Source organism: Hemitrygon akajei, chromosome 13, assembly GCF_048418815.1.
Source record: "Hemitrygon akajei chromosome 13, sHemAka1.3, whole genome shotgun sequence".
Classification (NCBI taxonomy): Eukaryota; Metazoa; Chordata; class Chondrichthyes; order Myliobatiformes; family Dasyatidae; genus Hemitrygon; species Hemitrygon akajei.
In genome coordinates this window covers 104,521,290-104,593,378 of record NC_133136.1, presented here as the reverse complement: position 1 = coordinate 104,593,378, position 72,089 = coordinate 104,521,290, and positions in this window count along the sequence as shown.

Genomic DNA, 72,089 nt, shown 5'->3' with positions numbered 1-72,089 from the left:
TATTAATACACTTTTATGTCAAAGATTTCTTTCAAGTTCATCAAATGCTCATTTGAAAACAACAGAAACAGCATTTAAACATCTGATTGGAAGGTGAGGGGGGTGACATCCAAAAAGCACCTTCATCAAATTAAGATAATGGCCACTGTTTCAGTCTGACTGTTGGACTGGGGAAAGGTAATTGGCACAAGAATTGTGAGCAGGAATCCTGAAAGCCAACTGAGGGGGTCAATGCCTTCAATCTCAAATCACTTGTGCCAATTAATTTTGCTATTTGCCGTTCACATTCCCAAGGAGTGCGGCTTTCCAGATCCCAGTCCAAATGACACATTTATAGCTGTCTTTAGGGACCCAGTGCAGAACTGAAACTGAGGGTGCTCAGACTGATACACTAGATAGATGTCACACCTAGACTGAATGATGGGTCTGCTGGTGGATCGATTGACAGTAAACAGTGTACTTTTCATAGTCATACTGCTTACACTGCTTCTCCTACCGTGAAAGCCTGGAAGCGTTGAATACTTTGGAAATCTTTGTATTGCCTCATATGGCTTTCAGACAAGGTGTTTGTGTTTATCCTGGCATTATTAATCTTCACCATACCCAGTGTTAATGCTGAGAGCTAACCAGGTAGCTCCGTCCTGCCGGAATGTTACTATACTGCCACATCAGATAGGGCTGTCCATCAGAGGGGTATAACGTACCCAGGGATTGTGTTCAAAATGCCTGAGATGGTGCTGTAGTTTATTTAATAATTCAGTAATATTTGAGCAATATTGTAAATCTATTATTTGATCAAGCATTTTGTTTGTTTACATAATTCATTATGAGTCATATGCAAGAAGTAAGAATGGCATACATCATTATGCCACTATGGCATACAGAGTCATAGAGTCCTAGAAAAGTACAGCATAGAAACAGGCCCTTCAGCCCATTTCGTCCATGCCAAACCATTTAAACTGCTCAATCCCAATGACCTACACCTGACCATTGCCCTCCATACAACTGTACCTATCCAAACTTCTATTAAATATTGAAATCGAGCTCACATGCACCACTTGTGCTGACAGCTCATTCCACATGACCCTCTGAGTGAAGAAGTTCTTCACATTCCGTTTAAATGTTTCACCTTTCACCCTCAACCCATGACCTCTAGTTGTAGCCCCACCCAACTTCAATGGCAAAATCTTCCTTGCATTTTCTCTATCTCTACTCCTGTCCTGAGGTGGGCGGGGTATGGCTCATTCTGATTGTCAAATGTCACTTCCGTCGTGAATGGTTAGTTTACAAACTGCAGCTGCTTTTCACATCAGTTAGCCGCCTAGAGTCCAGTTTCAGATATTCCAGGTTTAAAATGGCATGTGGAAGTGGCCTGCTTTTTCTTCCTTTGTTTAAGACAAGTGGTGCATGTGACCATTGGGAAGGTATGCTCTGCACACAAGTTTAACAAAGTCAGAATGTGTTGAACGTTCAGCATGGTAGTTTCTGTAACTTGGGGAACCTGAATGTTTGGTCGAATTCTTACTGTTTGTATACAAATGATTATTTGCAATGTCTCCTGTCTTACTTGCCAGGCGCACAAACCTGATTCAATGTTGCATTTTGGTGCTGCAAGCGACAGAGTCTGGCTATCTGAACAGAACTGCATTTCTTTAAATGTTTATTCAAAAGAGAAGACCAAACCCCCCCCCCCCCCCCATATAAGAGATGCAGAGAGACACAGGAGGGACAAATAATAGCGCAGGCTTTGAAAGTCTCACTAACCTACTGATGGGTTAGGGGATGCCAATAGATTAGTCAGACCAGTTAGATATCACCAGGTTGAAATGGGACACCACATTGATTCTATACGTAACATCATTCGGTTTTCCCAGGAGAAAAGATAGCCGGAGGGGTGCTTTCTGGCTGTTTGCAGTAATTGGAAGGCATCAGTATTAAATAATAGCATGTCTTAAGAATGAATTGGAAAATCTAAGTCAGCACTATATTATCCAGAGAGAATCATTGTTGATGGCCTTGGCTCGAGGGGAGGAATATAGAGATAGCTAATCAGTTCACAAAGCCACGACACATAGAGGGTGTGGCTCATGTCTGGAGATGGGGATGTCTGACTGGATACTGAAAATGAGGGAGAGAGGGTAGTGTGGACCACACAGTTTAACCATTGAAATAATTGCCCTCTCCGCTGTACAATCAAAACGGTATGGGCCAGGCCAGTGATCACGCGTTCCCACACCCGCCATGGGAGTCACCGGCCCATAGCTTCTTCCTCTCAGGAGGAGGGAGAGGAATGTGTGAGGGATGCTTCAATGGGCACCTTTGAGACAACAGAGTACAGAGAATTCTCGGGTGAGGAATTAGCAAGTTTAGGGGATAGGTACAGACAAAAGGCTGGAAAGTATTTGGCCACATGGTTGTTGAGGATATGGGATGGGATGAGAGCTGGAGTGAGCCTATTTAATAGAGAGATGGGTTTTTGGGGTGTCTATCATCCTAATACATGATCAATAACACCCTGAGAATGCTGCTTGCTTCTCCTGAGCACAGTGCATCATTGTGGGTTCGAGTAAGAGCAACAGTTAAATTTAGGTATCCCACTCTTACGGAATAGAATTTAAAACCCCAGGCGGAGTGGAGCAGAACAGAGGCGAGCACTAAAGTTCATCGTCTGTGGGCTCTTATCACAGAATTTTACTGCAATAGCGGCATCCCGCCAGAGAGTGCTGAACTAACTTCGGGAATGGTAGGACATGTGGTTGTCAAATAAAAGGGGTAGTGTTGTCTTTAATAGTGCCACTGTTAGTCATTCTATAAGTGACAGCGATTGAATTATTACTAGGGTTAGGGTATGTATAAGAGAGTGTGCACAGCCAGGTATGGGAGTTGGATAAGCAGACTAGGAGTGGGGGATCCTGCCTGTCCCCTAAGGAAATGTTTTTAGCATTGCTTAAAACTGGGGTCCTGGGAGTGCAGGTGAATGGCATTCCCAACCCCACCCTCTATGCAATGTGGAGGAAGTATTGTCTGGGGAAGCAAGAAAGGGAAGTTGTTGAGGGGGAAGGGTCATTCTTCAAGTCCTCTCCTGATAAGGGTTACTTTTTACTTCTACACCCCCAGGACTCCAGCTTTAAGCCTCACATTCCATTCAGGATATCCTACATCCCGTGTTGGATGGATTACAAATGGCTGTGCCTGACCTTTGCCAGCAGTGAGAAATGCGCGGGTTGCACATTTGTACCTCATTGTCATAGGGAAGGATTCATTTGACCTGCATGCTTCTTCCCTGTAAATAGAGTGTGAATGATTTAAAGTGGGAAATATGAGGTATGGCCATATACGTCAGTTTGCTGTTGTGTGTGTGAGAACTTTGCCTTTAAAGAGACTCTGTAAATGTGTTGGGCTCCGCCCCATTGTTCTCTGATAAGAGTACTATTTCTCTGTGAGAAATTTACTGTCTATTTTAAGTTTTCGAATTTCCACACAAAGCTTTAAAACGTACACCCTGGGTTTTGTGTTTTGTGTTCTAATCTATTACTTTGTTTCTTGTTCTTTTTAGTCAGTTACTTTGTTTCTTGTTTCCCCATGCAAATAGTTTTAGGTATAACTCACATTTCATACTGACCATATGAAATTTGTGTTGATGAGGCAGAAATTTGGGCAACTTTATTCTGGATATAAGATGCCCACATTTCAGAGAGAATTAAATATTTGGGAAGCAATTCTAGTAGTTGTATTGTTTTTTGTTTTCTAAATACCCAGTGAATAATTAGGAGTGAGTACATTTGTATCTCCCTGCATTACAGAATGACAAAGTATTGGATGCTGATTTTGGTGGGAGATCCAGTGATACATTAATGGGTATGGTGTTTGAATTTACACATTGAATCAATGGGTCTGATTATTGAATTTGAATGAGAACTCCTTATTACATTGCGGTTGGGGTGCCACTAATATCGATCTCTTTGACAACAAACAAAAAGGCTTTTGGAGGAATTTATCTTGCTTCTCAGGGTTTGTCATTCTGTTTTGGGGCAGCTGGGAGGGAGTAATCTATTCCAGACAACTTCATCCCAAAGAATGGTAACAGCCTTAAAGGACTTGAGCTTTAATAGCCTCTGTGGAGTAAGTGCTTCAAGGGCTAGTAGTTCCCAATGTATCATTTGTCCAGTTGGAAGGTCCTGACCCTTCAAGTGATTTCCCCACCTGAAAGAGTGATGGTGTAGGTGGTATGTTGAGTACAGGTACAAGGTGCAAAGTAGATGGCATTTAAGCAGGAACAGTATCCTGGGATGGCTGTGTCTGTACCAAGTGGTGTTGTGAATGTGGGCACTTGTTGGATGCTGACTGCATACAGAACGGCCACAGCATGAAGGAAATCAATCGGACCCTTGAAAGGGCTGGCAGAAAAATCAGGAAAGCTAACAATGTGGAGGAACCCATTGCTACCGCCTGTCTTCCCTATATTTCCATGACTTTGAGAAGGATCATCAGGATCCTGAAGAAATACCAGATTAATATCATTCACATACCCGTAAGGAAGCTCAAGTCACAGCTTATGTGGGTCAAAGTTGACCAGTGACTCAGGTCAGCTGGATTCCCTGTGAATGTAGAGCAGCGTATATCAGCCAGACAGGATACACAGTGGAAACCCACACCAAGAAGCACAGGAGGTGTATCTGTTTTGGTTACCCAGAGAAACCAGTGTTAGTAAAACACTGCTTTCACAATGGCCAGAGGATTGACTTCAATGGCACAAAACTACTGTGCTATGTCAATCGCTTTTGGGAACTCCTGGTAAAGGAAGACATTGACAAAAACTAGAGGAAATGAATTTTAACAAAGACGAAGGTCTCAGTCTAAGCAAGAACTGGAATTTGATTGTAAACAAGGTGGGAGAGCAGAAACTTGATTGGATAAGGACTAACCAATCAGGGAAGAGAGACTATGGGTGTATAAATACCACTGGCCTAGACTTACCCAGGCATCATCCCAGAAGAAAATGGCAGAGCTTGTCATTGGAACATCAGTAATAATTGATACCTGTACCCAGCTAGAAGCACAAGAAGAGTTCATTTGTCATATATGCTGGAAAAGCACTAGATCCTTTTTTACTTGTCAACCCTTAACTTTATAACTCAGGTCATACAGTCCCAGCAACATCCTTGTATATTTTCTTTGTACTCTTTAAACCTTATTTAAATCTTTCCTGTAGGTAGGTGACCAAAACTGCACACAGTACTTCAAATTAGGTGGCACCACAACTTCAAAATAACATCCCATCTCCTGCACTCAATACATTGATTTATATGCCAAAAGCTTTCTTTATGACCCTATCTACCTGCGATACCACTTTTAATGAATTATGGACCTGTATTCCCAGATCCCTTTGTTCTACAACACTCCTCAGTGTTCAACCATTCACTGTGTAAGTTAACCACATTATCATCCAGATCATTGACAGACGACAAACAACAGTGGACCCAGCACCGATCCCTGCAGCAGTCCACCAGTCACAGGCCTCCAGTCAGAGAGGCAACCATCAGAAGTTATCCTCCAGTCCTCTGGTACCACACCTATCACTAACAATGATTTAAATATCTCTGCTAAGGCCCCGGCGATTTCTGTATTTGCCTTCCACAGGTTTTGAGGGAACACCTGGTCAAGTCCCAGGGATTCATCCATTGTAATTTGGCTCGACAGAAAACACCTCCTCTGTAATCTGTATAAGGTCAATGACCTTGCTGCTGTTTTGCTTCTCTTGTTTAGACTCTGTGATCATCTTTCATATAAATACAGAAGAAAAAAATCCATTTAAGATCTCCCCATCTCTTTGGCTCCATGCATAGATTACCACTCTGATCTTCCAGAGGATCAATTTTGTGCCATGCAATCCTTCTGCTCTTAATATATCTGTGGAATTCCTTAGAAATCCCCCATCACATTGTCTGCTGAGGGATCCTCATGCTGTATTTGACCCTTCCTGATTTCTTTCTTAAGTGTACTCTTCCATTTTCTATACTCATTTGGTCATACCTGCCTATACCCTCTATGCACCCCCTTTTTTCCAGGGCTTCAATATCTCTTGAAAGCCAAGGTTCACTACAGCTGTTACCTTTACCTTTTATTCTGACAGGCACGTACAACTTCTGTGCTCTCAAAATTTCACTTTGAAGGCCTCCCACTTACCAAGTACAGCTTTGCCAGAAAACAGTCTGTCCCAAATCTCTCTTGCCAGATCCTTTCTGAAATTCTGAAATTTCTGTAATTGGCCTTCCTCCAATTTAGAATTTCAACCTGTGGACCAAACCTATCTTTTCCATATTTACTTTGAAGCTAATGGGATTATGATCACGAGATGCAATGTGATCCCCTGCACAAGCTTCTGTCACCTGCTCTGTCTCATTCCCTAATAGGAGATATAGTATCGGATGCTCTCTCATTAGGGTCTCTATGTACTGATTAAGGAAGCTTTCCTGAACACATTTAACAAACTCTATCCCATCTGGTCATTTTACAGTATGTGAGTCCCAGTTAAAATCCCCTACTATAACAACCTTGTGTTTCTTGTAAGTCTGCGATCTGTTGGGTGGTCTATAATAAAGCTCCATTAATGTGATCATACCATTCTTATTTCACAGTTCCACTCATAAAGCCTCACTAGGCCATCTCTGCAGTCTGTCTTAACAACATCTGGCTCCACAACCTCTCCACTCTTTGTTCTGGCACTCTGGTTCCCATCCCCCTGCAACTCTAGTGTAACCCCCCCCCCCACCCCCACCCCCACCCCATGCAACACTAGCAAACCTTCCAACTAAGATATTAGTTCCCCCTCCAATCCAGGTGCAAACTATCTCTTCTCTACAGGTCCCACCTTCCGTGAAAGAGAGCCCAATGATCCAAAAATCTTATGCCCTCCCTCCTACACCAACTCCTTGGCTGCATGTTAGGCTGTATGATATTCCTAATTCTGGTCTCACTAGCATGTGACACAGGTAGCAATGCAGAGATCACAAACCTGGAGGTCTTGTCCTTTAACTTAGCACTTATCCCCCTGAACTCATTTTGCAGAACCACTTCACTCTTCTTCCATATGTCATTGGTACCTGCATGGACCACGACCTCCATATGTCACTGGTACCTGCATGGACCACGACCTCCATATGTCATTGGTACCTGCATGGACCACGACCTCCACGTCATTGGTACCTGCATGGACCACGACCTCCATATGTCATTGGTACCTGCATGGACAACGACCTCCATATGTCACTGGTACCTGCATGGACCACGACCTCCATATGTCATTGGTACCTGCATGGACCACGACTTCCAGCTGTCATTGGTACCTGCATGGACCACGACCTCCAGCTGTCATTGGTACCTGCATGGACCACGACCTCCATATGTCACTGGTACCTGCATGGACCACGACCTCCATATGTCACTGGTACCTGCATGGACCACGACCTCCATATGTCACTGGTACCTGCATGGACCACGACCTCCATATGTCACTGGTACCTGCATGGACCACGACCTCCATTTGTCATTGGTACCTGCATGGACCACGACCTCCATATGTCATTGGTACCTGCATGGACCACGACCTCCAGCTGTCACTGGTACCTGCATGGACAACGACCTCCAGCTGTCACTGGTACTTGCATGGACCACGACCTCCATATGCCACTGGTACCTGCATGGACCACGACCTCCATATGTCATTGGTACCTGCATGGACCACGACCTCCATATGTCATTGGTACCTGCATGGACCACGACCTCCATATGTCATTGGTACCTGCATGGACCACGACCTCCATATGTCATTGGTACCTGCATGGACCACGACCTCCATATGTCATTGGTACCTGCATGGACCACGACCTCCATATGTCATTGGTACCTGCATGGACCACGACCTCCAGCTGTCACTGGTACCTGCATGGACCACGACCTCCAGCTGTCACTGGTACCTGCATGGACCACGACCTCCATATGTCATTCGTACCTGCATGGACCACGACCTCCATATGTCATTGGTACCTGCATGGACCACGACCTCCATATGTCATTGGTACCTGCATGGACCACGACCTCCATATGTCATTGGTACCTGCATGGACCACGACCTCCATATGTCATTAGTACCTGCATGGACCACGACCTCCATATGTCATTGGTACCTGCATGGACCACGACCTCCATATGTCATTGGTATCTGCATGGACCACGACCTCCATATGTCATTGGTACCTGCATGGACCACGACCTCCATTTGTCATTGGTACCTGCATGGACCACGACCTCCATATGTCATTGGTACCTGCATGGACCACGACCTCCACGTCATTGGTACCTGCATGGACCACGACCTCCATATGTCATTGGTACCTGCATGGACAACGACCTCCATATGTCACTGGTACCTGCATGGACCACGACCTCCATATGTCATTGGTACCTGCATGGACCACGACCTCCAGCTGTCATTGGTACCTGCATGGACCACGACCTCCATATGTCACTGGTACCTGCATGGACCACGACCTCCATATGTCACTGGTACCTGCATGGACCACGACCTCCATATGTCACTGGTACCTGCATGGACCACGACCTCCATATGTCACTGGTACCTGCATGGACCACGACCTCCATTTGTCATTGGTACCTGCATGGACCACGAGCTCCATATGTCATTGGTACCTGCATGGACCACGACCTCCAGCTGTCACTGGTACCTGCATGGACAACGACCTCCAGCTGTCACTGGTACTTGCATGGACCACGACCTCCATATGTCACTGGTACCTGCATGGACCACGACCTCCATATGTCATTGGTACCTGCATGGACCACGACCTCCATATGTCATTGGTACCTGCATGGACCACGACCTCCATATGTCATTGGTACCTGCATGGACCACGACCTCCATATGTCATTGGTACCTGCATGGACCACGACCTCCATATGTCATTGGTACCTGCATGGACCACGACCTCCATATGTCATTGGTACCTGCATGGACCACGACCTCCAGCTGTCACTGGTACCTGCATGGACCACGACCTCCAGCTGTCACTGGTACCTGCATGGACCACGACCTCCATATGTCATTCGTACCTGCATGGACCACGACCTCCATATGTCATTGGTACCTGCATGGACCACGACCTCCATATGTCATTGGTACCTGCATGGACCACGACCTCCATATGTCATTGGTACCTGCATGGACCACGACCTCCATATGTCATTGGTACCTGCATGGACCACGACCTCCATATGTCATTGGTACCTGCATGGACCACGACCTCCATATGTCATTGGTATCTGCATGGACCACGACCTCCATATGTCATTGGTACCTGCATGGACCACGACCTCCATATGTCATTGGTATCTGCATGGACCACGACCTCCATTTGTCATTGGTACCTGCATGGACCACGACCTCCATATGTCATTGGTACCTGCATGGACCACGACCTCCATATGTCATTGGTACCTGCATGGACCACGACCTCCATATGTCATTGGTACCTGCATGGACCACGACCTCCATGTCATTGGTACCTGCATGGACCACGACCTCCATATGTCATTGGTACCTGCATGGACCACGACCTCCATATGTCATTGGTACCTGCATGGACCACGACCTCCATGTCATTGGTACCTGCATGGACCACGACCTCCATATGTCATTGGTACCTGCATGGACCACGACCTCCAGCTGTCACTGGTACCTGCATGGACCACGACCTCCACATGTCACTGGTACCTGCATGGACCACGACCTCCATATGTCATTGGTACCTGCATGGACCACGACCTCCATATGTCATTGGTACCTGCATGGACCACGACCTCCATATGTCACTGGTACCTGCATGGACCACGACCTCCATATGTCATTGGTACCTGCATGGACCACGACCTCCATATGCCATTGGTACCTGCATGGACCACGACCTCCAGCTGTCACTGGTACCTGCATGGACCACGACCTCCATATGTCATTGGTACCTGCATGGACCACGACCTCCAGCTGTCACTGGTACCTGCATGGACCACGACCTCCAGCTGTCACTGGTACCTGCATGGACCACGACCTCCATATGTCACTGGTACCTGCATGGACCACGACCTCCATATGTCACTGGTACCTGCATGGACCACGACCTCCAGCTGTCACTGGTACCTGCATGGACCACGACCTCCAGCTGTCACTGGTACCTGCATGGACCACGACCTCCAGCTGTCACTGGTACCTGCATGGACCACGACTTCCATATGTCACTGGTACCTGCATGGACCACGACCTCCATATGTCATTGGTACCTGCATGGACCACGACCTCCATATGTCACTGGTACCTGCATGGACCACGACCTCCATATGTCATTGGTACCTGCATGGACCACGACCTCCACGTCATTGGTACCTGCATGGACCACGACCTCCATATGTCATTGGTACCTGCATGGACAACGACCTCCATATGTCACTGGTACCTGCATGGACCACGACCTCCATATGTCATTGGTACCTGCATGGACCACGACCTCCAGCTGTCATTGGTACCTGCATGGACCACGACCTCCAGCTGTCATTGGTACCTGCATGGACCACGACCTCCATATGTCACTGGTACCTGCATGGACCACGACCTCCATATGTCACTGGTACCTGCATGGACCACGACCTCCATATGTCACTGGTACCTGCATGGACCACGACCTCCATATGTCACTGGTACCTGCATGGACCACGACCTCCATTTGTCATTGGTACCTGCATGGACCACGACCTCCATATGTCATTGGTACCTGCATGGACCACGACCTCCAGCTGTCACTGGTACCTGCATGGACAACGACCTCCAGCTGTCACTGGTACTTGCATGGACCACGACCTCCATATGTCACTGGTACCTGCATGGACCACGACCTCCATATGTCATTGGTACCTGCATGGACCACGACCTCCATATGTCATTGGTACCTGCATGGACCACGACCTCCATATGTCATTGGTACCTGCATGGATCACGACCTCCATATGTCATTGGTACCTGCATGGACCACGACCTCCATATGTCATTGGTACCTGCATGGACCACGACCTCCATATGTCATTGGTACCTGCATGGACCACGACCTCCAGCTGTCACTGGTACCTGCATGGACCACGACCTCCAGCTGTCACTGGTACCTGCATGGACCACGACCTCCATATGTCATTCGTACCTGCATGGACCACGACCTCCATATGTCATTGGTACCTGCATGGACCACGACCTCCATATGTCATTGGTACCTGCATGGACCACGACCTCCATATGTCATTGGTACCTGCATGGACCACGACCTCCATATGTCATTAGTACCTGCATGGACCACGACCTCCATATGTCATTGGTACCTGCATGGACCACGACCTCCATATGTCATTGGTATCTGCATGGACCACGACCTCCATATGTCATTGGTACCTGCATGGACCACGACCTCCATTTGTCATTGGTACCTGCATGGACCACGACCTCCATATGTCATTGGTACCTGCATGGACCACGACCTCCATTTGTCATTGGTACCTGCATGGACCACGACCTCCATATGTCATTGGTACCTGCATGGACCACGACCTCCACGTCATTGGTACCTGCATGGACAACGACCTCCATATGTCACTGGTACCTGCATGGACCACGACCTCCATATGTCATTGGTACCTGCATGGACCACGACCTCCAGCTGTCATTGGTACCTGCATGGACCACGACCTCCATATGTCACTGGTACCTGCATGGACCACGACCTCCATATGTCACTGGTACCTGCATGGACCACGACCTCCATATGTCACTGGTACCTGCATGGACCACGACCTCCATATGTCACTGGTACCTGCATGGACCACGACCTCCATTTGTCATTGGTACCTGCATGGACCACGACCTCCATATGTCATTGGTACCTGCATGGACCACGACCTCCAGCTGTCACTGGTACCTGCATGGACAACGACCTCCAGCTGTCACTGGTACTTGCATGGACCACGACCTCCATATGTCACTGGTACCTGCATGGACCACGACCTCCATATGTCATTGGTACCTGCATGGACCACGACCTCCATATGTCATTGGTACCTGCATGGACCACGACCTCCATATGTCATTGGTACCTGCATGGACCACGACCTCCATATGTCATTGGTACCTGCATGGACCACGACCTCCATATGTCATTGGTACCTGCATGGACCACGACCTCCATATGTCATTGGTACCTGCATGGACCACGACCTCCAGCTGTCACTGGTACCTGCATGGACCACGACCTCCAGCTGTCACTGGTACCTGCATGGACCACGACCTCCATATGTCATTCGTACCTGCATGGACCACGACCTCCATATGTCATTGGTACCTGCATGGACCACGACCTCCATATGTCATTGGTACCTGCATGGACCACGACCTCCATATGTCATTGGTACCTGCATGGACCACGACCTCCATATGTCATTGGTACCTGCATGGACCACGACCTCCATATGTCATTGGTACCTGCATGGACCACGACCTCCATATGTCATTGGTACCTGCATGGACCACGACCTCCATATGTCATTGGTATCTGCATGGACCACGACCTCCATATGTCATTGGTACCTGCATGGACCACGACCTCCATATGTCATTGGTATCTGCATGGACCACGACCTCCATTTGTCATTGGTACCTGCATGGACCACGACCTCCATATGTCATTGGTACCTGCATGGACCACGACCTCCATATGTCATTGGTACCTGCATGGACCACGACCTCCATATGTCATTGGTACCTGCATGGACCACGACCTCCATGTCATTGGTACCTGCATGGACCACGACCTCCATATGTCATTGGTACCTGCATGGACCACGACCTCCATATGTCATTGGTACCTGCATGGACCACGACCTCCATGTCATTGGTACCTGCATGGACCACGACCTCCATATGTCATTGGTACCTGCATGGACCACGACCTCCAGCTGTCACTGGTACCTGCATGGACCACGACCTCCACATGTCACTGGTACCTGCATGGACCACGACCTCCATATGTCATTGGTACCTGCATGGACCACGACCTCCATATGTCATTGGTACCTGCATGGACCACGACCTCCATATGTCACTGGTACCTGCATGGACCACGACCTCCATATGTCATTGGTACCTGCATGGACCACGACCTCCATATGCCATTGGTACCTGCATGGACCACGACCTCCAGCTGTCACTGGTACCTGCATGGACCACGACCTCCATATGTCATTGGTACCTGCATGGACCACGACCTCCAGCTGTCACTGGTACCTGCATGGACCACGACCTCCAGCTGTCACTGGTACCTGCATGGACCACGACCTCCATATGTCACTGGTACCTGCATGGACCACGACCTCCATATGTCACTGGTACCTGCATGGACCACGACCTCCAGCTGTCACTGGTACCTGCATGGACCACGACCTCCAGCTGTCACTGGTACCTGCATGGACCACGACCTCCAGCTGTCACTGGTACCTGCATGGACCACGACTTCCATATGTCACTGGTACCTGCATGGACCACGACCTCCATATGTCATTGGTACCTGCATGGACCACGACCTCCATATGTCATTGGTACCTGCATGGACCACGACCTCCATATGTCATTGGTACCTGCATGGACCACGACCTCCATATGTCATTGGTATCTGCATGGACCACGACATCCAGCTGTCACTGGTACCTGCATGGACCACGACCTCCATATGTCATTGGTACCTGCATGGACCACGACCTCCATATGTCACTGGTACCTGCATGGACCACGACCTCCATATGTCACTGGTACCTGCATGGACCACGACATCCAGCTGTCACTGGTACCTGCATGGACCACGACCTCCATATGTCATTGGTACCTGCATGGACCACGACCTCCATATGTCACTGGTACCTGCATGGACCACGACCTCCATATGTCACTGGTACTTGCATGGACCACGACCTCCATATGTCACTGGTACCTGCATGGACCACGACCTCCATATGTCATTGGTACCTGCATGGACCACGACCTCCATATGTCACTGGTACCTGCATGGACCACGACCTCCATATGTCACTGGTACCTGCATGGACCACGACCTCCATATGTCACTGGTACCTGCATGGACCACGACATCCAGCTGTCACTGGTACCTGCATGGACCACAACCTCCATATGTCATTGGTACCTGCATGGACCACGACCTCCATATGTCACTGGTACCTGCATGGACCACGACCTCCATATGTCACTGGTACCTGCATGGACCACGACCTCCATATGTCACTGGTACCTGCATGGACCACGACCTCCATATGTCATTGGTACCTGCATGGACCACGACCTCCATATGTCATTGGTACCTGCATGGACCGTGACCTCCATATGTCATTGGTACCTGCATGGACCACGACCTCCATATGTCATTGGTACCTGCATGGACCACGACCTCCATGTCATTGGTACCTGCATGGACCACGACCACATCCAAGATGTCCCAGACCTCAGCACCCAGGGGGCAACATATCATCCCAGAAACTCATTCTCATCCACAGAACCTCCCTTCTGTTCCCTAAGTAACAAATCCTCTATCGCTAAAGCTTGCCTCTTCATCTCACTTCCCTTCTGAGTCACAGAGCCAGACTCGGTGCCAGAGACTACTGTGACTCTTCTCCGCCCCCTCCCCACCCCACAACAAATGTAAAGGAGTACACCTGCTGCTGAGGACAAGAGCGTGGGGGTAGTCTGCACTGGCTATTTAACCCCTCTCCCCGTCCAATCACGCAGTCTCCTGTGTCCTGCACCTTGGGTGTAACAATCACTCTATATCTCCTATCTATCAACACTTCAGCCTCCCAAGGGATCTGAAGCTCATCCAGTTCCAGCTCCAGCTCCTTAACGCAGAGTGTTGGAAGCTGCACCTGGATGCACTTCTTGCAGGTGAAGTTGCCAGGGACACTGGAGGTCTCCCTGCCTTCCATATCCCGCAAGAGGACAATTTGACTATCCTGCCTGGCATCCCTACTGCTCTAAATGTACAAGCATAAAGAAGGAAACTATAAATAATCTGGAAGAAAATCTACCTACAGCTTTTTGACTTCTCTCACACAAGCCTCTTCTTGCCGCAGTCTCAAAGAGTTCAAGCCTCAAATAACTACTCTAACACTATCCACTCTAACAATGCCACTCCACTTGCCCTTGCCTTATTTTTATTTTCTCTTGCCAATCAATCCTGATCACTGATTGGCTGCTGTTCAAACACCAAACTGCCATGAATGGATTCGGTGAACCCGAGTGAGTCAAGTCTTCTCATGCTTCCAATCACTGATTGGCCTCTGTTCAAAACAACACCCTACTGAAAACAAAGGAAAACCAAATAAACAATTATCTTGGATCCTGTGTTTTTCTTTTCAATTAGCTTCTGGACTATTAAAACTTAGCAGTGGTGACAAGGAGATTTTACAATGGACCCAAAATGTTGAAGTGCAACGTGTTTCTCTTTGGATGGGAGAGGGAATTTTGAGTTTAAAAAAACAAGCATAAATTGGATGAAAGTAGCAAGCAATAAGTACAGCCAAGAGTTCATAAACAGTGAGTACTGGGTGATAATTAATAAATAAATAAAAAGCAGAGACGGCTGGCTACATTAGAAAGATAGATGTGTTTGATTGCACAACAGATCACTGGATGATGCATACTGAATAAAATAGGCAGTATTTTGAAGCAAATTGAATAGCCAATGAAAGCAAGTGCCAGTGTTGCTAGGTACAAAACATTGAAAATATACAGTTTGCTTAGAATTTGAACTGCTCCTACTAAGCCAGCCAAAATGAATTTGTTGATATTGTGAACTTAATGCAGGAACATTTAGAACCAAAGCCATTGTTGATGACAGAATGCTTTAGGTTTCATAAGCAGAATCAAAAGGAAGGGGAGTCCATTACAGCTTACATGGCTGAATTGAGAAAATTGTCTGAGGATTGTCAGTTCAGTGATCAGCTTAATGATGCACTGTGAGATTGTTTAGTTTGTGGAATATTTCAAGAAAGCATTCAAAACTGGCTCCAAATTGAAGCTCAACTCACATTTAAAAGATCAGTTAAAATCACTGTAGCAATGGAAACAGCCTCCAGAGGTGCAACTAGTTACAGTCAGGAATGAAAGTGAGCATGAACAAAATTGCAATGTCTGAACAGAAACCTGTCTGTCAAAAAAAGATTGTCACTGTTATGGCAGGGGAACATATGCGTCAGAGCAATGTGGGTTTAAAGGCAAAAATGTAAGGAGGAAGGACACATACAAAGAACATGTCAGGTAGACAAAAATAAAGACTCTGCTCAGGGAAGAGAAACCGATAAAAAGTCAAGTTGCAGTTTAAAAAGGGGCACTAATCTGCATGCTGTTGATGAAAACTATGATAATGATGACAGTAACCTTGAGAGTTACAATGTAAAAACTAACAAGAGACAAGCAATATGGTTTACACCAGAAGTGAACAGCAAATTAATTTAAATGGAATTGGATACTAGCTTGGCTGTTACAATCGTTCCACGAAATGAGTTTGAATGACATTTCAAGCTCATTTTTGTGGCATTGCTGAACTGAAAGCCTGCAAATATTCAACTAAGAACTTATACTGGAGAAAAGATAGCTCCTATGGATAGCTCCTTTCATAACAATGAAATACAACAATGAACAAGCTTGCATATAGGAAAAACAGGAGGGCCAGCATTATGGAGCCATGATTGACTGAAGCAACTACTGCTTAATTGGAGATCCATCCACTATTTGCAGGCTACATCCCTGCAATAGGATCAACTGAAAGTGAATTATGAGAAGTACTGGATACTGCCTTCCTTCCAGCTATGTTGTTCCTGGGTCATCCTTTGCATTCATGCTTGAACTTCTTCAAACCCAGCCACAGAAGGAGTTTGCAGGACAAACAGCTGAGACAAATTTAGAGCTCCTCAAAAAGGAAGGTTCAATGTTTCATTCTGAGACAAGCAGTCCTGGTGAGGCAGTACAGAGCCGATCAATGTGGGTATTCAGAAAGATTAAAGACAGAAATGGCCACTCTTGTACACAGTGGAGGCTGTGCCTGGTATCATCTGAGAATGGCACATCGATCATTTGAGGAGATCTGAATTAATTGTTAGAGAAGAAAGATGTTCAGAACTGTCAGAACCACTTCCTGCATTTCCAGAATCAATTCCTAGAACCACCACAGAGGCCCCAGAACCTGAGATTGATTCACAGCCTCAAGTCTCACCTCCCAAGCAGAGTGACCCCAACCCGCACCCCCACCCCCCAAAATCAGGAAAGGCATTATCTTACAAGAGTAAGAAATCCTCCACAGTGATTAAATCTTCAGGCTTGAATGGGACAATTTGAAATTTAATATGTTATGGATGTCTATGTAGCAGTTGTATTATATAGTATAACACACACACACACATTACATATCTGAGTTGAGATACATTCTATACTGAGTTGGAAACTAATCTATAGTTACTATAGCTAAGCAGGGAGGATTGTAGTGTATTTAATATATCAGTAGTATTTGAGCTCTATTGTGAATATATTGCTGATTAAGCATTTCTTTAGTTATATAATTCATTATGGGTTATATATAAGAAGTTCATGATGCCACCACATCATACGTGAGTGCCTCACAATAAAAAGGAAAAAAATTAAGACGACAACTATCCCAGTTCCTCGGTTTTGCTTTTGATTAATTTCTGGTGTTACACAACATAACAGGTGCTATATGATTTTATTCTGCTGGTATGTGAGTCCGTTGGTTGTGGGAATATTTCAATGATGAGGTAAGTGAAGATGACTGAAGTTATCACCTTTGGTTCAAGAGCCTAATGATTGAGGGTTAGTGACTATTCCTCAGCCCTGTGATGTGAGTCCTGAGGCTCTTGTGCCTTCATTTAAAACAGCGTTATGGAATGTTTCAAATCCATCTACATCAGGATATCATTGGCTTCCTCTGTGATGCAAATGGTGAGCATGCAGCTCTCCTTATAGTTCTCATGGTTACAGTCAATGAGATGAAGCTGACTGTGCAATCCTTTGTCATCTATGAGAGCCAAAAGGCATCAACCTAGATTGAAAAGTGTCGAATGCTGGACTGCTGCAATATGGAAATTTCATCAGATTACTATCAGAATTAGAATCAAATGAATTGTCACTGATGTAATTTGAAAAAATTGTTGTTTTGCAGCAGCAGTACAGTGCAGGCATAGCAAAGTTAGAGTAATGTTTAGTAAAGAAGTGTTCATGAGTTCATGGACCATTCAGAAGTCTGATGGCGGAGGGAAAGAAGCTGTTCCTAAAATGTTGAGTGTGGGTCTTCAAGCTCCTGTGCCTCCTCCAATTGTAGTGATGAGAAGAGGGCATGTCCTGGATAGTGAGTTGCTTAATAATGCATGCCTTCTTCTTGAGATACCATCTTTGGCAAACGTCCTCGAAGGCAGGAGGGCTTGTGCCTCTAATGGAGTTGGTTGAGTCTACAACCCTCTGATGCCTCTTCTGATCCTGTGCGTTAGTGCCTCCATACCAGACAGTGATTCGGCCAGTCAGAATACTCTCCACTATACATTTGTAGAAAATTTCTAGAGTCTTTGGTGACAAATTCCTAATTACCATAGATTCCGGATTATAAGCCGCTACTTTTTTCCCACGCTTTGAACACTGCGGCCTTTACTACGGTGCAGCTAATGCATGTTTCTTTTTCATGCCGCCAAAAACATTTTGCCTCGTAACAGTAGACCAATAAAATTGATGAGTAGTTCACAGAGGTCCAATGAAATTGTACGATAAATCAAGCGCACTTTCACAATTAAATTATTGTAAATCAGTCATTTGTACTCACCCTCATCAACATGGAAAACACTCGAAGAAAAGCATTGTGCTGCCTTTATGGCAGTTATTTAGTTTATAATATTTTCGCTTAGTAATTCATTTGTTAGTATTTTCTAGTTAAAGTTAGAAGTGTTTTAAGTATATTTGTTTTCTGTACTACATCCCGGAATGCTATGACGTCACATCCGGTTTCGCCGCGTCTTGTGGGAAAATACCGGTTTGGGATAAACGGAAAGGAGTGGGCGAGCGCATTAGACCCGAGCAAGAACGCTGCAAGCATATGATGCAGCTTTTAAGTTAAAGGCGATCAAAAACTTTTCCTGGTAGGCTGCAGTATATATTTTTTTTTACCAGTCGTTAGGAGATATTGGAATGTTGTTCGTGCACTGTTCAGTAAAAAAGTATACGCAACGTAATTTGTGTGTTACCGATACGTATGTATATTTAAAAGTAGCCATGTTACAGGCACGGTTCAAAAAAAAGCATTTGCAATATGTATTTGTTTATGTTACCATACGGATTTAATTAAAAGTTAAAAAATCCTCACGTGTAATATCTTTCTGTGTAAATATCTCATATTACAACGTGGGACACCTGCGGCTTAAAATCCGGTGCGGCTTGTACAAGTACAAAATTGATTTTCTTTCTAAAATTAGAGCCTGCGGCTTTTAATCAGGTGCGCTCTGTAGTCCGGAATTTACGGTAAGTATTGCCACAGACATGCCTTTATCATGATTGTGGGCCCAGGACAGATCCTCTGAGGTGTTGATACATATGAACTTGAAACTGCTCACCTCCTCAATGAGGGCTGGTGAGTTTTCTAACAACTTCCCCTTCCTGAATCCATAATCAATTTCTTGGTCTTGCTGATGATGTTGTTGCAGCACCACTCAACCAGTTGATCTCTTTTGCTCCTGTACACTTCTTCATTGCCGTCTGAGACACTGCCAACAACGGTGGTGTCATAAGCAAATTTATAGTTTGCATTTGAGCTGTGCCTAGCCATACAGTCATGAGGGTAGAAAGTAAGCATTGGGCTAAGCGCTGATTCTTAAGGTATGTGTGTATTGACAGTGAGGAGGAAATATTATCACCAATCTGTGGTGAACTAGATATACCTGTCTGACTGCTCCTGTGGCTCCTCCCAAGACCCTGCTGACTACCCCTGTGGCTCCTCCCACAGACCCCTGTATAAAGGCGACTGTGGCCTGCTGCTCTCCCTCATTTCCCCAGGATGTAGTGTTGTTCTTCAGTCAATAAAAGCCGATATCTCACTTCCTAAGTCTCGGCGTGAGTTATTGATGGTGCATCAATTTTATTGACTGAAAGTTACAACATGGAAACCGCTTTACGCCCAGAACGCCTAGACTTGGACCCCCGAGACCCTGGAGCAGCTCTTGCCTTTGACCACTGGCTGGTGTGCTTCCAATCGTACTTAGAGGAGGTTCGTGCCACCGACTCGGCTGTTCGGCTCAAACTTCTCTTCTCGAGGGTCACCCCAAAAGTTTATTCGTTCATCAGGGACATATCCACCTACGAGGAGGCGCTTGCCGCCCTCCGAAGACAGTACCTGCGGCCAGTAAATCCAGTTTATGCACGGCACCGCTTGGCCACACGAAAACAGCGGCCTACGGAGTCGACTGCTGAATTTCTTCGCGAGTTACTGATACTCGCGCGGGACTGTGACTGCAAAGCGCTCACAGCGGAACAGCATAAGGAACTCTTGGTCCGAGACGCTTTTGTGACTGGGGTTCGGTCAGTGTGTATCCGCCAGCGGCTGCTGGAAAAAGCTGATCTTACCTTACGCTCCGCGATAGAGTCGGCCGATTCGATAGAGGCTGCGCAACTGTACGCCGAAGAAGTCCAGCCGCGCGATTCCCCGGTTCCGAGCGAATTCGCCAACGCCGCAGCCAGTCGCGGTATCTCAAACCCCACGAATTCGCCAGGTATGAAACTCTGTTACTTTTGTGGGCTTCGGAAACATGCCCGGGAAAGCTGTCCGGCGCGCGAAGCGACTTGTTCCAGCTGTGGGAAGAAGGGCCATTTCGCCAAGGTCTGTAAATCTAAACCGCGCCCGGGGTCGAGCAGCGCCGCGTCTGAGACCTGGGGGCCGCCATTTTGCATGACCGGATGTGGACAACCATCTTTGCCGGCGTCACCTGGCCCCGCCCCTACCTACCCGTGTGCGACCTGGGAGTCGCCATCTTGCATGCCCGGATGTGAGCGGCCATCTTTGCCGGCGTCACCAGGCCCCGCCCCCGACACGCCCCGTTCAACGCTGGCTTCCGTGACCCTCGACCAAAGCGCCCCGCACCAGCTCGCAAGGTCGATGATGGACATCCTGGTGGAGGGGCGCAGGACTAGCTGCCTGTTTGACACGGGCAGCACTGAGAGTTTTATTGACCCGGCCACAGTGAAACGCTGCGGACTCGTGACACGGCCGGTCCGTCAGAAGATCACCTTGGCTTCAGGGTCGCATTCCACAGACATCCGGGTGGGTTGTGTAGCGACATTGGTGGTGCAGGGCACAGAGTATCGGAACTTTGCGTTCCTGGTCATGCCTCGGCTGTGCGCACCTGTGCTATTGGGGCTGGACTTCCAGAGCCATCTCGAAAGTGTGACTATGGCATATGACGGGCCCCACCCACCACTCACTGTCAGGAATCCTCAGTTTGGTGGGACTTCGCCATATACTCCGTTACCACACGCACATACACCCCGAACCCCACATCCCGCCCAGCACCATGTCGATAGCTGTGCTGCTGACACTATTTGCAACCTCTCCACCCTCAAGATCCCTCCCCCATCGCTGTTCACCAACCTGACCCCCGACTGTAAACCTGTGGCAACTAAAAGTAGGAGGTACAGTGCGGGGGACAGGGCCTTTATTCATTCAGAGGTGCAGCGGCTGCTCAAGGAGGGGATCATTGAGCCAAGCACAAGCCCATGGCGGTCCCAGGTGGTCGTTGTTCGGACTGGGCAGAAAAATAGGATGGTTGTGGACTACAGCCAGACCATCAATAGATTCACGCAGCTTGACGCGTACCCCCTACCCCGCATCGCGGATATGGTCAACCAGATAGCTCAGTACAAGGTGTACTCGACAATTGATCTGAAATCCGCTTATCACCAGCTCCCCATCCGCCCAGAGGACCGCCCCTACACCACCTTCGAGGCGGGTGGCAGGCTCTATCACTTTCTGCGCGTCCCGTTTGGTGTCACAAATGGGGTCTCGGTCTTCCAGAGGGAGATGGACCGGATGGTGGACCAGTACAAACTGACGGCCACATTTCCCTATCTAGATAACATCACCATCTGTGGTCGCGACTGGTCGGACCATGACGCCAACCTCCAACGTTTTTTCCAGGTGGCCGATGCTTTGAACCTGACTTATAACAAGGACAAGTGTGTGTTCAGAACCACACGACTCGCTATCCTTGGGTATGTCGTGGAGAACGGGGTCATTGGCCCTGACCCCGACCGTATGCGCCCCCTGTTAGAACTCCCTCTTCCCACTACTCTCAAGGCCCTCCGGCGGTGCCTGGGTTTTTTTTCCTATTACGCCCAATGGGTTCCCCATTACGCAGACAAGGCCCGCCCCCTGGTCAAGTCTACCACCTTTCCCCTCTCTGCCGAGGCCCGCGCGGCCTTCAGCTGCATTAAAGGGGACATTGCCAAAGCAACGATGCATGCGGTAGACGAGACCATTCCCTTCCAAGTAGAGAGTGACGCCTCTGACGTCGCGCTGGCTGCTACCCTCAATCAGGAAGGCAGGCCAGTGGCGTTTTTTTCTCGTACCCTTCAAGGCTCTGAACTTCGGCACTCCACGGTGGAGAAAGAAGCCCAAGCCATAGTGGAAGCTATTCGGCACTGGAGGCACTATCTCGCCGGCAGAAGGTTCACCTTGCTGACCGACCAGCGCTCGGTTGCGTTCATGTTCAGCAGCCAACAGCGGGGCAAAATCAAAAATGATAAAATTTTGCGATGGAGAATAGAACTCTCCACCTATACTTACGATATCCTGTACCGGCCTGGCAGGCTCAATGAACCGTCTGATGCCCTATCCCGGGGACCGTGTGCTAGTGCCCAGCTCGACCAGCTGTATGCCCTTCATGCCCAACTTTGCCACCCGGGGGTCACCCGGTTTTATCACTTCATTAAAGCCCGGAACCTGCCGTACTCCCTGGAGGACATCAGGACGATGACCAGGGACTGCCAGATCTGCGCTGAGTGCAAACCGCACTTCTACCGTCCTGACACTGCACAGCTTGTCAAGGCCACCCGCCCTTTTGAGCGACTGAGTATTGACTTTAAGGGCCCCCTTCCCTCCACCGACCGCAATGTCTACTTTCTCAGTATTATTGACGAGTACTCGCGATTCCCCTTTGCCGTTCCCTGCCCCGACACTACTACCACGTCGGTCATAAAAGTCCTGCGCCAGCTCTTCACACTGTTCGGATATCCCTGCTATGTCCACAGTGATAGAGGGTCCTCCTTTATGAGTGACGAGTTGCGCCGGTTCCTGCTTGCTAGGGGCATAGCTACTAGTCGCACCACGAGTTATAATCCCCGGGGGAATGGCCAGGTGGAGAGGGAGAATGCCACGGTGTGGAAGGCCATACTTTTAGCCCTTAAGTCACAAGGGTTGCCGGTCTCCCGATGGCAGGAGGTCCTCCCTGAGGCACTCCACTCTATCCGCTCCCTGTTGTGTACGTCCACTAATGCCACCCCTCACGAACGCTTATTCTCTTTTCCCAGGAAGTCTGTCACTGGGACCACCCTGCCAGTTTGGCTGACGTCCCCGGGGCCAGTGCTGCTGCGTAAACATGCGAGGAGTAATAAGTACTCACCACTGGTCGAGAAGGTTCACCTCCTGCATGCTAATCCCCAGTATGCCTACGTGGTCTTGCCTGATGGGCGGGAGGACACGGTCTCTGTCCGCGACCTGGCGCCCGCCGGAGCAGCAGACCACTACCCCGAGCACTCCACGGTAACTTTGCACCCTGTACCCGAAGTGACTCCGCTCGCACCGTGCCCCACACAGACTCCGTATGCGTCTGTTCCAGGGACCTCGCTCACACGCGAGGGATCCCTGACACCTCCTGTTGGGACAGAATTAACCCACTCTCCGCCTTCGGAGCACACACCACCTCCGGCACCTGTGCCGTCATCACCTCCGGCTCCTGTGCAATTGCAGCCGGAGCTCCGTAGATCGCAGCGAACGATTCGACCACCTGATCGACTTAACCTGTAAATATACTTGGGAATTTTTTTTTAAACAAAGGAGGGGTGAATGTGGTGAACTAGATATACCTGTCTGACTGCTCCTGTGGCTCCTCCCAAGACCCTGCTGACTACCCCTGTGGCTCCTCCCACAGACCCCTGTATAAAGGCGACTGTGGCCTGCTGCTCTCCCTCATTTCCCCAGGATGTAGTGTTGTTCTTCAGTCAATAAAAGCCGATATCTCACTTCCTAAGTCTCGGCGTGAGTTATTGATGGTGCATCACAATCCATACTATTGTGCTCTCCTGATCCAGTTGCAAAGGGAGATACAGAGGCCCAGGTTTTAAAGCTTGTTGATTAGTTGTGAGGGGATGATGGTGTTGAATACCAAGCTGTAATCAATAAACAAAAGCCTGATTGCTGTTTGGAGGCATTGTCGATGCACCCAGAGTTTTGAGCTGCTTGTGCGGACGTGTGTAGCAGCATTGGGCCAGTAATGAATTTAAATGAGAGCCGGTGGTGGTACGGCCAGGGGGAAGTATCTGAGGGTGAGACCCTCTTAGTGGACACTCCGAAATGCCACGAGGGAGAGGAGTTGATCGTTGAAAATACCTCGGTTGGAAAGAGGTTGCGGCGACTGGCCCCTACAGCTGTGGGAGACGTAGGCAGCATGTGTGTGGATTATAGTGCGCTGAAGAGGTACGCTTTCATTGACCAGAATACGGCCCTGAGGGCTGAAGAGGCGATGGCCTGTCTGAGTGGTGCAAAGTGGTTTAAGGTGCTGGATCTGAGGAATGGATGTCGCCAGATCCCAATGAGTGAGGCCGACAAGGAGAAGACGGCCGTTATAGGTCCCCTAGGATTCTTCTGGTCCGAATAGATGCCACAGGGCATATCCAGAGCCCTTGCAACCTTCCTGCGGGGCATGTGGAAGACCATGGGGGATGTGGAGATGTTTGGAGTTTTGGCGTATGTGGATGATCTCCTGGTATTTGGATTTGCCTCGGGAGAATATGAAGCGAGGCTGTTGCAGGAGCGGCTAAGAACTAAAGAGTTAAAGCATTCTCTGGACACGTGCCAGGGCTGGCGAAGGTCGCAGCTCATGAGTGATTGTCTCTACGGGATCAAGTTTGAAGTGACGATGGAGAGACTGGAAGAAGTGATTGGGAACCTGAAGAGGACCATCGACAGTCTAAATGAAGTGGAAAACCTGAAAGTTGACCTGGAAGAAGTCATGAGGAAGAAAAAGCTGGAGATAAGTGCAGTGAATACTGAACTAGAGGATGACCCATCTTTAACAGCTGCTTTTCAGGTCGGGGTGGAAGAAGCTGGTGGAGTAACTGTGTCTCAGATTGAGATGGCCGAGAAGCCTGAGTCAGAACTGTTGAGACTGTGGCGGGGGTTGGAGGAGCCAGAGAAGAAGCTGATCTCTCGATTGCAGGAGGCTGAAGAGACTACAGGAGCAGTGCAGGCCACATGCTTCCGTTTGGAGAAGATCAAACAGCAGCTACCGATCGCAGAAATGAGGAAGAATACGGATTCGAAGGATGATGTGCTGGATGGGTGGTACATGCTGCCTTTTGCTAATTTCCCCTTGATTGAGGAAGAGACCTTTGGCCTTTCTCCCACTGAGTCAGGTGTAGTGGGGAGGGTTAGCTGTGGGCAGCAGGGGGCTCAGAGTTGCAGTGGGGGCATGAGTGAGAGGTTGAGAGATGAGTTAGCAAGTGGACCCGAGGCATTCCCAGTTGTGTCTGAGCCCGGAGGGTGTAAGTGAAGGGGTACGGAGGTCTTGGAAGGTTGGGGAACACCCAAATAAGTTGACCTATGTAGCGCCTGAGGAACAGGGCGTGAGTGTGTTACAGTGTGGGGAGCAATGTCACTGTTTGTGCCTGGGTTAGGGTGTGTGTTGGTAGGAAGGGTGGCGAGTTCTTTAGTAGTCATGAGGACATGACTAAATTTGGTGGGGGGAGAGTGTAAGGCGGTTTCTTCTTTTGTGGGTTTTTTTGTATAAGTGGGTTCTTCTGTTACTGCGTATGTTAATCAAAATGGCTTCTTTGTTTTGTTAGAAGTAGGAATACTTCTTTGTTATGATAAGTGCTTTTCTCGCAGTTTTGTTTGGGTTAAAATTACTGATAACAAGAATTATATTCATTTGTTAACCAATTGGGATTAATGTTATTCTCCCTATTCTGAGTCTGTAAACTATTGTTGTCGGGCTTTTGGGGAGTCGGCGCGAGGGGGTGAGAGGGAGAGGATGCCATGCTCTAAGCTGGGTAATGGAACGGACCCCGAGTGGGGGTCCGAGGCCAGGAGCTTCGGCGAGGAGAGGAGACGACGATAGATGTGCTTGGTTGATCACTTTGGGTGGTCCTCAGCTGCGAGTCGAGGAGTTCGGAGGGGATTGAATGGTGGCCAGAAGACTTCGTTAATTGAGCTCCAACGGTTGTGCATGAAGTGGTTTGGACTTTGATAAGTTTTGGCGCCTTTTCTTTATTTTCTTTTCCTTCATATATACTGTATCATTATTAATCACTTAGTTCTAGTAATCTCTATAAAGTGTAATCATTTAATCACATATAGTGTACTGTCTGTTATTTGGTGGGTTGGGGACATCACACAGCATCCACACAAGCTGATTATCCCGTTTGTCCGGGCCGAAGGCTGCTTCCCCCAGACGGAAGTGAGCTGAGTGAGCCTGAGTCTAGCCGGGGGGCTACACTTGCAAAACACTTCATAACAGTAGAAGTCTTTGAGGCAGCTCAGCCTGCTCTTTTTGGGCATTGGTATGATTGATGCCCTTTTCAAACAGGTTTTCAGTGCAGGTACACCATTGGGGCTCAAAATCTCATGAGGGTTCACCCTCTTGAAAAATGCAATTTCTGTGTTCTGGGTTTGTTTGTGGTCCGGCACCAGTCAGTCCCAAAGGGTTCCAGACTATGGTGTTTCAAATTGGTGACCACGCTGTTGCCGGATTGTCATAAACGCCTGCCTTACTATTGCTCTTCATGGAAGAAATCTCCCATCTAATCATCCATGATGCCAGACCCATCAAGGTAGTTGACTCTTAAATGGTTTAACCATCAGCTGCAACATAAAAGCAACATTGAAACAGAAACTAAAGTCAGACAGGCCACTCTGCATCAACCTATGTATTGAACTCAGATGTGGCAAAGGTGCTCCCAGTTCAATAGATCTTGCAAAGCTCTTTACACAAACACCAGAGACTTGTGGCCAAATTTGGAGAGCACCAGCCTACAACCTTGACAAGCTACAGTCAGATATAGTCATACTCAGGGTACAGTGAATGTCCAACACCTTTTAGTAGGAAATACCGACCGGAGGGGGATGCTGCACAGTGGTATACAGGTGTAAGGGAGAAACCCTCAAACATTTACTGCAGGCTCCTTACAGATGCCAAGTGTTCCACTTACTCCAACAGCACCCTCTAACCCTGAGACCTCTGCCTCCAAGACAAGTGGATGGGTATGCCAACTTTCCCTTCCAGCCTAATTCCTGACTTGGCACCTACACTGTCTGTGTAAAACCTTGCCTTTAAACTTCCCTCCTCCCACTTTAAAGCCATGATCATGAGTGTTTGACTATGCCACCTTGGGAAAAATACTCTGACCATGTCTATGCATATCAAAATTGTACGTCACTCATCAACTTCCGATGCTCAAGGAAAACACATTCCAAGTTTATCCAGCCTTTCCTTATAGCTAATTTCCTCTAGCCCAGGCAACATCCCGGTGAAGCCCTTTGGCACTCTCTCCAAAGCCTCCACACCATTGCTGAATAAGTGGCCTGACCAAAATTTTGTACAGCTACAACATGACTTGTCAACTTTTATACTCCGTCATGTCACGGGTCGAGGCAAAGAGGCTGTATGCATTCTTTAATACCCTGTCCTCCTGTGGTTCCACTTTCAAGTCTGCCACACTAAGATCCCTTTGAAAATAAATGCCCCAAGGACCCTGCCATTTACTTCAGGCTTTCCTCTTGCATTTGACTTCCCACAGTGCAGCATCTTATGTCTGCCTGGATTAAACTCCATTTGCCATATTCCTGACATTTCCAAACTGTATCCTTTGACAACCTTCCTCTCAGTCCCATAATTCTGCAAACTTTTGTATCTTCTGCAAATGTACTAACCATACTACCTACTTTTACATCCAAATCAGAATCAGATTTAATATCACAGGCATATGTCATGAAACTTGTTGTTTGGCTGCAGCAACACATTGCAATACATAATAATAAAAACTATAAATTACAATAAGAATATGTAATTACATTAATAAGTAGAGAAAAAGAGAGGGAAAAATACTGGTATTATAGGTTCATTGTCCATTCAGAAATCTGATGGTGGAGGGGAAGAAGCTGTTCCTGAAATGCTGAGTGTGTGTCTTTAGGCTCCTGTACCTCCTCCTTGATGGGAGCAATGAGAAGAGGGAATGTCCTGAGTGATGAGGTCCTTAATGATGAATGCCATCTTTTTGAGGCATCATCTTTTGAAGGTGACCTCGATGCTAGGGAGGCTAGTGCCCATGATGGAGCTGGCTGAGTTTACAATTCTCGGCATCTAGTTCCACTCTTGACAACAGTCAACAGAGGTCCTAGAGCTGACCCCTGTGGTCTGTGCAACTCACTGGACTCATCTTTCAGTCAGGATGACATTTCTCCACCATTACCTTCTGTCTTCTATAGCAAAGACAAATTTGAATCCAATAGACCAGTTCACTATCAACCCTATGTACCTTTATTTTCTGCTGCCCTACTCCATTGACCATCTTTATCAGCTCCTCAAAGTACTTGATCAAGTTCATAAGACATGACCTCCCCCTGCACAAAGCCACCTATTCCTAATAGTCAAACATGAGGAAATCTGCAGATGCTGGAAATTCAAACAACAACACACACAAAATGCTGGTGGAACACAGCAGGCCAGGCAGCATCTATAGGGAGAAGCGCTGTCGACATTTCAGGCTGAGACCCTTCGTCAGGACTATTCCTAATAGTCTCCATTTTTCCAAGTGAGAGCAAATCCTATCCATGACAATCTTCTCCAATAATTTCCTTACCTGTAATTAAAGTTTACCAGCCTGTAATTTGCTAGATTATCCCTATTGCCTTTCTTTAAAGAAACAACATTTACTCTATTTTCCAGTCCTCTGGGACATCACCTGTGACTAAAGAGGACACAAGCACTTATGTCAAGGCCCCAGCAATTTCCCATCTTCCGTCTCTCAATAATGTGGGATAAACTCCATAAGGCCCTGGGGACTTACCTACTTTAATGTTCTTTGAGAGGACCAAAGCCTCCTCTTTATTCCCTAGAATATCAGCATAGCTTCCCTGATCTCACTATCTTCTGCATTCTTACCCTTAACGAATATTGATACTCATTTAGAAACTTACTCACTTCCACCCGGTCCAGACATAAATTTCCTCATTTGTCCTTGAGTGGTCCTATACTCTCCCTAGCTACCCTCTTATGTGTATTACATATGTATTACACATGTAATTACATATAACTACATTATTAATGTGAAAAAGACTAAGGAGCAGGTGGTGGACCTGAGGAGGACTAAGGCACCAGTGACCCCTGTTTCCATCCAAGGAGTAAGTGTGGACATGGTGGAGGATTACAAATACCTGGGGATACGAATCGACAATAAACTGGACTGGTCAAAGAACACTGATGCTGTCTACAAAAAGGGTCAGAGCCGTCTCTACTTCCTGAGGAGACGGAGGTTCTTTAACATCTGCCGGACGATGCTAAGGATGTTCTACAACTCTGTGGTGGCCAGTGCTGTCATGTTTGCTGTTGTGTGCTGGGGCAGCAGGCTGAGGGTAGCAGACACCAACAGAATCAACAAACTCATTCGTAAGGCCAGTGATGTTGTGGGGGTGGAACTGGACTCTCTGACGGTGGTGTCTGAAAAGAGGATGCTGACCAAGTTGCATGCCATCTTGGACAATGTCTCCCATCCACTCCATAATGTACTGGTTAAGCACAGGAGTACATTCAGCCAGAGACTCATTCCACCGAGATGTAACACTGAGCGTCATAGGAAGTCATTCCTGCCTGTGGCCATCAAACTTTACAACTCCTCCCTCAGAGTGTCAGACACCCTGAGCCAATAGGCTGGTCCTGGACTTATTTCCACTTGGCATAACTTACTTATTATTATTTAATTATTTATGGTTTTATATTGCTATATTTCTACACTATCCTTGGTTGGTGCAACTGTAACGAAACCCAATTTCCCTCAGGATCAACAAAGTATGTCTGTCTGTCTGTATGTACTGAAGTACAGTGACAATGATAAACCTTTACATCATTTATGTTCCTCAAGGACACTGTCCAGTTTCAACTTAAGCTCTACATACACTTCCTGGTTCTTTGTGACTACGTTTACATCTGTAGTCATGCAATTTTCCCAAACTTGCTTGTCTTTCTTCTTCTTCTGAGTTTTTATGGTGGTTGGCAGTCCCACTTAAAGGTGCATTATCACCACCAATTGGACTGGAGTGTGATGTTGAGAATTAGGGAAAAAAATCCTTACTACTTCTCTTTCAAATGAAAGAAAATAAGAGCTCTATAGATTGTAAGTAATGTAAGATTATACTGTGAATTAAGTTAAAGTCCTTCCCATAACTTAAAGTTTTTAAATGAAAACTATCAGTTATTTGTTTTCTGATCAGTTTCTCCTTAAACAATTCTCACATCAGATGTGAATTTATCAAAAGCAGCTACTCCCAATCTACTCGGCCTAGTGCCTTCCTGATGAAGTGATAATTAGACTTCACCCAAATTAGCACTTTCACAAAAGTCCAAGTTTATCCTTATTTATAACTATCTGAAAACTTCAGGATTTATGATCACTGTTCTCTAAAAGCTCTCTCACCGAAACTCCAATCACCAGCCAGGTTCTTTTCCTCTATAGATGATGCCTGACCAATTGAGTTCCTCTAGTGGTTTTTGTATCGGTTTCCAATTCCAGCATTTTAAATCTCTTGTGTCGCCTGCATATTTTAAGCCTATTTTGTTGTTGTTTATCTAATTGCATTTTGCTCTTTACTCACTAAACTTGTAGTTTGGATAATGACTTGTCAATATTTGTATTCTGTTAATGTACATGGTTTTGATTTCATGCAATATAGTATTTAAAACCTGCTCTTTCTAAATGTTTTTTTTCCCCTAAATAAGGTTCTGTGGCCATGAAGGAAAAGCCAGGACAGTTAGTGTATTCCTCCCAGGTGCTTGGGTCCAGGATATCTCAGACCAGCAGAAGATTCTCAAGAGAGAGTGAGTAGCCAGAGTGCGTGGTGTATATAGGGAAATTGTGGCCTTTACGAAAAGAATGGGTTTCCATTGAACCCAAGGAGACCAATGTCCTTGCAGACAGGTTTGGTTGATCTTTTGGTAAGGGTTTAAACTAATTTGGCAAGGCAAAGAAACTGGCATGATAGGGCTGAGGGTGGAGCAGTTGGTATACAAGTTGATGCAGTGTGTAGTGAGATTGTGCAGAAGGACAGGCAGATAATAGGGTAGATACAGTCAGTGGGATGATGTGAAGTGTAACATGGGGGAAATCAATAAGGGTAATAAATACAGGACTGAAGGCGTTGTATTTGAATGAACACAGTATACAGAATAGGGTAAATGGTCTTGTAGCGCAGTTAGAAATTGGCAGCTATGACATTGTGGGCATCACTGAGTTGTGACTAAAACAAGATCATAACTAGGAGCTGAACATCCAAGGATACATCTTGTTTTGAAAGGACAGGTTGGTGAGTAGAGGGGGTGGGGTGGCTCTATTGGTAAAAAATGAAATCAAATCTTTTGAAAGAGGTGACGTAGGATTGGAAGATGTAGATTCCTTGTGGGTGAGTTAAGAAACTGCAAGAACAAAAAGATGCTGATGGGAGTTTTATACAGGCCCCCCCTCCCAAACAATAACCAGGATGTGGGATATAAATTTCAACAGGAAATAGAAAAGGCATATAATATGGATTATGTTATGATAAGTCATGGGGGGATTTCAATATGCACGTATTATATTTGGGCTGGATCCCAAGAGAGGGATTTTGTAGAGTGCCTATGAGATGGCTTTTTAGAGCAGCTAGTGGCTGAGCCCACTAGGGGTCACGCAGTTGTGGATTGAGTGTTGTGTAATGAAATAGATTTGATTAGGGAGTTTGTTAAGGAACACTTTGGAGGCAGTGATCATAATATTGTGGTAGGCATTTGGACCATGATAATAGAGGAGAAAGGCTTATTTATCTCAACTGACATCTTTATTGCGACAAGCACAAAACCAGCTGCACACTGTGATTCGAGGAGAGAGCCCATGCAGTCACGTCCAGTTGGGGGAGGTGATTATTACACACTCGGCCCAGTTATACTCAGGGTGTCCCACAAAGCCACATGGAATAACTGCATAACCCAAACTAAAATGTAGCAATAAATGAACTTGAACATCCCTCCATAAACCCACAAATGAATTTTAAAACAAGAACAATAACTAGTGCTGGGGTGGGCTGTCAATCCGGAGTACCACACTGCCCCAACCTGAGAGGTCAGCTGTCCCCAGCAACCCCAGAGTCCACACCCAAGTCCAAGAATCCTGGTGCTCTGGAGGGTGTCTGAAGCCCCCCACTCCCCAGAGGAGGCACTGTTAGGTGAGGCAAGAGGCACTTCCTTCCTTCAGCCTCACTGGGTCGGTGGTGGCTGAGGGCCGATATGGAGCCAGCCGATCGTGATGTAGCGTGACTGCCTTCCACTGTTCAGGCAACAGCACCCGGTATACCCCACCGGTGATGCAGTCGAGTACCTCCGCCTGCCCCTTCCAGTGGCTTCTCAGCTTGGGGAATAGTCCTTCCCTCCAGGTGGGGCAGTAAGCCCGTACTCCCTCCCCCACATTAAACTCCTGTCTCTGGCTTGGTGGGGGGGGGGGGGGGTGGGGACAAGCTTCAGATCCACCAGTGTGCACAGCTCCTGTCCAAGCACGAGCACAGCTGGTGTACAAGGGGTGATTGATAAGTTTGTCTCCTAAGGTAGAGAGAGTCAATCTTAGAAAACCTAGCACATTTATTTTTCAACATAGTCCCCTCCTACATTTACACACTTATTCCAGCGGTCGTGGAGCATACGGATCTTGGACCTCCAGTAAGTGTCCACAGATGGGTGATTGATAAGTTCGTGGCCTAGGATTGAAGGAGATGAGTTATACAGCTCTCGTTACATGCACATGCAGTTCAACTCTTTGAGTGATTATGCAGAAAGTTTGAAGTTAATAATGTCTGAAAAATGTCGACAAAATGTCGGAACTCCTCCACAAGTCACTCAGTGGTGGTGGTGCGTTGGTCCAGGACCGTGTATGCCTGGCCACTACGTGAAGTTTCCATGGCCACGAGGATGTACTGTTCCCATCATCAGTGTGGGGGAAAGGGCCCAGGATGTCCACCCCTACGTGCTCCACTGGGGCCCTCGCCAGGTACAGCTGCATTGGCACCCTAGACGGGCGGCCCGGCCCCTTCTGGGACGTGCAAGCGTCACAGCAGTGCACGAGCAGTTCCATATCCTGCCAGTACCCAGGCCAACAGAAGCATTCGCACAGATTGTCCAATGTCTTTGCAACCCCGAGATAGCCGGCCCCCACCCGCCTGTGCGCTGTGGCGCGAAGCCTCCGGGAGATCACCAACCGCAGGAGATGTCTGTCGCCAGAACAGCAAGCCGTCATGCACCTCCACTGTGCCCCATTGAGAGTATAGGGCTTTGGTTTCTGGATCCGGGGCAAAGAGCTCTGCCCACTCCACGCTTAGCCATCCCCTCACCTGGGGCAGCACAGGACCTCTCCCCTCCTCGCTGCCCAGCAGCTGGTGGGCAACAGTGGGGAGGTTGCTGCCTGCTGCCACCTAAAGTGCCACCACTGCCACTTGCCCCTGGTTCCATTCCTCGAGGTGGTGAAGTGCAAAGGGACTTGGAGGTCCATGGTCTGGATTCCCGTAAGGTTAACTTGCAGGTTGAGTCAATGGTAAGAAAGTCAAATACAAAATTAGCATTCGTTTACAGAAGACTGAAAAATATAAGAGCAAAGATGTGATTTTGAGTCTTTTTAAGGCATTTCCCAATACCAGATCAAGTACAGCCTCTACTCTTGTAGGCTTATCTACGTATTGTGTCAAGAAACCTTCCTGAACACACTTAACAAACTCCACCCCATCTGAACCCCTTGCTCTTGGGAGATGCTGATCAATATTTGGGAAATTAAAATCTCCCATCACAACAACCCTGCTATTATTACATCTTTCCAGAATCTGTCTCTCTATCTGCTCCTCCATGTCCCTATTACTATTGGGTGGTCTATAAAAAACACCCAGTAGAGTTATTGACCCCTTCCTATTCCCAACTTCCACCCACAGAGACTCCGTAGACAACCCCTCCATGACTTCATCCTTTTCTGCAGTCGTGACACTATCTCTGATCAACACTGCCATGCCCCCACCTCTTTTGCCTCCCTCCCTGTCCTTTCTGAAACATCTAAAACCTGGCACTTGAAGTAGCCATTCCTGCCCCTGCACCATCCAAGTCTCTGTAATGGCCACAACATCATAGCTCCAAGTGCTGATCCACACTCTAATCTTGTTCATAACACTCCTCGCATTAAGATAGACGCATCTCAAACTATCCATCTGAACGCGTCCCCTCTCTATCACCTGCCTATCCTCCCTTTCGCACTGCCTCCAAGCTTCCTATATTTGTGAGCCAACCTCCCTTTCCTCCGTCACTTCAGTTTGGTTCCCATCCCCCAGCAATTCTAGTTTAATCTCTCCCCAATAGCCTTAGCAAACCTCCCCGCCAGGATATTGGTTGCCCTGAGATTCAAGTGCAACCCGTCCTTTTTGTACAGGTCACACTCACCCCAAAATAGGTCCCAATGATCCAGAAATCTGAATCCCTGCCCCCTGCTCCAATTACTCAGCCACACATTTATCCTCCACCTCACTCTATTCCTATACTCACTGTCATGTGGCACAGGCAATAATCCTGAGATTACTACCTTTAAGGTCCTGCTTCTCAACTTCCTTCCTAACTCCCTGTAGTCTGTTTTCAGGACCTCCTCCCATTTCCTACCTATGTCGTTGGTACCAATATGTATCATGACGTCTGGCTGTTTTCCTTCCCACTTCAGGATATTGTGGACATGATCAGAAACATCCTGAACCCTGGCACCTGGGAGGCAAACTACCATCCACGTTTCTTCCTGCATCCACAGAATCACCTGTCTAAACCCCAAACTATAGAGTCCCCATCACTGCTGTCATCGGCCTCACACACATTCTTTCTGTCTGTATTCTACACAGATAACCTACCTCGTCGAAGCCCCATTGAGCCAAAGCCTTCCTGCTCTGTCTCCCTCTACTCTGATGCCCGCTGTATAAATCTGTCTCCTTTTTAAACTCTTCTCGCTATTCTCACTGGCCGACCTCCACGTGTTTGCACAGTCATGCCCCATTCAAACCGCAGAAGTAACCATCACCTTTTAAACTCTTCCCGCTGTTCTCACTGGCCGACCTCCACACACTTGCGCAGTCGAGCCCCATTCAAACCACTGAAGAAATAATAAATGTGTGGAGTATCTTCTTAGAAAGTTGTGCCATTTTATTTCAGCTGCTGTAAAGTGCATAGGAACAGATGACAAATGTCTGTCCTATCGACGTGCAGATTCTCGCAATGGCTTAGAAAAGTCATTTTGTTGGTGGCCTACCTACACAATCCAGGAGAGTCAATCGTGTGCCAGTGCTGAGTTAGTTTAGCCCATCTGAAGTACCTGGAATGGTAAATGTGATTGGACTCAGTCTCCTTGGGTAGTAGAGTACAAATCACAATCTTGTTTGTTATTTAATTATTTCAGCTATGAATCATGAATGTCTAATATTAGGAGAAGATTGGATTCCTTCTTCAGTTTATCAACGTCATGGTCAAATTAACATGCTTCTCTCTGTAAAGGATCATATTAGGATAAAGATTATTTGAATGAAGGGAAAATATTTTATACAAATAAATACTAACCAGACACAGCGATCAGCTTTGTAAATGTTGGATGTGAAGGTTCTGCCCTCACCAAATCAGAATATGATGCAGCAAACTGCAACTTCCACATTCTGAACTGTCGAGAAACTACTCCACTGTATGGATTATGTTTTTGGATGGCTGACATCTCCTTCTTTACATCCTTTATGGCCAGAGCTTTGCTCTTCCTGAATTAGGCCTGTCCACTGAAACTGAGAGTGAGGTTTGATCAATCTAAGCGCCAGGCTGATGTGAAAAGGTTGCGAGGAGAGACGTGATGTTTGGACAATTCAAACACCAAGCCAGAAGGTAGAGTGTCAGGACAAGAGGCAAGGGTCAGCCCTGTTCTGCTTGCTGCTCTCTCTGAACAGCAGCTGAGACTGTGACTTGCTCCGAGCTTCGTGTCCATGGGCTCACCTTCTGAATGCTATTTGCTTCGTTTTATTGTTTGTATGATTTGTTTCTTTCCTCTCTCTGCACATTGGGTATTTGAAGGTCTTCTTTTACGGGTTCTTTTGAGTTTCTTTGTTTTGTGGTTGCCTGTGAGGGGACAAATCTGAAGGTTGTATAGTGTATACATGCTTTGATAATAAATGTACTTTGAACTTTGAATTAGTGCACTTACAAGATACTTCGGTTGTCTATTTCTCATTTTTTCATACTTTGATGTCAATTTGAATGACATTATTTCACAGATCTAATCTCTGGTAGTTTGACATTTAACCAGACATCTGAAACAATTAGCAGCTCCATTAACAGAGGAGAGAGGAATTTAACAAAAGATTTCCAGAATTGGTCTGACAAACTCCCACAGAGTACACTTCAGCTTTAGAAATCAAACAGCTTCTGATGAATCAAAGACAGTGGTGTGTTGTTGATAATCATTGCCTCAAATCTGTAATGTAATCTTCCCTTTGAAAATACCAAACTGTGAACTTCACAACTCCGATACTTCCCAACAAAAGATGTAACACAAGTCAGGCTAAACATAACAAATTATACCACAAATCACAGAAGGATCTTCCAAATTGAAACATGTATAATCATACACCTGCCACCATCCACAAACAACTTGGAATGTGGTAAAGAAAATTAGCATTCATTATGAATGTTTGTGTATATGAAATCCCTGAATCATTCCCTTAAGCTTTCAAAAATCACTAAGTACATGAAATGTCAGGACAAGGAGTTAGTCTGTGTTTCCATGTTTTGATATATTACTATAAAAAATAGATGTGACCCTAATCAATAAGGTGGCTTCCTTTCCAAAGTAGACGCTCCTAATCTAATCTATTTTAAATAATCAATACTAAACAAACATATGTAATATTGCATTGTCAGTAGGTTAAATCTTCCCGCTCCCTCGTGTTCAACCTGCATTAGCACTGAAACAGTCTGTCAGTAATTGACTTATCACCATTCGTGTTGTGTAATAATAATATGCTGAGCTAGTTTTATCAGCTCTGATTTACTACCGGCCATATTGGGCATCATGCAGTGGACTGTGAAACCAAGAAAACTTCACGTGAATCCAAAAGTTTTTGCAGAGCAGATGAAGGAGGTATAAATGGAGATCAGCTGGCCACAGCTCTCTGGTGTGTGCCAAGCTGTCTGATTGGCTGGAGGGCTATATAGCCATCTTGTCATTCTGGCAGGCAATACTCTGACAGTTTGAAGTAAAAATAGAGCTGCAGAGATTGGCAGGGAGAGTAAAAGAGAGAGATAAATAGTGGAGAACAGGAGCAATAATATGGCTTAATAATTTTGGCCAGTGATGCTGAGTTAATATGTCCTTTTGTGCCAGCACAATGAAAGATACATGTATATACCAACTGCAGGAACATTCCTCATTCTCAGGATGAGAAAGTTATTTCACAATCCTCACATCTGAATTACAAGTGGACTTTAATTGCTGGTTGCTTCAAATACAGATATTGAATTTATTTTATAGAAAAACACATTGAAAATCACTTCAGAATGAATATGACTGAATATCACATTGAAAGTGATATCATATGAATATCACATTGAATATCACTCTGTCACGGAGAGAGGGAAAAAGACAAAGTTCCTAGGTGTACACATAATGGACAATCTAACCTGGACCCACAGCACCTCGTCATTAGTCAAGAAAGCAAAGCGGAGTCCACACTTTCTGAGGGTATTGAGGGGTACAAGACTTTCTGCACCCATTCTAATGACTTTCTACAGGAGCACCATTGAGAGTGTCCTGTCTGGCTGCATCATTGTGTGGTACGGAAACTGCAAACCATTGGACTGCAAGACCCAACAGAGAATAATTAAAACCGTTGAGAGGACGATGGGGTTCTCCCTTCCGACTATTAGTGATATTCACCGGCAACATTGTATTCAAAGGGCTTGAGGCATTTTTGAGGATCTCTACAACCATCCCACAATCTCCTTAACGTCAGGGAAAAGGTAAGGGACAATCAGGACTAAGACTGCCAGACTGGGTAACAGCTTTGTCCCTCAGGGTGTGAGGCTAATGAATACCCTGCCACCACCAAGGTCTCGTCACGAGAACAGCGAGCTGCTTACTGTACCATTTACTGTTTACCTGTGCTGTACACTACATGCACTTTGGATTATATTTTATTAACTTATTGTGGTAATATTTTTATGTGCTGTGTGTGATATATGATTTGTGGGTGCACCATGGTCCAGAGGAACGTTGTTTTGTTTGATTGTATGCACATTCAGTCAGATGACAATTGCTTTGTGTCTGCCTGTAAGCAGACAGATCTCAAGGTTGTATAGTTTATTCATACTTTGATAATAAATGTACTTTGAACTTTGAACAGTAAACTTGAACTTGTACTTGAAGTGTAAGCAATGAAAAAAACAGCTCTTTTATAGAATTTTTCTTTCTGCCATTTTAAAGCTCTAATTTATTCTATAGTTATAAAGAACATAACGTTCTTTCTGCTTTACTCATATTGCAGAGCACGCTTGCAATGTTTTCCAAAACTGGTGCATGCTAGTAGTTTTTTCTGATATGGGAACAGGGAATAACCATTAGGCTTGTCCAGTGCTTTCTCATGGGCCATGTAACTGAGCCATTTATTTTCCTGGATCTAGCAAGAACTGACAACAAAAGTCCTCTCTGAAATACTCTGCAGTATTTTAAGTGTTGTACAATGTTCAATAACATACCTTTTACTAAAATGGGGAATAAAGCACTCTGTACCTTCTAAGGGTGTGAAATTGAATAGTGCTGGAAAATAAATGCTTGGGATCATAATGCACATTTGGTTAGGTCCTGAATGAACATCCACAAGATTCATCCTGCCTGTTCATTTTCATGTTGCTCCAGCCCTCTCACCATCACCACATGGCCCAATTTCACAACTGACTGGCACTAGTTCATGCTAACTAGAACTGATTGAAACTATCTAGTATGGCTTCAAGGCAAACTGTTCTGTGGCCAGAAGCAGAGGTGGGGGTCATTCCTGAAGTCTCAGCAGTTTGATGGAGCCTTGGCTGAATGAGTGAGAGCAGATGCCCAAATAATGTGACCACTTGTGAGAGTCCTTAAGGAATGAGAGGAGAGCAGGAGGGAATATGAGGATATAAGAGATTCCTCCTTATCTCAGTTCTGAATGGCACAGTTACTTATTCTGAAATATTGGTAGCTAATTCTAGACACTCCAGTCAGGGATTCTGCAGGTGCTAGCAATCTTGAACAGCACACACAAAATGTTGGAGGAACTCAGCAGGTCCAGCTTCTATGGCCATGAATAAAGTCAGCATTTCAGGCCAAGTTCTTTCATCAGGACTTCAATAATCTCTATCAATCTTGTATCCAACTTCATATGCTGTATCCCTATAGAGCCAAAGCTCGGGACCACCTATCATCCAGCTCAAGGACAGTTTCTATCCCAATATTATCTGACTCTTGAACTGATGAACGGTTTATATCATTCTAGGGTTAGGAAATTATGGATTTACTAAATTGAGAACCAGTCATCAGGAAATAAAGCCTGTACACAATTTAACTTCCAACTTTGTGGCTAGTGAAACCAATTATATGGATGTTGGACATTCTGAATTTGTCGCATTGAAATTACACAAGAGAATGAGAACAGATGAACGTTCTTGCTATTAGCACATTGATAATGGTGTACCGTACCACTTAAGGAACAGTTCAGGACAGATCTGTTTTAAAACTTCACTTTCTGATTTACTCATCTTGCAACATTGTATTCATTATTCATCATATAGTAATGAATAGTACAGTAAAGGCCAGCAATATCATAAAGGATTCCACCCACCCTGCTCAAGGACAGATTGTCCCACTCCCATCAGGGACAAGTCTACGTAGCATCCAGCCAGGACCAGATTCAAAAACTGTTACTCTCCCCATCTACTAACCCACGCCACTACACACCCAGCAGCTCTAATTTATCATTTCTTGTCAGAGCACCTTGCATACAGACACTCCTATGTCTAGTGTCACTTTATTGACTTTCAATCAATCGATGTATAGAAGGTACCATATCTTATGTACATACATTTATTGTGTTTTATGTTTTTGTGTTCTATATCACCCTGCGGTTTTTGTGTTGCATTAGATCTGGAGTTACAATTAATTTGGTCTCCTTTATGCTTGTGTACTGGAAATGACAGTAAACAATCTCGAATCTTGATATTCAAAGGGGTACTGCTAGTTGGGATGTGCTACCACTATAAATATATGACTCTTTAAATGTATCTAACTATATCCAAAATGTTAATGTTAGGTAGGTGATTATAGTAATTGAAACTGTAGTTCTTATTATTGTTATCTTTGTGTTGAAGAAGTATGAAAGTCATGTCAGAAGAGTGAGATTCTTTCAATGGTGTTGAATGCTGAGCTGTAATCAATAAACAGCAGCCTGATATAGGTGTTACGACGGGTGATTGATTTTTTCGTGGCCTAAGGTAGAAGGACTCAATCTTAGAAAACCTAGCACATTTATTTTTCAACATAGTCCCCTCCTACATTTACACACTTAGTCCAGCGGTCGTGAAGCATACGGATCTTGGATCTCCAGAAAGTGTCCACAACACTCATCTCCTTCAATCACCCCTGATGCATTATTAACTGATGAGTTAGTAACTTCAAACTTTCTGCATAATCACACAAGGAGTTGAACTGCATGTGCACGTAACGAGAGCTGTATAACTCATCTCCTTCTGCCTTAGGCCACAAACTTATCAATCACCCCTGCTGTGGACACTTTGCAGCAGGTCCAGGTCCTTGCTGAGGTAAGGGTTGATTCTTGCCATGACCACTCTCTCAAAGCACTTCATGACAGTAGATGTGGGTGCCACTGAAGCAAGTCACCCTGCTCTTCTTGGGCACTGGTATGATTGTTGCCCCTTTGAAGCAGGTGGCAACCTCCAAATGCAGCAGCATGCAAGCCCTTTCCACTTTGGTACTTGCAGGACCACGTATCTTGGAACATATGGCCCATCTTTCTTTGTTGCACAAATAGAATCTAACAAATATCTTAATACTTCTATGAAAACTTGAGATTTCTCTCACACAAGCTCAGTTAATGCTGTTCATTCTAAACTACTGCCATTACAGCTGCAGTTATACACATATATATGTAACACTGCACCCTTAAAAAATCCTTCCTATTACCTTTCAGCTAGATGCCCCAGACTCTGTCCACACACGGCAACAGTCCACAACTAGTCATATGGCACATTCTGGGAGCTTTATATGGACACCAGGACAAGCAGAGACAGGCACTATAGGAAAACTCAAGGATTTGAAATATAATTCACCTTGTGTGTATGAAGAAAATTTTCTGCTGCTAAACATTATATCCTCATGTGTATTGAACTCATGGCAATACCATTAATGCAGTGTGGTCCAATTTGGCAACACTGCTGTCAGAGCAGAATCGTCTAATCAATCGACATGGAATCAGCCAATTCTGCATACTTCCAGTGTGTGTTTGTGTTTCACATCCAACTGCCCTTCTCAAAATGGCAGACGGTGTGAATCATGCCACTATGTGCATTTTGCATCGTTAGTTGGCACCCAGTAAAGCTGAAAACAGGTGTTAAGGTCCTAATTATTTACAGGGCCCCTTCTTTCCAAGGATCTTTAGTAGCTATTGTAGTTAGCTCTCCATTATCTTTCTACTTTTCAAGAGAACATATGAAGCATCCTGTTCAAAATCAGTTCTTCAATAAAATGAATGACTAATCTATCTTCAATTTTTTTTTGTTAGGTCATTGGAATTAAAAAAGAGTGAATTAGTTGACCGGCAAGGCCAAAGTTTTCTTTTATTGTAAGCATATCAACCTCAGCTTCAGTTAGAAGCAAATGCTCCTGCTGCAATAAATTCTAGCAGCATGTTAAAAACATGAGCTCTAGTTCCTGCTCATGCTCCAACTATTGGATTTTAATAGTTTTTATTTTATTTAGCGCAGAATAGGTCCTTCCGGCTGTTTGAGCAACACCGCTCCTGCGACCCCTGACAACCCCGATTAAGCCTTACCTAATCATGAGACAGGTTAGAATGACCAACTAAACTATCTAGTACGTCTTTAGACTGTGGGAGGAAACTGGAGCACCTGGACAAAACCCACGCATTCCATGGGGAAGCAGGGACATACATAACGGCACTGGAATTACAGTCCAATCTCCAAAGCTGTAATAGTGTCAACCTGACCACTACACTGCATGTGCCTGTTGTGATGGAAATGAGAAAGATTCTTTGGGTCTCAAAAGCAAGAGCTCTGGACACACAGTTTTAATAATAAGGAGTTTACTTACAAGGGGAGAAAAAGCTTGGGAACAACACAAGCAGCTACAGTATTCGCACAAACACTCTTAGAATAGAGGAGTGTAGGAAAAGTCGGCTCTGCAGTACAATACACGGGAAAACGGTGTGGGGATGGAGTACAGGTACACATACAAGCAAGGGAAAAGTAACTACAATACCTGCCCTCCCTTGGCCATAGGCAAGCACAGCTCTTTGCTAAAGGGACAACAATAAACACTCCCACAACCCTATTCAATGCACACCTTACCACATGTCTCCAGTGCTGTTCTGCAGTCTTCAGTCTGGAGTGAAACAAGGTGGTCCCTCGAGGATGGCAAAAGAGAGCGAGCCAAGCACATGTTGCACCCTTTATAGGTCAGGGGGCCAACGGCTTGGTGCTAGACAGGTTAATCCAATTAAAGTGGCCAATGGTTAAGTGCGCATTGATTAGTTGGGAGGGGTGAAATGTTGACTGGCAGGTGGTGTGACCTCCGACCAGGTGAGGGCAGTGCTGTCACGTGACAGGCACAGCTCTCTGGTTACAGTGCCCCAATCATTCCCACTCTGGAACATAATGTCTTATTTAAATCAGTAGAATCGGATGTAAGATCAAGGATATAATAAATAAAAGTAAGTTGGATGATAATATTTTCAGTGTGTATGAAGACAAATATTGCTTTAGAACTGCTTTTTTAAAGTATCTCAGGCTGTTTATTAAACCTATGGTATGATCTCATCCATGGTCAACACGACCAGCAATCAGTCTGGATTTGCCTATGCAGAGACAAGTTTGGAGTCCGGGTGCTCCTGTGAGCCTCTAACAGCAAGTTTCAACTTATAGAGAGTCCAATGATCAGATTATGGCAGAAACCCTCTCAGTCAGGCTACAATGATACATAAAATAAATACAAAATAAAGTCCAAAATACATCTTTTAAAAGATGTAACCCTCAGATTCTGTCAGCTCACGCTTTCGCCTTCGCTGATCTTCCTTCGGTCTCCCCGGCCTTCATCAGGTCATGTCCCTGCTCCAACATCTTCTCCCTTCATCTCCCACTGAACCAAAGACCCAGATCACCCTGGTGTCAGGCACATGGCACGAAAACACCCTCCCACCATTGGACGGCTCACATTCCGAAGCACCCGTTATCTCTAACCAAAACCCAAACACTGCTTCTACGGAAAGACCATTACGTCAGCAGTGAAACCTTTCCCAGGGCCTTACACTCGCCCCTCACCAAATTTAGTCATGTCCTCATGACATTGAGATAATTTGCCAAACCTTCATACAAAGCACAAAGTCCAACGCAGGTGTAAAAGGCAGTGACATAGGCGATAGGTAACAGACTCTGTTCCCCCAGTGTTACCTTGGCCTGCCTATCCAGTGGTCTCCTGATTCTTTGAGACCTCCTTACCCCCTCATCTATTTCTTCAAGCTCCGACACTCCTTGGGATACTTTTGGTCTACCTAGCAAAGCCTCTCCTGGTCTATCACTCGTGCCCTCCTGCAACTCGGACCGCTCTGTCCCTTTGCTGAGCCCCGCTTCACCCCTTGCAGGGTCCTGCTCAAACTTTCAACCAATCACTGTCGTTTAATGTCATCAGAGCACTGCCACTCATCCAACAACTGAGAATTCTATCCACCAAGTCTCATACTCCTCTTCCCTTGTAGCAGTTTGTTTCCTGCCTGAGCTAGGACTTTGAACCTGGGCATTTTTCCATTTATTCGCCAGGGAGGCAAGGGCCACTACCAACTCACTCCTCGCCGGGGGGATAATTAGACATTCCAAATCAGACCACTCCTTTCCCTCGCTACGCAGAAACAACAGAACCCTGTCTTTGAAGTCTCTGTTCCCAGCTACGGGAGACTTGACTTGCGATTTGGCCCACTCCCCTACCCTCTCCTCCTCCCGGAAAGTATGGACAGTCCGTGGCCCCTCCTCTCCTGGGGCCCCAGTAGTACCAGGCAGTTCCATTGCTGTTATGTCAGCGCTAGTCTGGACTAAAGCGAAGTCTGTGCCTGCCATTTTATCAAACCTCCGCCCCACAATCGTAACTTTGCCTATAGCTTTAACAGTTCTTCAAAGTCAAATCAACAATTCATCAAGAGTATGAATATCTACCCCACTCAGGATGCACGCATTCGTTACCAGTAACTCCATCAATTCACACCACCATTCGACCCCGTCAGCATCCGTACCCATGTATCGTAATCACTTTACCGGACAATAGTTTACCACAGACTTAAACACACAACCCACTGGTTCAATGCTCAGGGAAATCACACAGCATCCAATGAAATCAATCCAGGACGATACCCCCACAATTATAACCCTCAGGTTCTGTCAGCTGCAGAAGTCTGGGGAAGACAATCTCTGGCCCTGCCGAACAGGTGAGATTGCAATGCAAGCCCACTCCGAAAGCCCCCGTCTGTGTGGATGCAACGGGATTTGTTCCCCTGTTACAAATCAGTGCCACAAAATTACAGACAGTACACTGCATACAATTAAGTGACTTAGCTCTGTAATTCTTAATTTGACTGCGGGGTTAGTGAAGTGAAAGCAAACAAAGAAAAGGGCCCATTTTAATGAAACAGTCTAACATGCGCAAGTTGGAGCTCACGGCTTCCCCTTTGCCGGTCCTCCTTCAGTACCCCCCCCCCCCCCACCCCGGCCTTCATCACATCATAACTCTGGTCCGGCATCTTCTCCCTTCATCTCCCGCCGAACAAAAGACCCAGGTCACCCTGGTGTCAGGCACACGGCACGAAAACACCCTCCTGTCATTGGACAGCTCACATTCCGAAGCACCCGTTATCTCTAACCAAAACCCAAACACTGCTTCTACAGAGAGACCATTACGTCAGCAGTGAAACCTTTCCCAGGGTGTTACAAAGATATGATTTGAAACATACAATCCAACAAATGAACTGTTGGTCTACTACACATGTTAAATGGGTTGCTTTGGGAAAGCTGCTGTAACATTTCTGGGTTCTTATTTGGGATGCATCCAGGAGAATTGAGTACCATTCAACACAGAACCCATTTGGGAATATTGTCCAGACCATAAGACATAGGAGTAAACTTTCCTTTGCTCTGTGGTAGGATTCTCAATGATGAGTTGGAAATTTGTTTGACCAAAGATAATCCAGGTTAATCCACTTGTTGAAGGTGCAACATTTAAAATATCACAGCTCAGGCAGATTTGACCTCTTGTTTGGTGTTCTTCAAAGAAAAGCAGCTGGCTTCTCAACACAAAATGTGAAACCAAATATACAATAATGCAGATCCCAATTGATTAATTTAGGATTTATTACGTTAATATAAACACAATGTGTTAGTTATCTGCTAATTTTTCTTTATTTTCAAGTTGTCTGCTTTTTTACTTATTAAAGTTTTTTTCAAAATATCTTTTAAGACTACTTCAAACGACCAGTGTCATAAGTCTCTATCCTGCTTTAGGGACAAGAAGATGGAAAGAAAATCAGGTGATCTCATCATAGCTACACTAAACTGGAAAACAGACAGTGAGGTAAGAACATGGAGTTGTTGGTCTCTTGCCCAGAGTGTTGAAGATGTCAGAGCTGGCAAGACAGGAAGTGATATATTGATCCTGTTCCCTATGGTGTCTTTGTTTCTTTTACAAATACTGTGTCTTGGGCAAGAATCTTTAATACAAGAAAATTTATTTTTGGAAATTATTTGTTTTCCTGAAACTGTGGGAAGTAAACAAAGTGTAGCAGAACTGTTTTTCATTTTCTGGCCAGGATATAGTTGCTGAAGAAACTATTATTCTTTGCTCCAAACCAGCTGCATCCAAATCTGTTCTGTGAGCTGTGCTTCATGTAGGAGCAGATGCAATATTTTCACTATTGCACTGGTCAGAGTACCTGACAAGCAGGAACATGGCTACTAATGGATCGTTTGCACAATGGGTGCAATACTTACAATGCAGTTTTCAACCGACTAATAATAATACACAAATATTTCTTGAAATGCATGATGGCAATACAGTATTTTAAAATGTAACAAAGCTTTATAGAAAGAACAGGTGAATGGTGTAGTGTGCAGTGCTTGGAAACATCACATCATAGAAACAAGAGGTCATATCCACAAGCCTCTGATTTATGGTCTCTGTTGCTATGTATTATGCAAAGTATTAGAAAAGTCCAATGTTATTCCTAAGGTGGGATAAGTAAAATAATGCTGAAGCCATTCTTCTGTATTTTCCCAAATGTCACCTTCCTGTTCACACTTTTCTTTTGAGGTGTCAAATGTTGCAGGGCAAAATCTGAACCAGAGTAGAAGGCAATAATATAAAGACCATATTTCCATTTTGAGTTATTTGAATTATAAAATTTAAGAGAGAGAAAGACCCCTTTGTGACAATTTTTAACACAAGGCTCAGTATACTCTTGTCCTCTATTCTTGTAATAAGCTTAAATTAAGTCAATTATTGGAAAAGTCTGACAGGTAAAGGTAGTACTATTTGTTGGTACTTTGACAGCAGAACAGGAGATGCCAGCAAATGAGAAAAATACATGAAGAAGTACAAGTCAAAGGTTAGAGGACTGAGAGACAGAGGAGACAAGATAAATAATTAACATCTTATATCACCATCTAGTGTTCAGGAGTTAGAAAAACAAGCAATACATCTCAAAGTATTACTTGGGAAACTACAGTTTAACCAATAAACTTAACATTCTAATTTAACATTAGTAAAATCCTCCAACTTGCTGAAAAGAAAATATGGGCATGGTTGTTTGGGCTGGAAGAAATTAGAAATATTGAACCCTAGGGACAAGTACTAACTTTTGGTCCTGGTTTGATCTATCCTAGTGTTGAGGATACAATCCCAAAACAATTTAGTAACCATGCATAATAACCAGGAGTTCTGTGGAGGACCCCAGGAATATTGATAGGTCAGTGGAAGTGGGGGACAATTTTCAGGAACAACTTCATATCAGGTTGTTCAAATGAAAAAGGGAGATAGAGAATAAAGGTACACAATCAAGGAAATGTTGGTGAAGGGTGTGAGTGAATGGTAAGCTTCTGGGTTTCAAATGTACTTTTTTTTCCAGAAGTGCAAATAGGGACTAGGTAAAACATATAAATGGTCTATAGCTTTTTTTTCCTTCACTGCCTGGTGTAACTTGTTTATAGTTTATGTTCTGAGTGTTACCTGATCTTACATGCCTGTGACCTTGCTACAAGCAATATTTTCATTGTACCTATACTTATGCAAACAACAAAAAACCTGGCTTGAAATTGAGGTTTTATAAAGTAGAAGCATTGAATAGTTAATTGATGATAAATATTTTGATTAGATGAAAATTAGAATATTATACACAATTTGCACATTCCAGTATAGGAAAGTTGCTAAGGTTTTCAAGGTATATTCACCCTGATACGTTGAGAAAGAAAAACTGTTGTTATGGGGGGGTCTACAATTGGGACTATTTCCATTGTAATCAGGAGGGCTTAGGGAGATATTTTTAATTCCAACACCTTATTGCAGGTCTCAAAAGAGAAAAGTTATTTTCTTGGGTTTGGGAATTTATGCTGTTGTGATGAGGAACTACTTTTTATACAGTACTTTTCATTATAGTGTCATTGCCAGCAATTTAATCACCAAGCTATCAAAACCATGAAACAGATTGACTTTCTATTGACTTCATGCCTATTTGTGAGAGCTTATATGGAAATCATCTGCCCATTTTGTCCAAGTTATTAACCTGAGGACGTGAAGGAAATTACTTCCTTCTTGTTCCTTCAGCCATGCCTACAAATACTTGGCCTGTCCCTTTTCAGGTTTTTTAAAAAACATTGTTATTTCCATAAATTAACGGTTCCACAGAAGCAAAATGCTGATGTGCTTGTAGGTCCTTCAGTTTCATCCTTCCATCACAACACTCAACATGTTTTACCATTCTTGAAAATCATTAAAAGATTAAACTGCTCTATTCTACAACTGTGTAATATTAGCAGTTCCAAAATCAAACATATTCATTAATTCTCTCACTCAACTTTGATCTTGGATATACAGTATTTGCCATCTAAGACATACTGGTTGTATGCACATTCCTTGAGAGAGTCATACTGATCCAATTAACCTATTAATGAAGGACCTCTTCATTAACTTCAATCCATTTATTGTTCAAGGTCCCAGACACGCTTTAATTTGAAGTAGTTTGTGAATTGTTGTCCAGTTATATTCTTTAACTGTTCACAACAAAATCTCTTTCACATTAGAGAGAACATTTGTAGATTTACTGACAATATCAACCATATCTTGTCAATCAACATGATTCTAATTTCATGCACCATACCATAGGGAAGGCAATGAGAATATTTACCCTAACATACAAAGTTTTGCCCATCTTAAGAGCTGCACACTGATCAGTATCTTTGATTCTCCTGTTGAAGGTAGAGAGGAAGCAGGGAGTAAAATATTTTAGGCTACTTCAGACATGATGGCAAAAGGCAATGGAGAGCTCTTTATGGTATCTCCTCAGAAAGGAGGTGAACGTTTCTCGAGGAACTGCTGAAGGGATGATGAGCCTTTCATTCACTCTTCCAGCAAACACAACACTGATTACATCTAATGTAAATCTTCCTCTCTGAACTAGACAGAAATTGTGAGAGGTTCCTCCATGAAATAAATATACTTTGCCAGAAGTTCCTTCAAGAACCACGAAAATATACTTATGCTTTACAAGTAAAATCTCTCCCAGAATGTTCCACTATTTCACTTCATTGAAGATCCCTTTATTTATAGCTAGAAATGTCTGCCCTTAGCTTATTGGTCAGTATCAAGAACTTGTGACACTGATACAGCAAAGAAAAGGTGTCTTTGCAGGTCCAGCCTCAATCAAAAGGATTTTGCCACTTTCACCTGATAGAACTTGTTGCCTATGCCGTAGAGACATAGAAACAGGAAATAATCAGTTATTTGTATCCCTGGAGGTCTTGGAGCTGCTTGTGCCATATATCCAAGCACTAATGTAATGGCAACAAGACAGGAGTAGTCTCCATTGATTGCAACAGTGCCAGGCCTCAGCAGGACTTATTATTTCCTTTCCAGTTGATTGAGTTGACAGGGAGTTTTTTCTAATCACTTGCCATGATTATTCTTGTGCATTTGAGCAGCCTAGCTGAGATGAAGTAGTTCCTTCAGCACACCTTCTCTTCTTCCTCTTTCTTCATTGTTTCAGTCAGTCTTCCAAAGTGCCTTTATAAAGCAACAAAAACTGTAGAACATCTTAGGCCACCCTGCCATCTTTTGCTCACTACATCCCCCTTGGTCTCCATCACAGACTTTCCTTTTATACTTTCCATCCTCCCCCCCCCCCCCCCCCTTCTCTGCAACTCAAACCGTGTTAAATATCTAAACTTCTTTTGTTCTGGTGCAAGGACATTAAGATCGCATGTCAATTTGGTCTCTCTCCTCACAGGTATTAAATGACCAGCTGAGTATTTTCAGCATTATCTGCTTTACTTCTAAAGGATTGGACTTCCCTTTCTTCCTTTAGCCAGCTGTCCAGGAGGCGGACAGCCACATAGAGGTTTTCATTATTCTATTGAGAAAAGTGTGTTAGCCAAAAACTGGAGATAGATCAAGATGTATGAACAGGCTTGCTGAAAACTGCACAACAAAATGACTTAAGGTCAAATCAAAGAGTGGAGGAAACAGGCAAAATACTGTGGCAACTTCTCTTAATGAAAGTAGTGTGGGGCATTTCTTCAGGGGAATTATAGTGAATGTGAAGATTGTTAAATATAACTTAGAAGGTAATATCAATTTCACTGACGTATATAGACAGGGAATTATTAATTATCTCCATTCTGACTGGGAAGAATAGCATTGTCAACAAGTGAATCCGTAGTATATCTCTAATTAACAAATATCTAATGACGAAACTATTGCCCAAAATCCATCCGATGTACCAAATTAATTACAGAATTGCCTCAGAGGATCAAGATCTTCTGTTTTCTAATTTCAGTGCACCAAATCAGAAACTATAAAGGGGGACTCCATTATAAATTTCCATCCACAGTAAATTAATCAATGCAAAAACCATTTATTTCTATATATAGTACTCTTTCTTTCTTCCCTCTCTTGTACAAATTTGAATTAAGACGCTCTTTAGTTTTCCCAATCTGCAATTAATTGAATGCAGGAAGTATCTTTGATGTGGGGCAGTTTGATGACCAGAAGCCCCACTGGTGCCAGCTGGTGTATTTATCTGGTGTATTTGGAGGCGGGCTCTCATTGCATTGGCACCAGCAGCCTCCAGGCATCAAATGGAATTTCCACAGCAGTTTGCAGGCTTGAAGCTGTTGCTGTATCAACAAACCAGAAGCCCACTTCGACTGCAGAAGGTTAGTCCATTGCAAAATGAGTGAGGGTTGTTGGTTGCAGCCAATTTAAGGCAGTGCTCTTGCTCTTTCATACCCTACACCAGGGGTGTCAAACTCATTTTAGGTCACGGGCCGGATTGAGCAAAATGCAGCTTCATGCGGGCCGGATCAGTCGGACGCGTGCGAACGCAGCTTTCGTTGCCTCCGTTTTTTCAGCCTGCTCTCATGTGTCTCAGTCTCTGCTATAACTACAAAGTGTTTCACTTTACAAATTCCGTTTCTTATGAAGAAGACTGCCGAGCAAGACTGCCGAATAAACACTAAAAACCCTGAAAACCTGGTACCTGAATAAACTCAGCATTAGCCATATCATACGCCATAGGCGCTTCGATTACTGGGGCCAGCTTTAATAGTAATTAGATATTATCTCGCGGGCCAAAGATAATTCCACCACGGGCCGGATTTGGCCCGCGGGCCTTGAGTTTGACATATATGCCCTACACTGATGTGGCATCTTTAGTGCTCTTCAAACACATTGCCAGGAAAGCTGGGCAGAGTAGGCACAATCAGGCTATGTGTAGTCCTTTAATGTATACATACAGCACAGCACTAGGATTTTCACGTTGATGGAATACTGATTCGAACCAGCAAGCATTTCAGCAGTAAGGTGCTTTAACAATTTCATTAGCAGAAGTCAGAACTGCAATGCATTTTTATCCCCATAGTCTACTTGATACTTCTTCCCCCTTTTCTGGACAGCAAATCTGGTGAAATATCTCCCTCAATTTTTGCTTTCTAGCTAAACACAAAGTACACTGCAGATGCTGTGGTCAAATCAACACGTACAAAAGCTGGATGAACTCAGCAGGTCGGGCAGCATCTGTTGAAATGAGCAGTCAACGTTTCGGGCCGAGACCCTTTGTCAGGGCTAAAGAAGGAGGGGGCAGGGGCCCTATAAAGAAGGTGGGGGGAGGGTGGAAGGTGCCAGGTGAAAAACCAATCAGAGGAAAGATCAAGGGGTGGGGGAGGGGAAGCAGGGAGGGGATAGGCCGGAGAGGGGAAGAAGGAATGGAAGGGGAAAGCACTATGGGTAGTGGAAGAAGGCAGAATCACGAGAGAGGTGATAGGCAGCTGGAAGAGGAGGCAGAGTGAAAGTGGGATGGGGAAGGGAGAGGGAGACAATTGCTTTCTAGCTGCTTTGCGAAATGCTACATTAGGGTTGATTGGTTCTTACTATTTGAAGAGACTATCACTTGCTGCAATGCTTTCCTCTTCTTTCCTCTTCATTGAAACCAACTGTTTAAACCTATTAATTATGACTCTCAAGCTCTTTGTATTCATGTTTCATTTATGTTTGTTTAAAATTAATCAATAAAAAGATTTAAAAGGAAAAGGAAACCAACTGTCATGAATAATTGTCACGTTTCCTTAATGTTTTCAGTCATAAGTAAAATTCCTATAATCCACTGCCCCATCATTCTAAAATCCCCATGGGGTCCCAAGTGATATTTTCAGTTTTCAAATACCTGAGGTCCTGGTTCTCATGCACCCTTCAATTCACCAGGACCCCAGTTTCAGACTCCCTTATGATGAAGGATATTGAGGCTTTGGAGAGGGTGCAGATATTAACTGGATGTTGCCTGGTTTAGAGGGTGTGTATTATCGTGAGAGGCTGGACATAATTGTTTTTTTTTCTTTTGAGCGGCAGAGGCTGAGGGGAGATATGAAGGAAGTTTATAAAATCATGAGACGCATAGATAGAGTAGACAGGGAGCATCTGTTTCCCAGGGTTGAAATGTCTAATACCAGAGAGCATGCATTGAAGGTAGGTTCAAAGGGGATGTGAGGGGTAAGTCTTTTACTCAGAGTGGTAGATGCACTGCCTGGTATGATGGTAGAGGCAAGTACATTAGAGGCCTTTAAGAAACATTTAGACAGGCGCATTAATCTGAGGAGGAGAGAGGGATATGAACATTGTGTAGGTAGGAGGGGATTTTTATTCTTTAGCTGGTTTAGCACAACATTATGCATTGAAGGGCCTGTCCCAGTGCTGTACAGTTCTATGTCCTAACTCTCCAGGACCTGAAATTCCACGCCCCCTAGCCACTCTCTTTACTCACCTGCTTCTGCAGGCTGGACTCCCTTGACATTTATCTGCTTCTGTTTCCAACATTTTCTTCATCAAAGTGATACCGTGTAGCATCTTCTTGCAAAAAGTGAGATAAAAGCATACTAATATTAATAAAATAACATCCGCTCCTCTGAAGTCCCAGGCTTGCCAAATGAACAGAATGTCTGTAAGTTCAACTAAACCTCAAATATAGAAAGCAAGACCTCGCAATAAATGACATCCAGGCATTCTCCTGGATATAGCAAGAAACCTGTGACACAGGATGACTTTTACCATCAATCTATGAGAAATCCCTTGGCCTAAATATACATGTGTGAAGATTGGGGAAAGATTGAAAGTACAATGGCACAAGCTATTGTAGACAAACCCTACCACTCTCATCATCTGGAAGAGTTTCCACTTCAGCCCTGATCCCCAGAAGGAGCCACATGATTTTAGAGCCGGTGCACATGATAAATACAAGATGCAGAAATGCCATCAGATTAACGTTTAGTGAGTCTGCTGGCTTGACAGAAATAATCTTCTCTGTGTACATAAATTATTTTTTGATTTCATGCATACATGGACAAATGCAAGCACAATTCTTCACTGGAAATGACAGCTAATCATTTCACCTTTAATGTTATTCGATGTCTATTAATGCATCATTTAGGGATAAAGGTTTTCAATAAATATAACGTGCCTGCCCAATCTATATTTTTAAAATATTTGAATATAGGTCTCAAGTCTTGTAGGGTTCATTTAAAACTTCCTGGTCACTACTGTTCTGTCTTGTAAATCCAAAACATAAAACTAATCAAAATAAAAACAAGGAGCCAGGAACAACATTTCAAACCTTGTTTTTGCTTTAGGTGAGGGGTGTGCGTATGATGTGGTGACATAATGACATATGCCATTTACATACTTTTATATATGTAGGGTTCTCAGTAATATTAATTGTAATGATAATTGTTAAGGCTTCTCTGTAATGTTGGCTGCTGAGGTAAGGGGTTCTCTGTAACAGCGTGTTTGGGCTATAATTAGTGATAACAGGACTTGTATTCATTTGCTAGCTAATGGAAGTCATGTTATTCTATCCATATGTGTGGGAACCAGAGGGAATGCGCGGGCTTTTCGTCCATGAGGAGAAGAAAGGTCGGACGTGAGTTGAGCACTCTGGTAGATCACCGGGAGTGATCTCAGCCAAGGGTCGACAGAGTTCGGAGATCGATGGGTGGAAAGGATACCTGATTTCATGAGCTCCAACGAATTCTTTTGTGCACAGAACTGATAAATTTACTGACTTGGCACCTTTATTGTATTTGTTTCTACTAACTCATCACCAAGAAATAATTATAAAGTGTAATCATTTAATTGTATATTGTGTACTGTCTGATTTTTTATGTTGTGGGCTTGTACTGAGGGTGCATCACACAGTATCCACACCAACGCGATCACAGCGTTGCCGGGGTCAACGCCAGTTTACCCTAGACGAACAGGAGCAAATTGGGCAAAGACATAACATATATGACCCATAATGCATTATGTAAACAACAAATAAAGCTTCATTTAACAATATATTTACAATATTACTCAAATATACTGAAATATTAAATATAAATCAATGATCAACATTCTTTACTGCCAACTTTTAATAAGTTTCACATAACACCATAAAAATGCATTATGACAAAATGCTGCAATGGAGCAAATGTAAATTATGTTGAAACACAAAAAATATGAAGCATTCACAAACAATTTATTCTTTCACACCATGGATACTTGGGAAGATTAATGACAGAACTAGACCACTCTCCTACACAGTGAAGATTGTGTCTGATGTCATCTGAAGACCACACAGTGATCAGATGAGGAGAGCAGAGTCATGTTTTAGAGAAGAACGGTGTCCAGAGCTGTCAGAACCACTTCCTGCAGTCTCAGATTCAATTCCTACAACCAGCACAGAGGAGGCCTGAGAGCCTGAGATTGTTTTCACAGCCATGAGTCTCACTGGAAAGCAGAGTGACACCCCCATCCCACCTTTTCAGGAAAGACGTTATTGCACAAGCGTAAGAAATCCTCCACAGTGATTGTATTTTTAGGCCTGAATGGGACAATTTAAAATTTACTATGCTGTGGATAGGAGCTGCTCTATATAGTATACTGTGTATATAACTGAGATGCATTCTATATTGAGTTGGAGTTAATAGCTAAGCAGGGAGGAGTGTGGTGTATTTAATATTTCAGTAATATTTGAGTTTCATTTGAACTGTTGAATCCTAATAGGCATTCAGATTACTGGAAGAAGTTCCTTTCAAAATAATTATATTTATGTTTCTTTACTGAAGCACTGAGGAGTCAGGCACATCTGGACAACTACACTACACACCTACTCAGGACTCTTTTTCTCATGCCCCCTAACTGATTTGCTATGAACCTTTTCCTTTGTAACTAGTTGTCCACTTGAATTTGATCTTGTAATTGTGTGCTCCAAGAAACAGAGCCCATCTCTGCAATCGTGCTGCTACTGTCAGTGAAACACCCTTCTTTGGATTGAAAATGGACACTAGTGGTTGATGACCAGTAATGAGGGTAAACTCTGTCCTATACAATACTGGTTGAAACATTTTACATCCGAAATCAGATTCGGGGCCTCTCTACCAATCTGCGGTAATTTTCCTCTGAAGTGGTAAAGGAACATGATGCAAAGGCTATGGGGCATTCACTACCATCACTCATAACATGTGACATGACCGCTCCTATACTATAAGGTGAGGTGTTACAGGCAAGCTTCACTGGAAAATATGGATCATAAAGTGGGAGTACAGTGTCTGATATCACCACTTCCTTTACCCTTTGGAGAGCCACCACACAGCTCTGTCCATCGCCATTTTTTCCCAATCTATAGTAATGTATTCAAGGGGTGGAGCACAGTAGCCAGGTTTGGCAGTAACTTCCTAAAGTAATTGACAAATCCTAAAAAGGACCAGAACTGTGACGTGTCCTTGGGCCTTGGGGCATCCACGACTGCTTGAATTTTCTCAGCACACTTGTGTAATCCTTGTGAATCAATGATGTGACCACAGTAAGTGATTCTTGGTTTAAAGAATTCACACTTGTTGTGTTATACTCTGAGCCCGTAATCTTCTAATCTTTTTAACACTGTCTTGAAATTTTGGAGATGTTCTTGTCATCCTTACTGGTAACAGTGATCCATCCAGGTAATACTGCATGCCTGCATAGCCTTGCAGCAGCTGGTGATCCACAGCTTTCTGCCGGAGTGCAGGTGCAGATGCTACTCCAAAAACAAGCCTTTCATATCAATTAAAAGCCCTTTGTGAGTGTTTATGGTGAGAAACACTTTACACTCTTTTTACATCTTCATCTTCTGGTAGGCCTCAACTAAGTTCACATTGCTGAAGCGTTTCCCTCCAGAAACATTTGCAAAGATATCCTCTATCCTAGGCAGAGCTTATTGATCTACTTGCAGTACGATGTTGATGGTAACCTTAAAATCACCACAGATCCTGACAGACCCATCCTTCTTCGCTACTGGGACAACTAGCATTGCTCAGGGCTCTGTTCAACCTTGGAAAGAATTCCTTCAGCTTCCATGCAATCTAACTCACTAACTATTTATCATGGATAGTATAAAGAATCAGACAGAATTTGTAAGACTTTGTGTGGTATATGTTTGAGTTTTCCAATGCCATCCTTGAAACCTGCTGTGGCATCATTCAGTACCTCTCTTAATTCACTTACATTTGACTCTATTGCAGGGGATGTGGAATGCAAATGGTGGATAGCTCTCCAATCAAGATGTAGCTGTCTCAGCCAATCACACCCCTGTAATTCTGGTCCTCCTATCTTTAGCACATAAAAGTCCAATGTGGCATATAGATTGTTGTATTTCACTGTTACAAATGTCACTTCCACAGGAGTTACCTTTTCTCCAGTATAAGTTCTTAACTGGATATCTGAAGGCTTCAGTTCAGTATATTTGAAACTCATTTTGTTTAGCTGATTTTGAAATAGCTGATCTAGTGTCCCATTCCATATTAATTAATTTGCCATTTATTTCAGGGGTAAGCCACATTGCTTTTCTCTGGTTCATTTTCATATTGTAAATCTCAAGGCTACTCAGTCCTGTGTCCCTCTCATCATTGTCATATTTTTCATTAACAGCATGCATATTAATGCTCTTTTTGAAATTGCAGCTTGACTTTTTATCTTTTTTTCCCTGTAGAGCTAATTCATTTTGTCTGCCCAACATACGCTTTGTTGTATTTTTTTGCAAATATCACCCTTAAATCTGCATTGGTCTGGTGTATGTGTGCCCCTGCCACAACGGTAATAGAATTTGTTCGGCCAGGCAGGTTTCTGTTTAGACATTACAATTTTGTTCATGTTCACTTTCAATGTTGACAGTGACTCAATTGCATCTCTGTCTGCTCTTTCCATTGAAACAGCTATTTCAACTGTTCTTTTAAACGTGTGTTGTGCTTCAGTTAAGAGCCTGTTTGACTGCTTTCTTGGAAGATTCCTTAAACTAAATATTCTCTCAGTGCATCATTAAGCCCATCACTGAACTGACAACCCTCAGACAATTTCTTCAATTCAAGCATATAAGCTGAAATGGACTCCTCTTCCTTATGATTCTGCTTATGTATCCTAAAGTGTTCTGAAATCAACAATCATTTTGATTCTAAATGTTTCTGCATTACTTTTATGAAATTGGTATAGCTCACTTTGGCTGGTTTGGTTGGAGCAGTCAAACTTCTAAACAAACTGTATGCTTTTTTCACTTAGCAAAACGGGCACTCACTTTTTATTAACACACACAAAATGCTGGTGGAACACAGCAGGCCAGGCAGCATCTATAGGGAGAAGCACTGTCGATGTTTCGGGCCCAGACCCTATAGATGTTGCTGTGTTCCACCAGCATTTTGTGTGTGTTGTTTGAATTTCCAGCATCTACAGATTTCCTCATGTTTGCTCTTTAAATTCACTACTGTGAAGCCTCTGCCAGTGATGCCTACACTGAAGAAGTGGAAGGGTCTCAGCCCGAAACGTCGACAGTGCTTCTCCCTATAGATGCTGCCTGGCCTGCTGTGTTCCACCAGCATTTTGTGTGTGTTGTTTGAATTTCCAGCATCTGCAGATATCCTTCTGTTTACTCACTTGTTATTGGCTAGTTGTTTCAAAATACTGTTCAATTCACTCAGTATACAATATCCAGTTATCTCTTATGCAATCAAATGTGTCTATCTTTCCAATGTAGCCAGCCATTTCTGGTTTTTTTTAATTAATGTTTGTTATCACCCTGTACTCTTTGTTTATAATCCCTTGAATTTGTCCATTTTCTGCCTTTTTTTAAACTTGACCATGTCTAGCCCCTCCTGAAGAAATGCTTTAACAGGTAGGTAGTTGTCTCAGGTTTGTCTGAATCTTCTTTGTTGCCATTGCTATGTTTTGTAACTCCACAACATAAAGGAAACTATAGTTTTAGTTTCCTGACCAAGTGATGGCTGTTCCAGTAGGACTAATTGATAGTTGAGATGGAATATTTAAAAATGGTTCCTATTAATTTCTATGAGGATGATTCTGAAAGCACTGTAGCCAATGGGATTGTGTACTGATGAGGACTCTGAGAATCACAAAATATCCCAGAAAGCAGATCAAATGACTCCTTTTTAATATTCATAGCAAATTACCAATAGGGATTGTAAAAGATCTTTTGAGGTTATTAAAATGACATTTCATCTGTAAAGTGGAAATCAATTCTTTGCAACAATATGAAAGTTTCCTGAGAATATCCATGTGCATAAAATTCTGTGGAACTCAGTTAGCAGCTACCTTCTGACAAGCTTCTACTGCCTGGTCTTTTCCCATAGTTAGCTTCACTAACATCTGGGAACTTGCTGCAGTCAGTCAAGCAATGGGGACGAGCACATGAAGGTAGGGTCAACCAAACCAGATTAAGGACACCATGGGGAGACAGTAAACTACTGCCCTGCCCACAGTAAATTTCTATTTTTAAAGACAATTTAGATAATTTACCCACAAAGTAGCAGTAGAAACAGCAATTACTTTGGCCACTCCATTTTTATTCATCCAAAGCCAGTTAATATGCAGTATTTGGTGTATTTCTAAGCTGCATAGGCTATCAGAATACCACATTTCAGGATTTTCAAATGACTTAACAACACGGTTTGAATTCCCTATTACTTTTTATCAGAAGCATGAATGTGCTCTTTGACTACGTTTCTAACTTTGAGATTAAAAGCTGACATAATTTTTTTCTATTTTATTCAGCTGCCTCCTATTCATTGCAAAATCTAATCTGTCTCCTTAGAATTGTATTTTCCATTTTTTTTTACTAGAATAGGAACAAAATTCTGATGACAGAAGTCAATCTACAAAGAAAACAGTGATTTTGAAAAATAGAATGTTATCATGTGCTTTGAATAAGAGGGAAATAACACCAACTGTTATATAAATAATCCACCCAAATATGTGTTGCAGGCCCTCAGAATCTTGCAAGTGAATTTTGAGCAAATAATTTGAGTGTTTTTTTTAGCCAGGGGTCCAATTTGATACTTCCCTTCGAAGTCGAAAAGGATTAAAACTTCTATTCTCCTTTATCATAATCATCTTCATCCTCATGTCACTGGATAGAAAACTGACAACTGTAAGAAAATGAGCGTTTAATTTTGTCTGCATATTATATTAATATCTCTCAGCTCAACTGGTTCATTTGTCAGCCTTTCACAGATCCCTGTCTTTTTACACCCTGACCTTTTGGTCTGATTAAAAATGATCAATGCACACATTTACAATGAGTTGCTTTACGCTCACATCTGAAGCCTCAGTTTCAGTCGCTCATGCAGATAATAACAGTGGTCAAGTCACTTACCGATTCAGAGCTTCATTACATCCAGGGGCTGTCAGCAAAATCCTTTTAACAGTCTTTGTCATTCGTGAGGAAAATTGACAGCAAATAGAAATAGGATTAGCAATGTAAATAAAGTGTAACATAGATACTAATTCCATTTCAGGGCCATCTCACACAATAAGACACGGCTAACATTTACTAATTTATTCTAGGAACAGCAATAATAAAATTGGTTTTGTGTTCCAGTCGGCATTTTGATTTTGCCTTATAATATTCATATTAATAACTTTACACAGTAAAACAATACTGCATCAATTACAACCGGAGTTATTTTTTTAGTCAGTAATGAACAACATTAAGAATGAAAAAGATTCAAAATTTCTTTTTTTGCAGCATGATCATGAAATTTCCATTAAATTAATCGTGTGTTGGTTGTCACAAACAGAAGTTTGGCTAAAGGGGCTATAAACCTTCTATGAATATGTAGAAAAGCTTTCAAAACTAACCTAATGCGCTACTGAGACCATAGAGCTATTTATTTTTCCTATAGTGTTAATGTCAAGGTATACTCAAGGTTAAAACAAAATCTAACTGAATAGATACAGCACGGCATTGTTTCAACACCATGCTGAGGCATGAATAGAAATTTAACCATCATTTTAATAAATCTATTATTCTAAAATAACTGAATAATTTCTATTTAGTTTCCAGCTATTCATTTCATGGCTTTTTCTGCTACTCCATAATACCACGTAACACCATTTCTTTGTTCCATAATGTAATAATTAATTCAGTTAACACATAAATCACAATAGATACTATTGTATATTATTACTTTGATTGGTAACAAAGTAAATTAATTAGGGAATTCTAAATTTTAAATTCTGTTAAATCAGAACTACCACAATATTCAATAAATCTATTTTAATAAAGTATAATAACATAAACAAGATAATTGAGTAAATAGACATTTATATTGAGGTTTCCTTTTGCTAGTTGCTTTAATAAAATCATTATAAGAAAATAGGATAATATCAAAATAATGACATTAAGACATTTGAGAAAGCCTGATCATTTTGAAAACATTATTTTCAGCATTAATATCTAAAGCCCGGAACTGGATTGCAAACAGATTTACATGTAGATTGTGGTTCACTGAAAAATGATCCAAACTAAAACACCAAGACCCAAAAAACCTGAAAGAAAATTAAGTTGGATGCATGGTAGTGTGGGGTTTGCACCCAGAAACAAACGCCAAGGCTGAACCTGCATGTTGTCAGATTCGACACCACTTAACTTTGGCTCATCTTTATCACATTTCTGTACAACAGTTGGAGAAGTGTATCACCCCCATAAGGCCATGCTTCCCTGTCAGCCAAGCATATTATGGAGATAGAAAAAAGCTGCATGAAAAAGGGAGGCAGAGTCTATAAGCAGTCAGATGTGCATGAATATCCTGGTTGATGATATGCATGCCGAGAACATCTTGTGTGCTGGGAGCTAGAAAACTCCCAGGCCTGACAAAAGAAAATGCCGGCAGAAGGTGGCTATAGTTATCTCCTTCAGCAGAAAGAAACTACACACATTGGGGAAATTCTCCTCTCACACTGTTTTCATCACTAGTTATACTTGCTGAGTGGAGATCTCACAGAGTTTGTTTTATACAGGTAACTGTGCTCTTTGAGCAAGGTGTCTCTCATCAGGGCATACAGAGATGTTCCAACACCTAGAGTGAAGATTCAGTTATTTGCCTGTTATATTTAGTGCAGATGGACCAGCAACACAGTATTAGCAGGCCTCAATTGACTGATTGATGGTGTACTGTGTTCATACTAGGATTATTTGTTGGTAAAGCCCCTCCCTGCGCCTCGTTTGGCACATTGAGCGGCAACCTTGCCGTTTCTTTAGCATTTATCTGTTTTATTAGGCCAAGTTGCTAGGTCGATGCGCAACCCAGCACGGTTGAAAGTGTGCAAGGAGCCGACTGGATTCGAGCCTGGGATCTCTTGTTCTGGTCCAGGTCCAGAGACCACTACACCACCGGCACAGACAATTATGTGGAGGGAGCCTCTCTATTTGAATTGGGAAATCTAATGTCGCAGGTTCATTATGAGCATCATCTCTCTATCACAGAAACCGTTATTACTCTTGCAGCTCTGTATCCATCCTTTGCTCATTTGTGAAATTAAGTAGATTCACCTCCTGGAAGATTCCCACTCTGCTCCTCTTTCCTCCTGTTGGTTCTGCCTCCATGGCCCCAGGGCTCTGAATCTCTTCACTGTCCCTCCTCTGGCACTATCTTCAGTTTCAAAGATTATGCAGCTCATTTCAAGTGACGATGCAGTGTCAAATATGTACTGCACAGCTGATGAAAGTGCAGAAATCTCGTCATGAGGAGATCTACATAGTTATTGATTAACTATATGCCTCCCGTATCTTTTCTTAGATCTTGTGACTGGACAGTGCCCTATTTAAATGAGACAAAGAAGCAAGGGTTGTCTCTCCACCTTCCATGTTCATCTATCTGAAAATGACCAACACTTCGGACTCAGTTAGAACGAAGGAGTCATATCCTGGAAGCAGTCCCCTGGGAAATTCTTCTTGTTATTCACAACAATTTACAATGAGAGAGTGGAAGCTTTTCCTTTTCTTGAAATGGCTCAGGTTAATTCATCTCCCCAATGGCTCTCGATACATGTTTGCAAATCCCAGTGGCCAATGGCATCTGTTCTTCCCTGAAATCAGAGTGAATGAAATTATTTCTCTGCAAATACAGCACCTAGTGACCTTTCTGATTCAGGGCTGAGCAGCAGTGGGAGACGTAGCTGGGACCTGCTATAACCAATGAAAAAGAAATCAAGAATCATCATCTGCTTCGTAAACAGCTGGACCTGATGTCCTTGCATAAAATGTCACATAACCCAGGCTTGATAAACCTCAATCTGCAATAACTGAGAGCAAATTCTTCACTGACGGACATTACTCCTGCCCAAAGTTCTCTGAACATCAAGTCAAGTTTATTGTCATTTAAATATATACATGTATATAACATATATAACCATATAATGTATATAGAAGTGAGGCAACATTTCTCTGACCCAGGGTGTAAAGCACAGTAGTACACATAACACACATAGCACATGATAACTTAGAAGACGGGCCAATGTACAATTTGGCTGCTGAATTTCCTACACTGCAAAACAATGATTGCACTTCAAAAGTGCTTCATCAGTTGTGAAGCACTAAGGAGAATAAAAAGGTGCTATTTAAATGTGGGTCTTCCTCTTGCAATGTTTAGTTCTGGGTCAGTAAGGCTTGCTCCCAAGCACTTTGTAGCTCCTTGTGTTGTCATACTGCATGGAGCTAGCAGAGAACACGCATTTCCTGTCGGTACCTTGTTCTACTTACACAAATACATGTGGAAATTTAGGACACAAAAAACAACTGTGATTACTTGATCTCAGCATAAATCAGCTGCATATAATTTGGCATCTAAGAAAAACGTAATAGTTTTGCGTATTATCAGACTGACTTAAATTTTTCTGTAACTGAGTTTATTTGGCCACAGTAAGGAACTCTGGCATTTTGATGCCCTTAGTGTATATGTTTCTTGATAAGTACTTCCTGACTTTTGTGGTCTATGACTGAAATAATCCAAAATGATTCCTTTACGTCCATGTCCTAATATTTTGAAACAGAAAACTCCCTGTTATTTTGAATCCATGATTCATGATTAGACCACGATCCCCCGTCTGAGTTCTGTCCCTAGCTACGTGCAACATCTTCCAAAATCGATAGTTGTCTCTGCCCTGCCCTGTGCACAGGCTGCAGACAGATACAAAGGAAGAAAGGGTTAAAATATATATGAAAATCAGAAGAAATCAAGAGAAGTCTAATTACAGAAATCAAAAAAAAAAATCATAGCAAAGATCAGACTGCATTTTACATCTTGCTGAAGTACAGTTCAAATGACAGATTTCATTGCCGATAAGCTATTTATTTAAGCTGTTGGGAAAAGAAACCACATGGTTGGCTCTTGCTAGCAAAACTGTTCTTAATCAGGTCATTTAAAGCCTCAGTCAGATTCTCCATCAGGTGCTTCCTTATATAAATGTGCTGATCCAATATACTAATCCACCTAGGGTGACTTGGGCAATATATCAATGTAATTGCCATATTAGGCTGCAAATTGGAGCTAAAATAACCAGATGCAAAAGAGATGGCCATATCACACTCTCTGGATAGATCTTAAAAGTTCAAGGAGAGTTCAAGCATGGAAAAGGCAATGGAAAGGGGTCAAGTGTAAGGAAATTGTTCATGTTCAGGAGGAATAATCTTTACAAATATGTGATTTTAAAGGTGGTAATTTTCTAGTGTCACACAGCTCTTCATACTTCATTTAATTTTTCATAAGTCTTCTCCATCTTCCTGCCTGTGTAAGGAGATGTTCACATTTAGAGATGTGAGATTTAAACAGATGGCGAGCCCTATTTAACATTTGCACAGCCTATTTAAAATTTAAGATTGCTCTTGCTACTTGCACAAACAAAATGTTACAATGGTGTTGAAATAAATAATTTTATTCTTGAAACTAATTTCCCCATAACCTCACTTAATACAACAAATAAACAATTATAAGATCTGGAGTACCATGGCATGTAATGCTAAAGTGGAGTCATTTTGACAGATTTCTACCCATGACTATAACTGAACTTGTGAGGTACAGCATCAACTGTGATGAAGAGAAGGCGATGGTTATTAACAAATTGGAATATCAGCATGAAGTCCAGAAAGCAAACGGCTACTGTCCATTTCTCTGACACCTCCCTGGATATCCTGAGGATTCACTGGGAGATATCAGTGACGGAACAAGACAGGGCTGGATGTAGCAAAGGAGCCAAGAACCTAGATACAATGCAGAGGATGCATTAATGATTCTCTCAGGAACTCGAATGTGATTAAACCAGCATATTCATCTCCAACAACCTAATGTGACAATTAAATTTAAAAAAACACCCACGCATAGGACTGCTTTTCATGCTGACCTAGTTTCAACAGAAAGTAAAAAATAATCAGTTTCCTAAAATAACCTGCCTTGACTATATATTCTGTTGCTGTTTGTTTGATTACAGGAGTCCACTGTTATAGTCCATAATTGGTATCAAGCTAACTTGCCCATAGTTTCCTGTTTCACTCACTCTCTCATCCTTCTTGATAGCGAGGTTACATTCGCTATCTTCAAATCTATGCATCCTGCCTGAATTTAAGGAACCTGAGTGAGTAAAACCAATACCTCTACTGCCCACTCCCTTCTGAACCTTGGAATGAGGATATCACTGGAACTTTTTCATCAGTATTACTAATTGCTTTAAATTAGATGCACGATTCCAAATTCTGGTAAGGCTAGGGTGGGGTGAGGGAATTGCACTCTGTTTTGAAAACACACAAAATACCCAATTAACATCTACTTCATTTCTTTGTAATGTAACTTCTCCTTTCTCACTGTGCTTCACTTTCCCACCAATCCCTTCCTTTTGAGTACTTTGCAGATGGCCCTTCCATTGTTTTTCTTTCTCGTGCGAGTTTTCTGTCAATGAGCGATATAGGCAGAGTCAGCCCTCCCAATCCTTTGAGACCCTCTGCCCCAGCAACCCCACAACCTTGCTTTTGCCCAACCAATTAACCTACCCAGTACATCTTTGGACTGTAGGAAGAAACCGAGGCAGCGAGGGAAAGCCGACGTATTCCATACAGAGACTCCTTACACTGGAACTGAATTCCAAACTCAGCAACACCACAAGCCATAACAGTGTTGCGTTAGCCACTGCACTACTGTGGCACCCCACTGAACCTTGTGCCATTGATTTATCTATTTGTTTGTTGATTGATTGATACAATGTGAGGTAGGCCCTTCTGGCCCTTCGAGCTGCGTCACCCAACAATCCCCCAATTTAATGCTAGCCTAATCACAGGACAGTTTACAATTCCCACCGCTGCCTGTGAGGAGTTCATGCGTTCTTCCCGTGACTAACCGGTACATCTTTGGACTGTGGAAGGAAACCCAGGCGGTCACGGGTAGAATGTACAAACTCCTCACAGGCAGTGGTGGGAATTGAACCCAGGTCACTTACACTGTAAAGCGTTGTGCTAACCATTATACTACCGTGCAGCCCTTGCGCCATGTTGTTGATTTATAAGACTCTAAACTTTCATGCTTATTATTAATCCTGTTAATTTTTTAAATCTAATATTACATCTAACCTTTCCGTGTAGCTACTTTTGCAGTGGTATTTCTATTCAGGGTTCTATGATCTGAATTAGAAATTATTTCTTTAATTGTTTGACATTGCTCATCTAATTTCTCAACTGCTTTGCTGGTAATATGTCCCTTACACTTACCATACTTGCTTTGCTTGCATCATACACTGGGGTTCTCTCTGCAGTTACCTGATGAGGTAACTGTAGCCTTTGGCCAGGAACAGATGTTGTCAGGTGGTGCCCAACCTTAACTCCCAAACTGAAAAAGCAAGTCTATCGTCTTTGACCAACTGTTCGCAGAGAAATCTTCGGTGTGGGATTAGTAATGAACCCTTTCATATTATATGATACTACAAATCTGTTCCGAGTTGATTCTTCAATAATCAGTATATTCATCTAGAAAACTATTTCAAATAATTATCATAAATTCATCCTCCAAGCTACTTTTACTTGTTTGTTTTTGGCCAGTCTACTTGAACATTAAAGTCTCCCACAATGATTGCAATGCTCTTATCATGTTTTTGAAACTCCTGATTTATAATTTAAAACAACAACTGCCATTGGTGGGATGGTTCAGTGGTGGGTGTAGTAGTTATTTTCATATTTTGAACTATACTTTATTTATAAAGATTCAAATATATAGAATACAAAGCATTCAAGTCAACAGAAGTCATATTATTTCAGTTGCTTAACATTAGCACATCAGTTTACCATTTATTCACAACCACTATGCAATTCATTGCATAGGGGTTTTAGCATTGAATACAACTGATGGAGGGGGCCCCAACCAGTGATTCTACCCCCACAGTGCCTTTGTAGTGTCTGAATTCAGCTTCAGTACTTCCTTCAGAAAAAGGTCCTGAGGCTTAAGAGTTTGCAATGGCCACCAGCTAGTTCTGAACAGCCTGTGAGCTTAGAGCACACCAGAGGGCATCCTTCACCACATTGATGATTTTCCGGCAGCAGTTGACAGGTCAGTGAGTGCCCCTGAGAGCAACCCATGCAGCACAAAACCCTTTGGCATTGCTTAGTGACTTCTAAAACCACAATAAGATAATTTTTAGATAAGTCCAAATTGAGTAGAATGCAATAGGAATGCTAATGAACAACCTGTTTGTTCTCTTTGGCTCAGACCTTCTGAAAATTATTGGGCAGTCCAGCTTTACCATTAAAAACACTCAATGCCTTTCTTGAATGTTCTCAGGAGGTAAGGACCCAGCCTTGACCTCCTGAATGTAAGTTGTCAGCTCCACCCCTCGGCCATGATAAAGCCCCACCATTTAACTGGCGGGATATCTACTTCCCATTATTGCTGGTATTTTCCTTGTCCACTGAGGTTTGACTCTCACTGGAGTTTGAATTACTATAAACTTCAGATATGCTGGGATGTATAGGACAGAATTGCAACTGCAATAGCAAGGTGTAGAAAAACTTTGGCCTTGGTAGGACCTCCTTTCTTTTGTCTGGACAACACAGAGATTGCAAACCTAATGCTAAAGCAAACTGATGTTTAAAACTGAAAGCAAATCTCAGGAAAACCAATGGAGTGCTTTTCCCAGATTGTTGTTGAATCTGTGTATAGTAGGGGGTAGGAAAGGAAGGATTTACTTACAAGCTGTGAGTAACCCTGCACACCACTCCAGGATTTCAACCAGCACAGGGTTAGACCCGGTACAAAGAATGGGAGATGTTACTTGATGCTCAGCACTATGGAAGGACTAACCTCACAGTAAAAGCCCCTGTGGTCCATGAGACAATGCGCCAGACTGTCTCATCGGTGTTTTAGTTTTCCTGAGATAGTGCTGCAATAATGCCTGGGCTGCATCTTCTGTAGAACCATGGATGAATACAACCATTGAAATATTTTTCCCTTAATAGCTATTGATTATCAATGGTATTTAATAATATCCTTAGCGTCTGGTTCAGAGTAACCTACTCACTGCCCTTATAACAGTTAAACTCTGTGTACATGTCCAACTTGATAATATATGCATAACTCTGTTTCTATCTCTACAGATGCTGCCTGGCCTGCTGAGTCTATCTAACATGTTCTGTTATTATTTCAAACTTTAAGCATCTTCAATATTTTGGCTTTAAGCATGTGTTGTGAATGTTATTAGCCCATTACAAAGCATTTCCAATTGATGGAAGTCCAGCAAAACACACTCTGAATTTTGAACTAGTTATTCCACAAATATTTCACTAGAATGTAGCAAAGAATCCTGCAGCTTTTTCTATGACACAACTTTAGTAATATGAAAACTAAGCAGATGCTTTTCTCCAGGGTATAAAATATTTAGATTTTTTTTTCTGTTTTTATTCCCATGGTAAACTGTATTGACATAAAGTGCTCTGGAAACTTCACAAATCCCCTGTCAACGTTACTGCAACAGAATCACAGATTCCTTGAGCTTTGCTGCCATTACTATGGTATTAATTTACGACTGCTTTAATGATATGCTGATAAAGTGAATTAATTACAGGGATTTCACTTAGTTGGACACATCAAGACCAGTATACTTGGCCCAATAAGTGGCTGCCCCAATAAGCCGAAGTTTCATGGAAACATTAAAAAGATACACGTACATTAAAAAAACAAATTACCTTTTAACTGGGCATCTATATACTTAAATTTTTAAAACAGAACAACTTAGAATACTCTAAAACTGTGTATTAATTCCTAAATGTATTGCTAGAAAATTTAATCCAGTCTACATTGTTGCTTTCTTTTGATTGACTGTAAAAGAACAAAATCAACGCAGACACCTACAGATTGCCTTTGCACATCTCTTCGATCAATGCATCCTCCAAATCTTCACTTCCATTGTAACATTCAAGATGATCTTCAAATTCTCGTAGCTCCTAACTTGTTAAACTAGTGAAATGGTTTCCTTTTCACCCCTGGCCAATTCTGGCATCTCGAAGCCTGAATCCTTGAAACTGCAGTGAGAAAAACAATTCTAAAATGCATTACTGCTAATTTCTCACCAACTCTCATTCACCTTTGATCTCAAACAAATGATGCTATTTAAAAATTGTTTGCTCTAAGCTTGTTGTATAGTCTAACAGTCACACGACCGCACGCAACTGACAAAAGTCATGAACTGTGTGGCAACAGTCTCCTGCCCCAATTAAACGCCATAGTGTCCCAAATAAACAAAGAGAATCCTGGCTATTTTCTCGATTAGTTTTTGTCCCTTAAGAGTTGCCCCAAGTAATCAGCTACCCCAATTAAATGATGGCCCATTTAACTGGAATGCACTATTCTCCAAAGCATCAGTAATTCTATTGTAAGGAGAGAAGTTGTGTATTAGCTTTGCAGACCATAAAGCTATGCAAATTCTAATCATATCATTTATTTTTGTATTTACTGTAACTTTTGCAGAATCATGGAAATCTCATCGTAGATTTTTCCATGTGTTTTGCATGCATTCACTTGCGGCTGTCTTTGCTAATGTCATTTCCGTGGTTATTACTAATGCATTTCAAAATAATCTTATATGTCTGCATCCTTTTCCCTTCAGGATCAGAAACCCAGCTAAACTCATTAAAATAAGTTAGCTTTTTCAGTAATTAAGACAAGTTTAGCTAGTTATATTTTGAGGCATGTGCTCCCAAATTACTGCACAGCTCTGATTTTTTAACATACTCATCAGTTGCAAATCATTTGTGATATCCAGCTTTAATTACACATGTAAGTGATTTCGAAGAACTGATGAATCAGTTTCAAACTTTGTATGTGTTAACTCATAATTAATTGCATAATTGAAATTTACCCTTCAAATTATATCTTATTCTGTTTATTCAGAAGGACAATTTTAAAATTCATTAATTTGTAATAAAAGCTAGTTTTTCACAACACAGATAACTTCATTAAAATCCTACTGAACTTAAAAAAAAATTGGAGATCTTCCAATACTTTGATTGGATACACGTCAAGTTTTTGTGTACTTCTTTCTGAATGTGAAGAAATATATAGCACTTAACTATATATTGTCTCATGTGAATTTAACAGTAGTGGGAAGAGTTGAAGTGCAACGTGGGGACAAAATCAAAAAGGGTGATAAATACCTGACTGATGATGTTATACGTGAATGCATATAATATTGGGAATATGCGAGATGATTTTGTAGTGCAAGTAGAAAAAGGCAAGGATGACTGTGTGCATCACTGAGTTGTGGCTGAAAGAAGATCATAGTTGGGAGTTTACCATCCAAGGATACACTTTGATTTGAAAGGACAGGCAGAAGGGGTGGGGTGGATCTATTGGTTAAGAAAATAATAATAATTACTTTATTGATCCTGAGTGGAAAATTATTTCATTACAGCAGCAACATTTAAAAACACACTTAGCAATAATAATAAATATAATAACAGTACTAACCCATAATAAAGTACAGAATAATAATATACCAAGGTGCATTAATATGCAATGCCGTGCAATAATAATATACAAAATAATAAAACTGAGATTATTGCACTATGATGTGTGTTCTCCTGTCACACGGTGATGAACTGCTTTATATGCATTTTGCATTTGGTAGGAAAGATTTTCTGTAACGAACCTTTGACAACAGAGCAGACTGAGTCTGTTTGAAAGGATGCACTGTTGCTTGTTCAGTAGGTTTTGGAGAGGATGTGCCTGATTGTCCATAATGGATACAGTTTGTTTAGTGACCTCCTCTCCATCACTAACTCAGAGCAGTCCGGGTTGTAGCCAAGGATGGATCCAGCCTTTTTGCAGAGTTCACCGATGCTGCTTCCCCAACATAAAGCAGTAAAGAAGACTGCACTCGCTACATCATTCTGGTAAAAGATCTCCAACATCCTGCTGCACACATTGAAGGATCTCAGCTTCCTTAGAATTTGGAGCCTGCTCTTCCTCTTCTTGGAACCAGCCTTGGTCTTAGTTTTCCAGTCAAGTCTGTTGTCGAGGTGAATATCAAGTATCTGTACTCCTCTTCCACCGCAACTTCTCCCAGAATGTATACAGGACTTGTCACAGTCCTCCTCCTAAAATCAATCACCATCTCCCTGTTCTGGCCACATTCACCCTGCACCACTCCACAAACTTGTCCACCAGTCCTCTGATACATCCAATCACCACAGTGTCATCAGAGAACTTCTACAAGTGACAAGACTCAGAAAGTCTGAGGTGTACACTGTGAACAGAAATGGAGACAAGACTGTCCTTTGTGGCGCGCCAGTGCCACTCACCACCACCACTTTCAGAGAACAACTTGAAGTCTATCTATCTGTCAGGTAATCAGCAATCCAGGAGATAGTGGATTTGGCTCCGCCATCCTTTGCAGCTTCTCGCTCAGAAGAAGTGGCTAGGTTGTACTGAAGGCACTAGAGAAATCAAAAGGTGTGATTCTCACAATGCCACCAGCATCA